This window comes from Microtus pennsylvanicus, chromosome 5, assembly GCF_037038515.1.
Source record: "Microtus pennsylvanicus isolate mMicPen1 chromosome 5, mMicPen1.hap1, whole genome shotgun sequence".
Taxonomy (NCBI): Eukaryota; Metazoa; Chordata; class Mammalia; order Rodentia; family Cricetidae; genus Microtus; species Microtus pennsylvanicus.
The window spans coordinates 22,164,572-22,236,660 of NC_134583.1; positions in this window are offsets into that span (position 1 = coordinate 22,164,572).

A 72,089-nucleotide genomic window follows, 5' to 3' on the forward strand; every position below is an offset into this window, starting at 1 on the left:
GGAATGACAGCTTCAAAGAATCCAACACCTTCTTCTGGACTCCAGGGACTCCACTTCTGGACTACCACATTTACACAAACACACACACACACACACACACACACACACACATATAATTTCAAATGAGTATATAAGCTATCCAGAAAAACTTCTATCTTGTGTCAGCCACAAATATTTGAGGGCTGTTGTATACAGACAAATTACCCCAAATAGAAATAGGCTGCTTCTGCTAACATCAACTGCTGAGGAGGGCATATCTCAAATATAAAAGAGACTGGTTTTTCCATGGAAAGCAGCAAATAATGGATAGTTCACTCAAACAGCATCAGCTTTGTCTTTTTTAATCTCTAGCAAGTGTCTCTTTCATCTCTCTTCTGCTCTGTTTCTGAATAATTCAATCTGGAAAGCATTCGACCTATGAATAAGATGTTTGGGTGGTGTGGCACCTTCACAGGGTATTAGAGCACTTCCTGTGGAAGGATGCAGAGATGGTGTGCGTTTGAAGCATTGATACATTTCAGTTGGTACAAAGGAGTAATTGGCACAGTTCAATACATATAAAGGGGAACTCTATGAGATAAGAGAAGCCAGGAAGAAAGAGAGTGTGGACCTGTAGCTGTAAGCACAGATGTGTGTATGTATGTATATATCCCTGTATATATTTCCTAGCTGAAATGGCCCAACAAAAGTGTTCCCACCCAGTGCTCAGATGCCAGTGTCAAAACACTATATTCCACTAAACGGATTCAGGACTTTATACAGAAATAGCTGATGGCCTGATTGGGTCTAGGAAAGACAGGCTAGTCTGGAGTATCCCTTGCTTAAAGAACAGCCTGCCAGAGGGCCACAAAAGGGATTCTCACAGGACAGATCTGGTGCCATGAGTTTCCAGAGAATAATGATAGTAATAGGCTATCAGTCACTGAGAAAGAAGAGAATCTCAGCATCTCCCCAGTTCTGATAGGAATGGATGCATGGATGGACAGACGGACAGATGGGTGGGTGGGTAGACAGACAGTTGAATGGACAGATGACAAACAGATGGATTGATGGATGGATGGATGGATGGATGGATGAGTGGATGAACAGATGGATGGTCAGATGATGAATGGATGGATGGATAGATGGATATCAGGAGAGAAAGATTTTCCTTACAATGAAATGCCATCTGAATATTGTAAAAGGAATGTGACCTCGAAAGGCACCATTACTTGAGTGAGACACATCAATGTCCCCACAGCTATGAATGAGAGTCTGGCAGGAGCCGATTTCCATTGTTTCATGAGAATTATTTCCATCATGTCGAGTCTTCCCCCACCAGATATTTCTTAATTACAAACAGGGTATAGTAGCTTTACAATAGGCCCTAGACAATCTTCAGAAATCGAGATTAGGAGTGTGGGGGCCTGGGAAGGTGACTAAACAAGGAATGGGCTTGCTGTGCAATCATAAGGACCTGAGTGTGGATCCTCAGCACCTGAGTACAAAGCCAGGCATGGCAGCTTGAGACTGTAACCCCAATAAAGAGGCAGTGAAAGCAGAAGGCTCTCAGGGGTGCCAGTCCAGTGAATCCTTGAGCTCCATATTTAGTAAGAGATCCTGTCTCACCAAGGCAAGTAGCTGGTGGCAGAACAAGATTCCAACCTCAGCCTCCGACCTACACACTCACCGACTTGTGCACCTGCATGCACAGACACACACACACACACACACACACACACACACACACACACACACACACAACAGAGGTTAGCAGCACAGCAAAGAGACAAACAAAACCATTTGCTATATGATAGGAGCCAAAGATAACACGACCTTAGATGTTCCTTTCAGAACCATGCAGAGCCTGACTCTGGCCTTGAGGAATGAGCACTCAGAGCTGTTTTATAGAACAGGCTGTAATTCCTGCATTCAGCAGGCTGCAGTGTGAGGACTGGGAGTTTGGGACCATGCTGGGCCACATAAAGAGCCACAGTCTCAAATAACACAAAACCAGCATGTTCTTTTTCAACTAATCAAAGCCACAAAGTAAAGAGCAAAGAGGAGAGCTCTTCCAGACTGGGTGGGTTTGCAAAGACATGGTAACTAAGTACCGCACACGGCCCAGGGTCTGTGGGTCCCACAGCTGTCTGTTGTGTCTGTGGAGATGTAGGCTGCTGAGTGAAAACGCTTCATGAGATGTGCTGGAACGGAGGAGCATCATGGCTGCGGCTTGTTCTCGCGTGGTTCCAGGGGGAAAATGGTTTCTTAATTGCAACTTTCCTGGAACCTTGAAGTTATTCCAATTAGTATGAAAAATGACATCATTTATTTCGAGAAGAGTAAACATTATTTTCAAACCATCTATTCCTAAGCCTGTTGTAACAGCCAAATGAGTTAATACCTACAAGACACTTAGCACAACGTATTGGGTGGGCTAACGCCTTTAAAATGCTCTGAGTTCAGTAAAGAGCATCACAGACACACGAGTTCCCAACTACTGGCAAAGTAGTCTGCAAAGTCAAATGAAAAGATTCAATCAGATTGTAGACGCGTTACCCACAAGAAGCAAATGTCAGGACCGGATGACCTTGAGGCCCCATTCGTACTTAATTATTCCGAGTTGCACAGTGCTAATTACTATGTTTCTTCAGCCTTGGCCCAAGCAGCCTCCTGATTAAGATCATTTATTAGGCGGAGGATGATGAGAGCCGCACCAGCAACGCTTTACAAAGCTTGATTAAACGTCACACTTTTCTGGGTTCCTTTCAAACACGCCCTTTCCCTCTGTCTCTGTGGGGAGAAGCTGGTTTGAAGTATCTCCTCCCAAGGGCACAGAGCAAGCTGATGGCAGAACCAGGAACAAGTACCTTGAGACTCATTGGCCTTGTTTCTCTGGCTGGTTCCAAGGGACCAGCTCAGCTTACCACATCTGAGGACAAAGCTCCAACTCAGCCAAGGTTGGATAATAATAGTTAACCTCCGCTAGCTTTGTCCCTTTTCAGCTCTGACTCTGGGCTTAATTCCACGTCCAAAAATATTACATCGGGGCTTGACACAGCTTCCTGAAAGTAATTTGGTAGATCTTATCCTGTGCTAAGTTCCCATACCTTCAAAACTGTCTTCGGTTAACAAGTAGAGAGGCAGGGAAAGAAAACTGCATAGCGCTCAGCTTCAGCCTCGCCGTCTCCACACCACTCCATTTCTGGCACACTCAGCTCGCTTTGACATCGAGGGGCACTCTGCCAGCAAAGAGCCACATGGACTGCCGAAGGGAATCACAACCTGACCCTCTCATCTCCTGCTCCCCCCCTCCTCCAGGGCCCCACTGCCAGCTTCACCAACAGTTAATTGTCTTTTCATGCAAAGACTTTGACAGCTCCTCTCCCACACAGCACATTCAAACCTATACCTCCTGTATAGTTTGGGGAGGGTAACATTTCCATTTTTAGGACAGCATAAGACCTGGCCCATTTAATTTAGAAATTAATAATAATTCTGAGTGCTCCCTTCCCCGTGTTCTGGAAGAGCAGCGAAGCAGCTCTGAATGAGGCATTTACTACTGTGCCTGCCAGGACAAAAACAGATGGACCAAAAAAAGTTTAGATGGATGAATCTGAAAAATTGGATGACCTTTATTATACCCCAAAAGTTATAAAAAAAATTAGAAGTGCAAAACTTCCACTTGCCAAAAGTCTCCAATTTGCAAATTTCATATTGTGAATGCAGACACAGGAGGGAGCAATTCCCATCTTTCTCTAGGCCTCCCAATGTCATTCCCTGGGTATTATTAGCCCACAGAATCTCCTTGCCTGGAAAGTCTAGAGATTGGTTCTATTCATTGAGGCCGCTGCCTTGCTTCAGTGAAGAGAAGATTACGGAAATCATGGTCACGTGGCATCCTCAGACTCCGTGCAGCTCTTTAGAACTTGAACCAGATAAACGAAACCTCTTCCAGGTCTTGAGTTGACCAGCTACCTTCATGCTTGCCGTATACTCCTAACTGAAGCCGCTACCATTCCAGATTCACCCATGATCAAGGTGTGGTAAAAACTACAGACTTATACAATGTTCTTGGATCAGTGCAAATCTCGTCGCAATTACAGAGTCCATCTAAACTACCTTTTGCTAATCCCAGCCATGCTACTGAGGTCTGGGGACATGTGCTGCTGCTGCCGCCACTGCCTGCACTAGACACTTGATCTATTAGGTGTGGTGCGTAGACACAAAAGTCTCACTTTCCGGTACGATATGACGTAGTAGAAAGAGCATAGAGCTGTCAGATCCCCAAAGAAGTCAGAGATATATGTCAGAGAACCTGAGACTAGGGGGAGTCAGAACACCCTGCTTCCTCCCATGCTAAGGTTCAGGAGACATGAAACAGGTCGAGTTGGGGAACATGTCAGGCTGAGATCCAGATACGGAAAAGAAAGCAATTCCAGGCCCGAATTAAGTCACGCGCTACCCGTGTGTTTGCCCACTGGATGGTCCCATGAAGCATTAACGTGCCCTGCTCTTTCTGATTGCTCTGATTGGCAGCAAATTGCACACAGAGGGAATTCCACTTCACACCATTCTGTGGAAACTCTCTGCCAGCTGTTACTACAAAGAGATACCCCCAGGTCTTTTTCATCTGCAGTCCCTTGGGATCCAGTTAATCCCACTCAGTTGTTTTTATTTATTTAATTTCATTTGTTTTTAAAATGCCATTCAGATAAGAGTCCTTGCTACAAGCAAACTTCACCATTTATCTCCTTCCCAAAGTATTAATAGTAGACCCAAACACCAATCTCCTGCCCAAACTATTCATTCTCCCTTGATACTACTGGGACCAGATATTATTGTTACATTAGCTACAGGGATGGGGAATCATATGTTTAAATCACAAAACAGTCTTAGAGCTAATGTATACAAGAAAAGAATTGAACATTCGGGCTTTTGTTTCGGTTACCTCTGTAAAGTGAAGAAAACGGTAATGCATTTGCGGGCAGGGGGTTCTATTATCATAAGCATAGCAGGAAACATCTTACCAGTAACTAAACTGCAGGCTGCTGGTACCCCTCAGGATTTTTGTCACTTGTTCACATTCTTCTGCTTATTAGGAAATTTGGACTGTGATTTTTGATGCTGAGTCAAAAGAACTAATTAAACGATAAATGTCACTTTTTTCCCCCAACTTACACAACCAGTATTTGAATAACATGTTCTTCTATTATGCCAAACCAGGAAAGAAAATATTACTCTCTTAGTCCTTAGAGGACAAGGGGATTCATGAAAAGTGAGTCGTTAGTTAATACACGGAACTTTCTGTGTTGCTGGTTATTTACTGAAGTTTTTCCATTTCGGCCTTTACACAAGGTATATTTCTTTTTTTAATTTGTTTGCTTTTATGTGCATTGGTGTTTTGCCTGCATGTATGTGAGCTGTCTTGAGGATGCTGGAAATTGAACCTGGGTCCTCTGGAAGAACAATCAGTGCTCTTAAATGCTGAGTCATCTCACCAGCCCCACAAGGTATATTCCAAACGAATTTCTGATCCTTTGAGAGATTCACAAACCCTTGTTCATCACCTTGGTGAAACCCTGGATGGCTTCAAATTCATCATTCTTCCCATTTACAAACAAAGCTCAGAGAAACAAACTTCCGAATATCAAGGTTGCCTTACTCAAGTTTAGTCTGCTTTTCAATCTCTTGTCGCCATTTATAGAGCTCTGGTTTCAGCCTCAGAGTTCAATACTTTAGCTTCTTCTCAAGGGCTGAAAGGGGAGAAAAGGGAGGAAAGGAGAGGGAAGGGACCAGAACAGGAAAGGGAGAGGAGACAAAACACTTTCAACAAATACAACTAAGAAATGTTTAGCAAATCAAGTCTAAAGTAATCCTTGCCTCATCGATCATATATGTTTATAGCATTCTTCAAATCCTTAGTCCCGCCGGGCGGTGGTGGCGCACGCCTTTAATCCCAGCACTCGGGAGGCAGAGGCAGGCGGATCTCTGTGAGTTCGAGACCAGCCTGGTCTACAGAGCTAGTTCCAGGACAGGCTCCAAAACCGCAGAGAAACCCTGTCTCGAAAAACCAAAAAAAAAAACAAAAACAAATCCTTAGTCCCCTGATCAAACATACACACACACACACACACACACACACACACACACACACAGCTAACCCCCCAGGCCTAGGCAATCTGTATCAACTCAGTTGCCCAGACAACTGCTGGCTTCTATTGGCGTTGACAACATGCCAGCATTGTTCCCAGGGCTACAGACATTAGTTCACAGCGTCATCAGACATCCTATGGTTCAGACTCTGCCATCTACTAGCATTCTACACGTGGGGAAGGCAGCATACCACATCATGTATGTGGCCCTGGGACAGTCTAGATGCAGACCAGGATCACGGGTGTCAGAGTTCACGGTAGTTCATCCTTGCTCTTTTGTTAATCGGGTACACCGCTTATTTCATAAACCCATGCATTTTCCAAATATATTGGTGGGAAGATAAAGTAGGTGGGTTCTAGAAGAGAAGGGAAACTTCTACTATAGTCTCAGGTGCTGTCTGATGATAGTCTTTGTTCTCACCTCATGGTGAACCTAATTAATACAGTCTCATTGGTATTATCTGATAGTCAAATGGTGTCAGGTCAGACACAAAAGTGGGCTATGAATAACCATTAAGGAGACTAAAGATGGCCCAAGATCATTTGATCTCAGACCTGCAACATTCCAACAATTCACAGTCTTAGAGTTCTAGTCAATCAGTTAGCTTTGTAGAGTATCTAACATGATTGTCCCATTTCTAGCCTCTGTGTTTTAGTTCACATAGAAATATTAAGAGATTTAGAAGTAAAGTAACAAAACTTAGACAAAATGTTTCAGCAAAATCTAACCAATAGTATGTGTTCAATAAATGGAAGATATTACCACATTATTTTAACATTTGAAGGAATACTTTGTATTCAGGGATGGTTCCAAAAATGGTGTATAGTTATAGAAATTGCTTCTAGAAGAATGAATTCTCAATTTTTTCAGTAATGCCACACATTATAATTATAGAGCCTTGAAATAAAACAAGAAATTCCTAAGGACTTCCTGTGCATTGGGATTTCTGTTGTTGGTTAAAATTTCAGTTTCCTACTGCACTCGGGGATTTTTGTTTATTGTCTTGGTTGTCCCCAGCCAGCCATGACTAGGGGAGCTCCAATGCTCCATTTCTGCAGGCTCAGTGCCCGCCAGGGCCTTGTCTGAAATTGCTCCAACCATCCTAATAATTCTAAAGAACATTCTTTATAAAGTGGATGACTGTGCCAATTTAAATATAATCTTTCTAATTTTTGTGTGCATCTCAATATTCTTTAGAGGAAAGTAGAAACGGGGATATCATCCTGCTGAACTCCTCCCCTTGGCCTGAAAGGCAAGCCTCCACGCTCGGACAAAAGTGGGAGGAGGGCACTGAAAGAGGATTATCTCCCCTTGAATTTCTGTCTTAACAAACACTGTACCTCATTTCTTAGGGATAGCATGTCGCAGAAATCAACAACAATAGGAATAATAACATACAGTACTTTTGTAGTGTTGGGGCTTTCAGTCTACATACAGTGAAGCCAGCAGGGCTAACATGTGCAACCTGACACATTTTCATACAATTCTACACCCATGGAACCCCACCCACAGCGGCATGTAGAATGTGTCTCCCTCTTCAGGGATCATTGGCCACTGGTCCATGAGGGTAGAGGGAGGGGAAGCAAGGAACAGGGTTCGGAAGGCTTTGGGTATAATGGAGAATGTCCCTGGGAGATGACTTCAATGAGACAACTCATCTTAATCCAGAGTATGGGGACATAAAAGCAGGGATGTAGCTGGGGACTCACCTAAGTTGTATTAGGCAGCATGTTCCTATCATATAGCTGGGTTAGTGGCAGTTTGGCCCTACGAACATAGCTGGAGCATGTTACTTAATTACCGTGTGGGCAGCAGGGAAGAGTGTTTGAGCTATGTCAAGGGTCATCCAGGCCTAGAGACATCTTCCAAATAAGAGCAGGGAGAGAGCAGGTAGTCCTCACTGGGGAGGGAGTCCTCCATGTTGCAGAGCTTGGAAAAGACTGTCAGGCCATGGCAGACTGCACCCCCTAACCAACAGGGTTCTGACAATGTAAGACATTCCTCATCATTGTGCCATTTCTACCCTCTGTGTTTTAGTTCACACATGGGAATATTAAAAATGGAATTAAAAGTAGAGTAACAAAACTTAGGCAGAATGTTTCAGCAAAATCTAACCAATAGTATGTGTTCAATAAATGGAAGCTATTACCACATTATTTTAACATTTGAAGGAATACTTTGTATTCATGGATAGTCCCAAAAATGGTATATAATCATGGAAATTGCTTCTAGAAGAATGAATTCTCAATTCTTCCAATAATGCAACCCTAAGTTGCTTTTAACTATTTCAGAACTGTATCTAAGCTGAACATCATGTCACACATCTATTATCCCAACATTTGAGAGACAGAGGCAGAAGGATCCTGAGTTTGAGGCTAAAATGGACTACTTGAAAACAGATCTCAAAGAAAATCAAAAGTAATAATAAAATTTTATCTAACAAAATACTCTCATCTGAGTATATCCCCCAATATTCCAAATGCTGGAATTGAAGAACCAAAGGGACTATATTAAGAAATGAAGAGGTGGGACTTTCAAGAGAGCAACCCTAGGTGGAAATGGAGCCTAACATAGAGTTTAGAGTGGGGGCTTCTCTGTCACTAACACTTCCACCATGTGCATACAGAGCCCCAGAATTGTGCTATATGCAAGTACAGCAAGAAGGCTCCAAGCAATCACCAGAGGTCAGCACCTTGATATTGGACTCCCTGGCCTCCAAAATAGACGTCTAATCTTTATTATCTCATCTCAGGAATTCTGTTGTGGCAAAGCAAATGTACTGAGAAAGTTAACTGGTTAGAGCTGGAGAGATGGCTCAATAGGTTAAGAGCATTTTTGACTCTTCCACAAGACCAGAGTTCAGTTCCCATCATCCATGTCAGGTGCCTAGCAAATTACCTGCACTTCCAACTCCAGGGGATCATTCATCTTCTTCTGGCTCCATAGGCTCCCACATACATGTGACTTACATTTATGCACATAAATAAAAATGATAATAAATCCTCCATTAAAAGAAAGATGATAGATGTAATCGACTTTTTTATTATAAACTGGTTGGTCTATTAGTTCAGGCTTCTTATTAAGTATTATAACTTACATTAACCCATGATTCTTCTCTGTGTTACCCTTGTGACTTGGTACTTTTTATCAGCAAGACATTCTCATCTTACTTCCTCTGTGTCTGGGTGACGACTGTCTGGAATGGTCTTACTTGTAACAGAGACTAGTATTGGACTAAGTGATTGAAGACAGGGGGATACACAGCTTCACAGTGCAAACATGGGAGTCACAAAGACCTACCACCCTGCATTCACCATTTCATGAAGGACATCGATAACCCTAGTCCATGGTTCCTTTGCTTAAATTGTAATAACGTAATGTCTATACATGAATCTTACAGTGATCAAATGAATTGAGAAATGTTTATGATCTCAAAGTATACCTGAAAGGTACACAATGGATAAAATAATAATTACACTTTTCTATTTTTGAGAATTTCATACATACACATAATGTGTTTTTGATCTAATCCATTCCCATTTCCTCCCCTATAATTTCTCCCCAATCTTTCCAACCACTTTTTCCTTGAAGCTCATTGCTTTGCTTTTGGTTTTGGTTTTGGGTTTTTTTTTTCAACCCACTGAGTCCATGTACTACTGTCTGGATATGCCTCTCATCTCTCACATCCATGAAGAAAACTGACAGAATCAATTGCTGGAAGCTCTTCAGGTAGGGGTGGGACTTCATGATCATCTCCTGCATCCATGTCAGAATTTGTCTGGTTTAATCTCACCCAATGTCACAATGACTGTGGAGTCCTATGTGCCCTGTTTCATTAGGAAAACGATTTCATTTGTGACTATCCCCTGCCTCTGATGAACAATCTTTCAGCCCCGCCTTCCACAATGAAGGGATGTGGTGCAAACATCACATTTAGACATGAGCACTCCACAGTCTCTTGCTCTCTGATCCTTGTCCAGTTGTGGGTCTCTCTGTGAAGTACCATCTGCTGTAGAAAGAAACTGCTCTGATGGGGGTTGCGAGAGGCATTAACCTAGGACAAATCATTAGTGATCAGTTTAACCCTGGTTCACTTAACAGAATAATAGTGGTAGGTTCTCCCGCACGTGGCCCATGGCCCCTCTAAGCCAGCTTCTTGGTCTAGACAGAGACACCAGGCATAGATTCTATCCTGTAGAGCAGGCCTTAAATCCAATCAGAAAGTAAATGTTAATCATTTATGACGTGGCATTCATGTCTGTAACCTTGGGATGTAGAAGGGGAAGCTTAAGAGTTTAAGGTTATCCTTGGCTGTATAGAAAGTTGAAGGCCAGCCTGGGCTATGTGAAACTCTGTCTCAAAACTCCCAGAAATTGTCTTCAATGAAGCAAGACAATCACCCTTGAGGTCAGGCTCAGCGGCATCATGAAATGCCAGGGCCAAGATTCAAGACCAACACTTACTGGCATTTGCCACAAACAGCCAGAGGATGACCATACTCTGTCTAACTAAAACATCCATAAAAAGCCCACCTAGGGCTGTACCTTAACAGCATCACCATTACGGAGCTGTTTCTGTGCCTGCTCACTCAGAAGTACAACCACGGCAAGATGATGTACCCCAAGCACTGTGCTGTCCTACACCCCCATCCCTCAGCTGGCATAAGAGGTGCACTCACACCAACAACCAGCACCCTAAGAAGGGCAAGTAGAGCTGAGGCAGAGCAGCCTTCCAGGCCCACAGCAATGGATCCCTAATAGATCCCTCCCCACTTTAAAAGTAACCAGCATAACAGTAGATAAAGTAGTTGGACCAAAGTGTCTTCCTGGTTTCGGCTAGGGCTCTTCCTGTGACCTTGTCTATCTATAAGGGTCAAGAAGTAAGATCTGTACTCCCACAATGTTGATTCAGCAGTTGAGCAAAAGCACATTTCCTTTGAACTGCTTATTTTGAATGCCACTGCTAAGAATTCAGAGAGAGTCAGCCAGTACCTGTCTTTGATCATCACACAGGCTGTTGCAATCAGGGTGAACATTCTGTGATGATCGAGCTATTTTGTTTATCAGACTTTCCAATTTCTGAAACCTTAAATGTTCTAACTCTCTCCACCACACAATTAATACACTCTACAAAAACAAATCAGAGCTGGAGAACCAAATTAACACATTTCAAGAGTAATGATCTCCCAGCTCGGAGCCTACGGAAAGCTTTATGGCCCTTCCCAAACCTCATGGCTAAATCTAAAGCCTGGGAATGCCCCGCGTGGTTTTCATTTGTTCAGATGCACAACTGTACGTCCTTAAGGTGAGCAAGAACAGGAATGAAGCTTCTGTGTGTATGAAAGCCTTCCTTCAAATCCCTAACCTCTGCTCCAAAGCTTTTTAAAATGCCTATCAATCAGAACTGAAACCAAGATGTTGTGGAAATGATCAGAGCTGAGACAAATGGCTTAAATGTCTTTCTAGCCTTCCACTGTGGGAGAATTGAACTCTAGACCTGCAGACCTTACCCAGGTCTGCAACGTGTTACAAGGGATTGCCCTTGCTATAGTCAGGGCCCCGCCCTTCAGCCACACCTTCCGAAGGCAGACTTAGCATGCCTTTCCTCGCACCACATTCTGTCTCTAGGATTTGAAGTGGGATTTTAGTTTTTGTGGAGTTCTTTCCATTTGTTTTAACTGTACACAGGGAAAAATACATTTCTGTCCACAAAAAAAAAAATGTTTCCATGGGGCGATATAACTGAATAGAGGTTGAGAAAAATTTGGTCACTGTGAAAGGTTAAAGAAGGTACAACCAGAACTTTAACTCAAATTAAATACAGAATGAATCTGAGGTGTTTCCTGCAGTATTTGCCCTTCTTGTTCCACACAACTGCCCTGCAGCCATGGTTCCGCACACACACATAGTATACACAATTGCTCTGCATGTACCACCATCACACAACAACCCTGCAGCCATGGTTCTGCACACACACAATGTACACAATTGCTCTGCATGTACCACCATCACACAACAACCCTGCAGCCATGGTTCTGCACACACTGTACACAATTGCTCTGCATGTACCACCATCACACAACAACCCTGCAGCCATGGTTCTGCACACACTGTACACAATTGCTCTGCATGTACCACCATCACACAACAACCCTGCAGCCATGGTTCCGCACACACACAATGTACACAATTGCTCTGCATGTACCACCATCACACAACAACCCTGCAGCCATGGTTCCGCACACACACAATGTACACACTTGCTCTGCATGTACCACCATCACACAACAACCCTGCAGCCATGGTTCTGCACACACACAATGTACACAATTGCTCTGCATGTACCACCATCACACAACAACCCTGCAGCCATGGTTCTGCACACACACATAGTATACACAATTGCTCTGCATGTACCACCATCACACAACAACCCTGCAGCCATGGTTCCGCACACACACAATGTACACAATTGCTCTGCATGTACCACCATCACACAACAACCCTGCAGCCATGGTTCCGCACACACACATAGTATACACACTTGCTCTGCATGTACCACCATCACACAACAACCCTGCAGCCATGGTTCTGCACACACACAATGTACACACTTGCTCTGCATGTACCACCATCACACAACAACCCTGCAGCCATGGTTCCGCACACACACAATGTACACAATTGCTCTGCATGTACCACCATCACACAACAACCCTGCAGCCATGGTTCTGCACACACTGTACACAATTGCTCTGCATGTACCACCATCACACAACAACCCTGCAGCCATGGTTCCGCACACACACAATGTACACAATTGCTCTGCATGTACCACCATCACACAACAACCCTGCAGCCATGGTTCTGGACACACTGTACACAATTGCTCTGCATGTACCACCATCACACAACAACCCTGCAGCCATGGTTCTGCACACACATAGTATACACAATTGCTCTGCATGTACCACCATCACACAACAACCCTGCAGCCGTGGTTCTGCACACACACAATGTACACAATTGCTCTGCATGTACCACCATCACACAACAACCCTGCAGCCGTGGTTCTGCACACACACAATGTACACAATTGCTCTGCATGTACCACCATCACACAACAACCCTGCAGCCGTGGTTCTGCACACACACAATGTACACACTTGCTCTGCATGTACCACCATCACACAACAACCCTGCAGCCATGGTTCTGCACACACTGTACACAATTGCTCTGCATGTACCACCATCACACAACAACCCTGCAGCCATGGTTCCGCACACACACAATGTACACAATTGCTCTGCATGTACCACCATCACACAACAACCCTGCAGCCATGGTTCCGCACACACACATAGTATACACAATTGCTCTGCATGTACCACCATCACACAACAACCCTGCAGCCATGGTTCCGCACACACACAATGTACACAATTGCTCTGCATGTACCACCATCACACAACAACCCTGCAGCCATGGTTCCGCACACACACATAGTATACACACTTGCTCTGCATGTACCACCATCACACAACAACCCTGCAGCCGTGGTTCTGCACACACTGTACACACTTGCTCTGCATGTACCACCATCACACAACAACCCTGCAGCCATGGTTCTGCACACACTGTACACAATTGCTCTGCATGTACCACCATCACACAACAACCCTGCAGCCGTGGTTCCGCACACACTGTACACACTTGCTCTGCATGTACCACCATCACACAACAACCCTGCAGCCATGGTTCTGCACACACTGTACACACTTGCTCTGCATGTACCACCATCACACAACAACCCTGCAGCCATGGTTCTGCACACACTGTACACACTTGCTCTGCATGTACCACCATCACACAACAACCCTGCAGCCATGGTTCTGCACACACTGTACACACTTGCTCTGCATGTACCACCATCACACAACAACCCTGCAGCCATGGTTCTGCACACACTGTACACAATTGCTCTGCATGTACCACCATCACACAACAACCCTGCAGCCATGGTTCCGCACACACACATAGTATACACAATTGCTCTGCATGTACCACCATCACACAACAACCCTGCAGCCATGGTTCCGCACACACACACTGTACACACTTGCTCTGCATGTACCACCATCACACAACAACCCTGCAGCCATGGTTCCGCACACACACATAGTATACACAATTGCTCTGCATGTACCACCATCACACAACAACCCTGCAGCCGTGGTTCTGCACACACACATAGTATACACAATTGCTCTGCATGTACCACCATCACACAACAACCCTGCAGCCGTGGTTCTGCACACACACAATGTACACAATTGCTCTGCATGTACCACCATCACACAACAACCCTGCAGCCATGGTTCCGCACACACACACTGTACACAATTGCTCTGCATGTACCACCATCACACAACAACCCTGCAGCCATGGTTCTGCACACACACAATGTATACAATTGCTCTGCATGTACCACCATCACACAACAACCCTGCAGCCATGGTTCTGCACACACTGTACACAATTGCTCTGCATGTACCACCATCACACAACAACCCTGCAGCCATGGTTCTGCACACACTGTACACAATTGCTCTGCATGTACCACCATCACACAACAACCCTGCAGCCATGGTTCTGCACACACATAGTGTACACACTTGCTCTGCATGTACCACCATCATACAACAACCCTGCAGCCGTGGTTCTGCACACACACATAGTATACACAATTGCTCTGCATGTACCACCATCACACAACAAACCTGCAGCCATGGTTCCGCACACACACACTGTACACAATTGCTCTGCATGTACCACCATCACACAACAACCCTGCAGCCATGGTTCTGCACACACACTGTACACAATTGCTCTGCATGTACCACCATCACACAACAAACCTGCAGCCATGGTTCTGCACACACACACTGTACACAATTGCTCTGCATGTACCACCATCACACAACAACCCTGCAGCCATGGTTCTGCACACACATAGTATACACAATTGCTCTGCATGTACCACCATCACACAACAACCCTGCAGCCGTGGTTCTGCACACACACAATGTACACAATTGCTCTGCATGTACCACCATCACACAACAACCCTGCAGCCATGGTTCTGCACACACACTGTACACAATTGCTCTGCATGTACCACCATCACACAACAACCCTGCAGCCATGGTTCCGCACACACACAATGTACACAATTGCTCTGCATGTACCACCATCACACAACAACCCTGCAGCCGTGGTTCTGCACACACACAATGTATACACTTGCTCTGCATGTACCACCATCACACAACAACCCTGCAGCCATGGTTCCGCACACACACAATGTACACAATTGCTCTGCATGTACCACCATCACACAACAACCCTGCAGCCATGGTTCTGCACACACTGTACACACTTGCTCTGCATGTACCACCATCACACAACAACCCTGCAGCCATGGTTCTGCACACACACAATGTACACAATTGCTCTGCATGTACCACCATCACACAACAACCCTGCAGCCATGGTTCCGCACACACACACTGTACACAATTGCTCTGCATGTACCACCATCACACAACAACCCTGCAGCCATGGTTCTGCACACACAACATGAGAATGTGCATTCCATGAGCAACAGTGCCACGCAACACCAGCGAGTGCTGTCGGCTGAAACACCAGCTCAGCTTTGAGACTATTCTGTAATGAACTGCAGTGTTTTTATAGTATATGCAAAGTTTGTTGCTCTTACAGAAACATGACGGCTTGATTACAGAAAACAAAGACTTTTCATATTTTCCTATCACTATTCTTCAGCGCGAGCATCAAATTAGTCTATCCTTGGATTGTATTATGTTAGAATGTTTGATTTTGAAAGCTGCTCTTTGAGTTGCCGACTTGAGTTTCATAAAAAAAAAATGTTCAATGAATTTTGCCTTAAATTAGGATGGAATTTTCAATTTCTGAAATGTCCATAAACATACTTCTACATACTTATATAAATTAGCATTCTCAGCCTTTATAATTATAAAGTCAAATTATTGGTAAACTCCAAAAAAAGTTAAAGACATGTTATATGCTACGTTAGCAAATATTCAGGCAAGATTTCTTTTTTCCTTTTTTTATTTATTTTTTCATTATTATTTAATTGAAATTTACATACCAATCCCAGTTCCCATTCTTTCCCCTCCTCCCATTCTCTCCACCTTCTATCCCACCCCACCTTGTGTCCACTCCTCAGAGAAGGTCAGGTTTCCCATGGGGAGTTAACAAAGTCTAGCACATCACTTTGAGGCAGAACCAAGGCCCTCCCTAGGCTGAGCAAGGTATCCCTCCAAAGAGAATGGGCTCCAAAATGCCATCTCAAGCAGTAGGGATAAATCCTGACCCCACTGCCAGTGGTTCCTAAAAAGACTTAATTCTTTATGTAAAAATAGCAAGCCACCTGTCTTAGTTAAGGTTTCTATTGTTGTAAAGAGACACTATGACCATGACAACTCTTATAAAGAAAAACATTTAATTGGGACTGGCTTACAGTTGCAGAGGTTTAGTCCATTTTCATCATGGCAGGAAGCATGGGGTGTGCAGGCAAATATGGTGCTGAGAAAAAGCTGAGAGTTCTACTTCTAGATCAGCAGGCAGCAGAAAGACACTGTGAGCCACACAGAGCCTGACTTAAGCATCTGAGACCTCAAAGCCTACCCCCAGTAGCACACTTCCTCCAACAAGGCCACACTCCCAACAACAAAGCCACCTCTAACAATGGAACTCCCTATAGACCTATGAGAGCCATTTTTATTCAAACCAACATACCACCCATCTCATTAGTATGCAAAATTTGCTTTCATCTGCAATAAATGCTCAGGTTACATATATGAAGGAATTAAAATAAATGTATGATTTGTTACCAATAAAAACATTTTTCTAGGAGTTGGAGAGTTGGAATTAACTTGGTGGTTAAGAGCACTTGTCTTGCAGAGGACCCAGATTTGGTTACTAACACCAACATAATGACTCATAACTATGCATAACTCCAGTTCCAGGGGATCCATTGCCCTCTTCTGACTTCTGTAGACCCCAGGAATGCAGTGCACATGGTATACATACATGAGGGGGAGGAGAACGCTCCTGCACATGCTAGGCAGGCACTCTGCTACTGATCTACATCCCTAGGCATACATACATATGTATATATTTCCAATACAAACATCTAGATGACACACCCAAAGCACAGTGGTATGCATGTGGCATGTGTGTATGTGTGTATAATTTTTCCATAAGACTCATCTGTACCTCTACACCTAAATATATTTTAGAAATGCATTTATCATTAAATTTTTTGCCCTGTCACTACTAACGGAATATCTGCTGGGGTTTTATATCTTAAGATGAAACTGCTTTATTCATCCTTTCTTTGCCTGTTTATGCCACATTTGCTTTGCTTATATGGGTAGTTTGTAAACATCTATAGAACAAGTATGAATCTAATGGGCATAAAAATAACCACACGGACCTCAGCCCAACAAGGGACTAGTCAAAGACACACAACATCAGAAGCAACCACATGTTCCCTGACTATTGAGTGGCCACTGTGGGCGTGGCACTAGGCTAGACTCTGAACACAGTGCCTGCATATAAGATCTAAGGCTGGACACAAGGGAGATATGCAAACCGACCCTCAGAGAAGCACTGATCCGAGATGCGACTAGAACATGAGTAAGGTACAGTGGTCATGGAAATGTCCTTGCCTTCCAAGGAGGGACAGTGCATTTGACTGTGCCTCACACGAATATCTGCTAACACAAAATACACATGACAAAGAGTCATGCTGAGATCTAATACCAACTATTTTTAATTTTGCCGAATCTGTAGGATCTACCCATTTGGATCTGGTATAGCCAACAGCCCTTATTTAGCAAGTCCTGGTCAGCTTGTAGGTGCCGTTACTACTATCCTTCGACCTTTAATTCTTAACACATTTTCTGCCTCTGGTCTACAATCCCCCATAGACTTGTCATTTGCCTTCCAGTTTGGGGTGAAGGGCATCACCTGGTCATTCGTATTGCTGAGCTCTCCGTGTGACGGAGACATATGGCTAATGTGACCTTAATTGTGTTATTTTGTTGTGCTCTGTTGCTATCTCATCTCCTGAATTTTCTTCATTCAATTACTGTCAAGTGCATTTAATTTCTTCTATTTCATGTTAGCCCTTTGCCAACATTCCCCTCCCCATAGAGCCAATGTTCTGCCGGAGACACACCAGATTTTCACGGCACACTGATGCAGAGTTTCATGCTATAGCCATGTCTTTTCTTTTATGGGAGGTCCAGTCAGGTACTGTAAGAGCTATCTTCTTCTAGCCAGTGTTTGCCTTCATCTTTTATTCAATATGCCCCTGTCTCTATGTATACTTAATCACATGACAGTTTGAAGAGAGCCAGCATCTTTCAACAAAACAGGACGATCATCTGGATGTCAACAACTAATGGCAGGTTGTTGTTTACTCGTCCTCTCGCTGATAAAAACTATAACTGGTATCTTAGTAGGAGAGCTGGAAGCACAATTAAAAGACCTAAAATATCTACACTACTGAGAAACAAACCACCGTTCCATTGATTATCCCCCAGTCAACACTCGCTCGGTATCTGTGAGTCCCATATCCAGGGATCAAACAACTGTGGACCAGAATGTGCAACTTGACTTCTCATCATTAGCTCCTACACAATATGAGAGGACAAGTGTTTACATGGCGCTTAAAGTGGGGTGGGTACTACAAGTCATTCAGAGGTTACTTTAGTATACGGACGGATGCACGGATGCAGATTCGACACCATTTTGCAAAGGAGAGTTAAGCCTCTGCAGCCTTGTGTATCCACGGCAGTCCTGGGGTCACTGGATACCAAGAGATGGTCCCTATAAACGCACCATATGGCTTCAGAAGTTTCCTGTCTGCCCCAGATATAATTTAAGATCATAAAGTTATTGAAAAAGACCATCCCTAGGGTATACACTTCTTTTTAAACTGATGTGATTAATTAATTTATTTATCAAAGAAAATGGGCAGATTAATTCCTAACCCCAAGAAATCAATTTGGATTTTGCCTTTACCCTTTAATGTTTCAGCGTGCATTGTCCACCACTCTCAAGTGTTGGTTTCAAGAAGATATCCACAGTTTGCAACTTCTAGGTTATGTTACATCTGCTTTATTTTTTAGTGTAAGTCCTAAATGTACCAAGAAATGAAACACGTTTTTAAAAACTAACACAACAGCTTAGTCCAGATCATGATTTTTATAATTTAGCTATTTAGGGGGAAAGCTATCAGTTTTTTAAGTTAGCATTTTATCATGTAATTTTGAGTGCATGGATAACAGATTTCTTCAGACAGATTTTTCAAAGGTGTATAGGCACTAAATTTGTCCACAAAGAATTTAAAGAGGGTATTAGAAGTGGACTTGGAATGCTGGGTGGGCAGCTGGTCCGACATGACAGGCTTGAACAAATGTGCCAACAAAGCCCTTATGGTTTATTGGGTAATTATAGGACGAGGCGCTGGTGCCAGCCAATCAAATTCCTGGGCAGCTACTTCTAAACCCACTTTCTCTTAAAGTAGATCATTAACAATGCACTTCGGTGGAGCAGCCCGGCCCGCGCGCGACATAAATAGTCTATTTGCAAACTTAGTCATTTGGTCAAAGCGCAGCACATCAGTGCTGGTACAATGCACAGTCACCTCTAGATTGCACGAGCATCTTCCATTAAAGGCCTTGCAGAGGGAGTGTTCAGACAGAAGAGGAATGGATGGGCTGCGGTGGGCGAATGCCCATTCATTCCACCCATAAAGCCGCACGCTGACGCACAGAAGTGGCTCCCCATTCCGTTTGTTTGCAAGGTTCTGAAAATTTCACTCCAGAGCTCATGGGTACAAAAGAAATTAAACTCCCGACTTCTCCAGAAGGCAAAATCTTTAAACTGAAGAGACAAGTCTTAATATCTGAAAGCTAACTGCCTCCACTTCACACCACCTAACCAATAAACAAAGAAGTGATCACCAAACTTTCAACCAGTTATCCAATATTAGGACATGGAGGTTAATATTCTTAAATGGACAGTTACCTTCTACCCCAAACTTCTAAAGGCTAGCTGGTTCCGAAGCCTGTCTCTTGGGGGAAAGAGTCCAATCAATTTCAAAAAATGATGAACGTTAGCCTGGGGAACTGTTCAAAAGTCACGATAGGGCTGACATGAATTTAATGTTCATTTTTCCAATAAGACATTGGTTTCCATTCCCAGAGTGGTGCAGATATCCAATCCCTAGACATGCACAAACATTAAAGAAAGGCAGGAGAGACAACTCAGTGGTTAGCAGCACAGAATGCTTTTCCTAAGGACCAGGATCCCAGAATCCCACACCTCCGCTGGGTAAGTCACAGTTGCCTCTCTAACTCCAGCTGAGGGACAGCGATCCAACATCTCTGGCCTGCACAGACACATACACACATGCTAATACCCACACAGATATATACAAATACCTGAAATAATTTTTTTTTTGGTTTTTCGAGACAGGGTTTCTCTCTGTGGCTTTGGAACCTGTCCTGGAACTAGCTCTGTAGACCAGGCTGGTCTCGAACTCGCAGAGATCCGCCTGCCTCTGCCTCCCGAGTGCTGGGATTAAATAAATTTTTAAACAATACTTTAAAAATTGAGGAAGGTACTTCAGCCTATAAGTCCTCCACAACCAGACACGGTATCCAAAATGAAGAGCTGACCAGCATAAACACCACCCATCAATGCTGGAACCAGCGCACTGGACAAGGTCCCAGGAGCCTTGCTGTAGGCAATTCTGAGAGCTGGATCTCAGAGGAGGTACCAAATACACAAAACATCAGGGGTTACCCAAGCTCCCAAGAGAAGGGCCATTTGCTAAGCAGTTTGTTTGCACGCCAGTATGTTTGCAGCCGGATCTGACATGTTTGTCCATACCAACTGCCTAAAGACCTCACTCATAGCTATATGAAAACATCCATCACAGAAGCTAAACTCAGAAAGCCATCTAAAAGGGTATCTCATGTTGAAAAGCAGAAATGTTTATCAGATGTAACTGAGGTCTTCCCTGCAAAACACTAGAAGGGAGATGGAAGGGCAAAGGAGAAATGAGCTCAGAGATGGCCATAACTACCATGGCAACTAAAGGATGTATTATCGTGGACCCTGGGGAAAAGGAGACAGAAGTGAATGACTGGCGAGGATAACAAGTGTGTGGGCCACAGGAACAATGAGGCAGGTACCAGTTCCCATTAGTATCTTCAATCCCATCTGAAATCATCATTCCACCTTCCAAGCAATAGATGCAAAGTTTCCACTGAAGACAAAGCACCTGGAGCCGACTCACATCACCAGGCGGATTTTCTATTACATTTCTCCAGAGAGAACATCTGTCTTCGGGTGAGCTTATTCAGCCTCGGCCAAAACCTCTCATATCCAGGCAAACTCATCATAATCGGAGGGCGCCGAACTGAAAGATGCTCTGAGCAGGTAAGAAGACCATTGGGAAATAGAATTTAATCCTGTAAGCTTATCCTGAATAAGAAAAAAATTGTCTCAGATGAAGCAGCATGAGGGAGCTTCTACGGCTCAGCAACCAGGCCCTTTTAAAAGATGAGCCCTCGCAGCACCACTGGGAGGAAAGTGACCTTCCCCTTCTGAGGCAGAGCCAGGTACCAAAGTGTGACTGACCTCTCGAAAGCACAAAACACTTCATCACAGAGACAGAAGGAAACTCACGAGCAGGGCTTATATTCTCACACATGAATGAATGGTTTTTACTGGCCTCAGTAAATGTTGGCCAGAGGAGTAAGAGAAGGGACATACCCAGTTCAAATCACTGTAATATTCTGAAAGAAGGGGGCCATGGCTGAGATCCCTGCCTCCAAAAACAGTGAAGGGAATGAAATCTCGCAAGAGGAAATTATGAAACTGAAGCTAGTCCTGGTCAACCTTCTTTCAAGGGAAACCTTTCAAGGGAAAGGTTGAGTTTAGAAGCCATGGCAGCACACCACAGTGCGTATCAATCCCTTCTCTTTCAATGAACCCCCAGGAGTTAGATTCTTTGAGAAGAATGCAATAATTGGAGATCATTGCCTTCTCCCAAATACCTTCCCCAAACCTTACCACACTTCAGCGACTTGGGTTCAAGGCATCAGTTCAGCTCAGAGAGATCTAGAGCTGATCTCTATGTCTATGCATGTCTATGCATGTCTATGCATGAAAGACATAACCATTTGGAGCAAGTGTGAGCTAACAGCATGCCTTCTGTCTCTAGGGAACAGAGATACGACTCCCCGAACCGGAGTTCTGAAATGTTTTATCAAATAGGACATATGAAAAGGAAAATCTTGCAGAGTCTCTCGTCTGTCTTTAAGATCTCCTTCCAACCACTTGATCAAAACTGATCTCCTTGAGATGCTAATAGATGTTTATCTGAGCAGTGGCGTGGTGCACTTCCCAAAGAGCCTCTCTCTGGAAGGCACAGCTCCTTGGAACAGCACCGCATTGGCCGGAAACCTTCATTTCCGACAGTGCACCATCCATCCAAGAACTACTCTCTCCAGGGCCTCCATTGCCAAGAATAATACAGACAAACATGCTGGCATTCACAAACTTTGAAGGTAGCCCAGAAACAGGCATGCTCAGAGTACTCACAGCGGAGAAAGACGTGCACCCCACTTCTTTGTCAAACTACCAGCTACCTGAGAGGTGCAGCTAGCCGCCACTGGACAGCCAAGACTGACTCAGCAAAGAGCAGGTTCCTTTAAAAGGGCAGACACAAAATCTGATTCTCCTTAGAGTAGTTTCTCCTGGCATGAGTCTAGATCTTGCCAGTGTCTCTTGTCTCTATTTGACCTTGTGATGGATGCTAAAGAAAATCCTCCTATAGTCTGGATCCGAAGTGTCTCTGGAGACCCATGTGTTAAAAGGCTTGGTCCATTTCCTGTGATGCTATTGAGAGGTGAGGACATGTCCTTGGAGGAGATATTGGGACTTGGGTGTGCTCTTGTGTGCACGCTTAGTGAGCATGCTGAGATGAACACCTTGTTTGACTGACTCAGTCCTTGCCGTAATGTTCTGTCTCAACACAAGACCAAAAGCAACAGCGCCAAGCTGCCATGGGCTGGAACCTCTAACGCCATGGGCCAGAATAAACCTTTCTTCCTTAGAAGATCATTGTTTCGGGTGTGTGTCACAATGATAGACAGCTGACTGATACATATCCCCAACTGACCAAGAATAATCCATTTCAGTCTGAATCCAGCAAAATGTAGGGCTGGGTCCACCATTTGGTGGTAGTGTTCTTGCCTAGTACATGTGAGGTCCCAGGTTCAATCCCTAGGACTGTATAAATGAATAAATCTAAATGAAATTTACCTACTTGATTAAGCTTATTTGAACTTTACCTCACCAGTCTTTCAAGCACTGGTATGGGAGGTCCTTCTTGTCTATATGTTGCTTTTATTGGTTAATGAATAAAGAAACTGCCTTGGCCTGTTGATAGGGCAGAGCTTAGGTAGGCAGGGAAAACTGGACTAAATGCTGGGAGAAGGAAGGCAGAGAGGGAGACGCCATGGATCTGCTGCCCGGCTCCAGGCAACAAAGTGCCCTTGGGAAAGATAGCAAAAATGTTACCAAGAGTGCTATCTTCCCTTCCCTGAACTTCTTTCGCCTGTTCTACAAGTAGAAAACAGTATGTAGAAATTATAACAGTCAAATGTTAACAGGTGTTGTTATCATAGGTCCCCTACAATTTAATGACAGGAGATCCTAGTTCAAACATTCTAATTATCTTCTACATTGCTCAGTAACTACCAACCCTGAAAACACCCTAAGGATGTCATTAGTGCCAACACCTCTTCAGAATCAAACAACTTGAGCCAGGAATGGTTCACACTTTTAATCCCAGCACTTGGAAAACAGAAGCAGGTAGATCTCTGTGAGCCAGGAATACACAATGAGACCCCGTCTCAAAAAAAGCACAAAAATCAAACAACCAAAAACAGAGTAAAACAACTTCTTCTGTGGCTTGGTGGCACGCACCTTTAATCCCAGACCTCAGGATGCAAGAGGCAGGAGGATCTCTGTGAATTTGAGACCAACATAGATAAGTGTAGGCCAACTGAGACCACACAATAAGACCCTGTCTCAAACAAATATAAAACTCTCTTCCAAGGGGAATTTATTTCATAACATTTTATATTTAAATGCATAAATATTTCCTAAGTCATCTTTTTATACACTAAGTAAGAATTGAGCTTAGCATGCTGGAGAGATGGCTCAACACTTGAGTACTTGTTGCTCTTGCAGAGGATCCCGGTTCAGTTTCCAGCACACACATGGTAGCTGGCAACCATCTATAACTCCATTTCCAAAGGATCATACCCCCATCCTTGGTCTCTATGTGCACTATAAACACATGCACAGACATACATGTAGGCAAAACACCCATACACATAATATTAGAATAAATTTTTAGAAGATTTTAGTTTATAAATCTACTAGGTTCTAATTTAAGATAATTTTCCAAGTCACCAATGCCAGAAAGTGTCTTCTGTCACAAACTATTCTACAAAACTATTTTCTCACATACTAGGCCAAGTCTCACAAACAAAATTTGTATGTATTTTATAGCAAAGTCTGAGTCAAGAAGATCAGCAAAACCTCAGGAAACATACTGTTGAGGCCATGGAATCACACAGCCGTCAATGGAGGCAGAGTAAAATTAAGAAAGATGGGCAAGGGGAAAATATCTAAATACCTTTTAAATGAGATTTGAAAAAAGAGATGGAGAAGCAATGAGGTGTAAAAATAAGACAAAGATAACGTTCAGACTCCCTGATAAGCAAGCAAGCGTCATTCACAATCCCGCAAGCTAGCGAGGCAGAGAAGCCATCAGGCCGCACCAGGACCAATGCTCCTGCTTCGCACGTTAATTATGCGGCCAAGTCTAGTCCTTTTCTGGCATAGAGCTAGTTGGATTTCTAGTTTTCCATCTCACTGCCCTAAGGAATCATTTACGTTGGCTCAAGCCACCAGAGACTAATGGATATTCCCCACTCCATAAACCAGCAGCCACATTCACGTGTGTCTACGGCAAGGCTGGGAGGGAAACGTGTGGGTGGCTTTCCACAGCACCAAAATCATCACTCACCATAAAATCAGGGCAAGCGGTATCTTCTTAAAATGCTGGTTACCTGAACGTTTAGACAAATATTTGTCCGATCTTGTAATAATTTAGTAAAAAGCATCAAAGGATAAAATAATTCCTGTTATGGCAGTAAATTTGAGAAAACCTACTTTGGCCTTAATGGGGATCATGACATCCAGGGTCAGTTAGGGTCAAAAGGTTGTTTGTGGCATCTTCCTTCCAAAATGCCAAGTTTTGGCTTTTGACTATTTGTCTGTACCTTTATTAAGCAATTTTTAATTAGCACTCAGACTTTATGTTTAAAAAAATTGAATTAGTGTCAAAGGAATAAACAGGCAAAAAAGAAAGCAACCACTTTGATACTTTCCCTTTCAAAGAGGGCAAAAAAACTGTTAAAAGTTTCAAAAATTTTTCATTGGACTGACGGAAATATTGAATTAGCTATTAAAGTCGAGATACCAGATTTAACTCCATGTGTCAGTGATACCATCTTCAATCCAATTGAGGAGTCACAGCTACAGAAAAGAAGAAGAGGCAAAATCCAAATCATATTACTTTGAATTAGCTCCCAGTGCTGTGAAATATGGACAGGAATATAAAATATTCTCAGTAATTCCACCTTCTTCATAGTGCTGTTCAGATTTTTGTCTGTAGCTTTTCCCTCTATATCTTTGCTCATCTTTTATCTCAGGAGTGTATCACTGTCTGCTGAGCTCTGGAAAATTCAAAGGCAGTGCTGGCTAGAAACACCACCCTGACCTAGAACCCGAGGCAGCATTCAAAGGGGAATGACAAGAGGTGAGAACCTAAAACTTAAAGGAAACTGAGCAGTCAGGTGTCTATATAAGCGTTGACGTTTTCTTAAATATTCTTTTTTTTAATAATTTTTTAAAGATATTTATTTATTTTGTATACAATATTCTGTGTGTATGTCTGCAGGCCAGAAGAGGGCACCAGACCTCATTACAGATGGTTGTGAGCCACCATGTGGTTGCTGGGAATTGAACTCAAGACCTTTGGAAGAGCAGGCAATGCTCTTAACCTCTGAGCCATCTCTCCAGCCCTTAAATATTCTTGTAATAAAAAAAATTATTTAAGTAGAGTGTGTCCACAACAAAAGCTGTTCCAGCTGCCCTGAAAGTCACAGGACCACAACCATCGCCCTGAATGACTTTGAGGTTCCACTCAAGTAGAAAATGAGGACTAAAACAAACTTACAAATTATCTGCCATAACACTCAATATATGCCCCGACACAAACGGGGGGTGGAGGAGGCGGGGGACTAACTTGGTAAAGGCATGGAGCTGTATTGGTTAAGGCATTTACAAATGTTTCTGTCCAATCATTAGCTGATCAATAAACTAACCAAATAGAGACAACTTCGGTTATATAAACTTTACAGTTTTTATAATGACTTTGCAAAATCATTCTATAAATGTCATTAAATAAGCAAATAAGCAGCATGAACAAAAACTCCAAAGGAGAAGGGAGTGTTAGGGAGGAATATAATGTCTATAGTTGCAATATTATAGTTTTTGACACCCTATATTTCAAAAAGAAAAAACATAGATATACAAAGAATGAGAAAGTAGAAACAAAACATACAAAAACAACTCATCTATAATCGAAATCTGACTCTAAGGAAGACCAAATACTGGGAATAATCCAGGCTCAATCACAGTCATAAATATTCTCAAAGAACTAAAGAATTCATACATCATCAAAAAGAAAGGATGACAACAGAGCCTCACCAAACCAAGATTATTAGTAAGACATAGAAATTGGGAAGATAAGGAGAATTGCTATTGCTTTTGATTGGCAACCAAAACTCTATTGCTAAAGATCGGTTACACTAGATGTAAGACATACATAGATCAACCTCAAATTGACCAGGAAACTCTCCCTGCCGGCTAGCTTACATAGTGCCAGAAAGTTCTAGCCATCAGGAGTCTTACCCAGCACTAGACCCTGCACGCTGCAATGCTGGCAAGACGTGCGCACCGTTGCAACAGCGACATGATAGAAAGTTCTCGAAGTAACTCAACAGGAAGACTTAATTCCTGGTACTAAAAACCTGATCAAAAGCCCGTGACTGGCGAGATCATGGACCCTAGTTGGGAGCCTACAGGGTTTTACTAAATGATCACACTGTCAAACGGCAGCCTGAATACCTCTGTACCAAGAGATCTGTGTGGCTCTCAACTTCTGCCAGAGAAACTTCTTTTTGCAATGGGAAGTAACTATTGTAAAAACACATAACTGGCCAACGTGTGTAATAGGTCATTGATACCAACCTCTCACCACCCAAGACTCAGGGAATTTCTCGGGAGATGGGAAATAAAGAATATAAGAGCTGGCAACTATAGGCAAGGGGAGAGTTATGAAATACTGACTTCTAGACAGGACATGAAAATTGCAGGCATTAATCATAGTTGCTGTGATTATATGAACAAAACCTGCACAAGATCAAGCTGATCAAAATCGCAGCACGGAGGGGGGAGTAATGCATGCCTGGTACTGTAAACCTGGTCAAAGTCCCATATACTGGGGAAATCATAGGCCATAAGGGAGAGCCTTATGCTAATTAGCCATGGTGTCAAACCACTTTCTAGATATTTATTTTTATTCTTATATTATATATTATTTTATTAGTTCTGCCATCAGCCTCCATCAAAGAAGCATTTTGAGATTTCCAACTGCTCAAAATGCTTCAAATAGATGACCAAGGGATGTTCAGTCTCAAATGTGAAACCTCTATTACTGTCTCCATTGGCTCAGGGGACATAATAGAAGAGGAAGAAGAAAGAATTTTAGAGCTAGAGGTTTATAAGCCAGGAGGAGTCTAAAAATGGTGTCTTCTAGGTATGGTATGGCCACTACATTCTTTAACTCCCTGCAACAGTCCTGTCGCCATTTTGTCACGTCTAGAGGAGGGCTCATGAGACCCCAGTCCTCACCAATAGATTGTGGTAACTAAATGGATTCTAAGGGAAAAGAGCCATTTTCCCCAGAGGTGCAGTCACTGATAAGTTGCTGTGTTGCTGTAAATAGCCTCCCTACGCAGGCTGTGCAAACAGATGCAATTAACTCAGTGGAGCAAAAAGAAGAGGTATCAAAGTTGGAGGAGTCTTGTTGTAAAGGAAGTTTAAAGGGGACCAGTGGATATATAAGAGAAGGTGATGGAAATGCCAGAAACACAATTGTGTTGGTTGTTTTCTTGTCAGTTTAACACAAGCCCAGAGTTATCTGAGAAGAGAAACCTCAACCGAGAACATGCACCAAATCTGCATGCAAACATGCATGCAAATCTGTGGGGCATTTTCTAGACTAATAATTAAAGTGGGGTGCCAGGCCCACTGTGGGGGGTTCCACCACTGAACAGGTGAGCCAGGGTTCTGTAGGAAAGCAGGCTGAGAAAGCCATGGGGAGCAAGTCAGTAAGCAGCATTTCATGGCCCCTGCTTCAGTTCCTGCCTCTAAGTTCTTGCCTTAGCTTCTGCTGATGAGGGACTAAAAACCAGTAAGCCAATAAACCCTTTCCTCTCCAAGTTGCTGTTGTTGCTCAGGGGTTTCATCATGACAGTAGAACCAAAGACAACCATATATACATTTATAAAATTATCAAAGAATATTTACATAAAAATAAATGCAATTGAATGTACATTTCTTTGCACATGCAGTCGTATTTTATCAACATATACAAGCTTACGTTGAGTAACAATTATGTAAATTTTGTCTTCTTGTGCATAGACATCAAATCAGTTTTAAATAAATTGTAAGGTTGAGTCCCTATTGCAGCAACATTGGCTCTATTGGAATAGTCTTGAATAAAGTCTTTATCATTTTAACAAGTGCCAGAATTTCTTTTGTTTAACATCACATAAACAAAATAGACAATTTGTCAGTAGTAACATTTTGTGCTGAACTAAAAAGAAACAAAATAGCAATTGATATCCACATGGAGAAATAAAGAACATCATCAAAAATTAAAAATTTACAAAATTTTTAAAATGGTATGTATGGATTTTATCTATAAATATTTTTCTTACACCTGATTTAGGAGACAAATAAGTAAAGCAGTAATTATAAAACTATATTGGTAGATTATAATGCACAGAGTTGTGTTTATAGCAAGAAGTATCTAAGACAGAAAGTGAAGACAAGTAATAGGAGAGTAAACTTTTGTTTACTATTAAAATTAGTCCATGCTAGCTTGAACTGAACTATTTTAAGATGTTAATTGTGCTTTCCCAAGACAACTAATAATGAAATAAATCAAAAGCATGTAGTGAAGAACAAATATCAAACCACCAAGCAATACACTTATGAGCACACACACACATACACACACACACAAACACACACATACAAACACACACACACATACACACACACATACACACACACATCTACCCCTACACCTATATACGTATACCTACCAGAACCTTAAGATATATAAAATAAAAACATTAGGAGAAAACTAGAAAAGCAAAAACAGAGACCCAAACAACATGATAGAAGACCAACAAGGAAATTGGAGGCTGGAGCAAAAGCATAAGCTGCCATGCAGAGCACTTCACCCAGCAGGAGCAGAATACACATTCTGAAGAAGAGTCCATGTGTCAGACAAGACAAGTCCCAGTACATTAAATAGGATGATTTCATGCTAAGTATGCTTCCTGTTTACAAAGGAATAATATTTGAAATCACTAACAGAAGAAATTTTAAGATATTTACAAAAACACAAAAGTTGTGCAACACGCTCACAAATAAGCAAAGAATAACTCCAAAGGGAAATTATGGGAAATTCTCTACAGTCAATGAGAATAAAATCTCAACATAGTACAGCATACAGCTGCCTTGGAGGTGGCAATGCCCAGAGAGCAGCTCACAACTGAGACTCCCTACATTATTCGAAATGGTCTCGAATTAACCACCTAATTTTTCATCCTAAAAAATCTAGGAGGGGCTGGAGAGATGGCTCAGTGGTTAAGAGCATTGCCTGCTCTTCCAAATGTTCTGAGTTCAATTCCCAGCAACCACCTGGTGGCTCACAACCATCTGTAATGGGGTCTGGTGCCGTCTTCTGGCCTGCAGGCATACACACAGACAGAATATTGTGTACATAATAAATAAATAAATATTTTTTAAAAATTATAGGAAATTGTGGCTTGAGAAGATGGGTCAGTGGGTAAAGTACCTCCTCTTCATGCCTGACCCCCTGAACTCAGATCCCTAGATCTCTCCTGCCCAGCTCTAGGCCAGTTTGCTCTGTATTAACCAATGAGAGTGATGCATATTTACAGTGTGCAAAGATTGTTTCGCAGCATGTGAATCTCACTGTTCTGTAGGTGATGCCTCAAAAGGGATGGGAGCATGGCAGAGATAGTGTGTCACCTTGGAAAAGCCTACATCATCATCAGTAAGTTGCTGGCAGATTGAGGGAAAATGCTATTAAACAAAAAAGAAACCAGGATTTGATGGTTTGGGAAATTTTTCAGCTTTTCCAGATTGCAAAATTTGCTAAAATTTAATTTATTCGCTGTTAAAAGAGAAAAGTCTGCATGTCTGAATGTATAAACATTAGCTAAAGCCCCAGAACAGCAAGAGGTCAGAGCCCTTAGTCACACATTGCAAAAAAGGCTCTACAAAGAGACCAAGCAACTGACTTCAACTCCCTCTGCCTTCATGGCCAAAACCAAGAAAAATGAGGAGACAAACTAGGAAAAAAAATGTGGAGGGCACCCTGTAAAAAGTGACTTCTCCATGCTTATGACACATATAAAAGCCCATAACGTTCTTATAAATTTTCAAACTGCCATCTTAGTCCCAAATGAAAGGAAAAATGCAAGAAGGGCTGCCACGGACCCCAAATTCTGCAGCGGTAGATGAGTGGAGAAATCTACTACACGGTAAAAGAAAAGGGAGCTCAGAGTTGAACTGAACCCCAATAGTAGAGCTGGGCATTACGGGGAATTATTCCTGGGCCCTGGACTCTGACAGAATGTGCCGGCTGAGCTTTTAATTACTGTGACTACTTGTATTTCCTTCCATCCCTTCCCTTCCTGTGCGAACACATTACACCTCCTGTCTGCTGTCTGACTTTGCTGTATTTTATCTATAAATCATTTGTTTCTACGTTTCGCACAATTGAGGTGAATTTTGCTCCAGGATGGATCATGGCCAGACCTTCACACGTGCCAGAAATTTATCTAAATAGTAAAATTTAGTACCATGAGTTAACGTATTTACACAAGACTATGTTGATACTGTAATGGATTAAAAATAAGAGACATGTCAGCACAAAAGCCTGCACATAGATGTTCACAGCGGTATTGCTGATGGTAGCCAAGAACTGGAAACAGTCAAGTGATGAGCGGCATACCTGTGCAAGGGCATGTTGGGGGAGAGAGAAAGGATGAGGCTTCTTGACATATGCCCCAGCTGGGTGGAGGTTGAAACACTGTGCTAGTAAGGAAAAGAAGCTGGCAAAAAAAAAAAAAAGCTAAAATTATTGCATGATCCCATTTTTTTGTGAGTTGTCCAGAGCAGGCAGACACATAGAGACGAGAGGTAGATTAGCGGTTGGCAGAGGCTACTGCAAGGACAACTATTACTGCAAAAGGCTCCCAGGCCCTTGCACAGCTGCTGCCATGTTAGAGACACCATTCTGACCTTAAAACCCAGCCCACAGGCCAACACCTGCCAAAACAGGAGCTAACGCCTAACCCCTCACAGGCTAAGCCCACAGTTCCAGGAAGGTCCTTAAATGCACTGACCTTGATTTTTGACTTCTGCAGCTCTGAATTTTGCTAACTGTTCTTGCCGAGGTGTGACAACCAGGATGTGGGTTTTGTACATTAAAAAAAAAGGAACTGTAAGGCAACATAATTTGGGCAAGTCCTCTCTGCAGTCACTGGTTGGCATTAAAGACTTTCTTTTCAGCTTTAAGAGTGTCTGTGTGGTGGGAAAGAGTTCGCACTACATCTACCTATCAGTTGTGTCTGCTGGCTCTATCATGACAGAGCATGTTAACTGTTGGCATCCCCTCATAAAAGGAGGGGTCGGGAAGGGTCATTGGCAACCTCAGCTGAGTAACCAGCTATTCCTCTCAGCCATCTGTATGCAACTCTGTCCTAAACACACACCGCCGAGGGGATCTCAGGGAGAGGCTGGAGCAGATAGACTGAAGAAGACGGACTAAGAGGGGCTCTGTCTGTGTGGCTATGGGGAAGTCATCATTCATGTTGGGTACAGGCTTTCCAAGGCTGGTACTTTATGGTCACCCATGCACCTGCCTGTAACCCCTCAACCATGCCCTATAAGTATGCCCAATACACTCGCTGGTTCCCAAGGGTGAACTTTAGAGGGTGCCGACTTTGTAATTGGTACCTTATGAGGAGGAACAATGCCACACGCTAAGTGCTTATTTTCTGAGTGGGTGACTATTACCAATAAAGTATGGACAATGGCCAAAGACACAGGAGTACTCTGTCTTCAAAAGGTTCACAAGGATGTTTTGATTTTAATTGTATTTGTAAATGGCTCTGGTTTATTATGTATTTTTTTTTAAAACTTATTTATTTAACTTTATTATGTTCGTTGGTGTGAAGGTGTCAGATCTCGTGGAACTACATTTTCAGACAGCTGTGAGCTGCCATGTGGGTGCTGGGAATCGAACCCGGGTCCTCTGGAAGAGCAGTCAGTGCTCTTAACCGCTGAGCCATCTCTCCAGCCCCCTATTATGTATTTATTTAAATGTGCATGTCCCATGTGGGTGGCTGGGTGCCCAGTCCACAGGAGATCAGAGGACCACTCTGTGGAGCTGGTCCTCTCTCTCCACTCTTAGGAGGGTTCTGAGGATCGGATCCAGGTAGGCAGGCTGGCGCAGGAAACACCTGTACTTGCTTCACTAGCCCCAAGAAAATTACACTTCATGTTTATTGAGATAAATGCATACAAACTGCTACAATCACGTGTTTGTGTCCGAGAGTGTGCCCTCGACCTTCTTCAGATTTCCACATCTGTTCCCTAAATGCAACTTGAGATTTTTTTCAAAAGCCTCAGGAGTTCTGTGTAAAGACAGGTATTGTGCGAGGCATAGTGGGATACGCCCTGAGTAAAAACGCTCAGTGGGCAGAGAGGCAGGTAAATCTCTGTGAGTTCCAGGAGAGCCAGAGCTACATAGTAAAACCCTGGGGTTTGTTGTTGTTGTTGTTTAAAAAGAATTTAAAAAACAGATTTTAAGAGAAAATGTAAGAAATGAAGAGGATTTGTGAATACTCTAATTATAAATTTGCATATACATTATTAACTTGAATTTTTATATTTGCACAGTCCCAATTACAACATATTATCTAAGGCTCACAAATGAAATTTATAAGCACATTTTACTTAAAAGACACAACATGGTAACTGTGTAATTAAAAATCTTATATTTAAATACTTGCAAAATTGTACTTTGAGAACTAAGAGCTGCCTTTTTTAGAATTTCATCCATGAGTTCTATATCTTAAAAGGTCCTCTAACACTGAAAGCAGCTTTGGCGTGGGATCTTCCAGAGCCGAGGCAAACTTCAGTTTTACTCGCTACTGTGAAAATTGTAAAATCTCTCCAGTCTCAACTGCCTATGAGGCCCAGGAGTCCCTTGCCTACGAACTGAGAGTCCTCCGATCCACAAGGCTCCATCCACTCGTAGGTGAGCTCTTCTGCTCCGAATACTGTCTGCGCCTCTGTCCTTCCAAGATTTCCCTGCCACCTTTCTGAACTCAGCACCAGTTGACAGGTTTCATTTGGCTCATTCGGGACTCCCAGCTGCTCCTTCCCACCTTCCTTCTCCGGGGCCTTAGATACTGACTTTCTGCTGCTGCTACTCTGCCTTCTCGCTCAGCACCATTATCCATACTTTGGGCCTCTGTGGCCAGCCTCTGGGAAGAAGAGATTTTGACGAGGACTGCTAGGTTCCTGGGTTAGTACCCTTTCCGTCAGAGTCCCATGTGCTTGAGATAAGCTAGAGAAAAGATCTGTTCCAGTTTCCCGCATGAGAGGCTGACCCTGATACTCCGGGTCTGTGAGAAGCCAGCACACTGCAGTACGGTGTGAGGGAGAACAAAGTTGTTCACCTCCTGTCCAGGAAGAAAATGACAGAGAAGGAAGTGGGGAGGGGTGTCCCACTACGCTTGGCCTCTTCATGTCTCCAGATGTTCCTAATAACACCAAGGTAGTCACTAAGCCTTCTCCACATGGGCTTTGGGGGAACATTCTAGTTATAAACTGTGAAAGTTCCCATGAAAACCTAATGAAATCATGACTACAAAAGTTCTCTTTAACGTAAGGCCCAAGGAAGGAATTGTCTACTGGTAATCAAAGAACAGCGCCTGGGTAATTTCTGTTGAGTTCAATCTCTCCACCCTCGATTTTGTATATAACAACAACCTGCTCAGCTAAGATCCTGGAGCCTTAGGACAAAGAGCTACCTTGGCTAAGGGACTAATTAGACAGCTGTTTACTGATCACCTCAGCCCCATAAAGTTGATGGGCCTTCATCACCTGGATGAGAAGCCGAATACTATACAGGATTTAAAGTTCTGCCATTGTCAAAGGGCTGAGGATCAGTGACTGTTGAATGCCCAGCCTTAAGGGAACACCTGTATTGTCAGACCCAGCCCGACATGTCCATCTGTGCGTGGGGGAAGAGTGAGGATTGAGGAAGAAATAGACAAGAGCAATAGATAGTCAGGAGGGCATTCAGTGAATACAGAGGTTCGCCTCACCTTTATTTCTCATAGCCTTTATAAACCCCAATCAGAACGGAGGGAGAAGGCAAAAAAAGACTTCTTTACCAAGATACAAAGAACAGACAAAGTAATTACCTTCTTAATACCCAAAACACCAAGTATTTAGACCTTGGGGGAAAACATGCTGTTAGTAGCCACACCTTAGGTCAAAGCTCCTGTCATATCACCTTGAAGGAGCAGGAATAGGCTTGAACTCTGACCTTTAGTCAAGGTGAGATGGGTCCACTTCTGTGGGCTCCCACACTGTATCGCCCTCCTCTAAGATCAGACGGTGTTAGGAAGATGGATCAGGAAGAACTCAGAGTCAGAAGAAGGTGTAGCCTGCTGTGGAATCCTATCTCCCAGGTCTGACTTCTCTGCTCTTGACTCCACAGAAGCTCTGAGTGCCTGACAAGACTCACAAGACGGGAGGGATTGCTGGGCCCAACCTTCTGAATAGCACTAGCAGCTGTCTGTAGCTGGGGGCAGAGAGAGACATTTTCTCCACTGATAAATTCCCCGTGGGCCTATACATCATTGTGCTCCTATAAGCCATCATAATTAAACTCATGGGTCACCCCCAAAAAGCACATGAAAATAAAAGAGAGACTTGCTGGGGCGAGGTACAATGAGCAGGTATGGAAGGGAACGAGAGGATGATGGGGGTAGATATGACCAAAAGACATTATACACATGTATGAAAATGTTATAAAGAAGCCTAACATTTCTATCACACGTGATTAATGCATGCTAAAATAGTTTATGAAAGTTTAACGTTACTTTTCAAACAAACAAGAAATTTCGTATTCATGTCACTGCTGGGGTGAGGCTCCTCCAAGAGGACCAGCGCAAAGAGAGATTGCGAGCATTCCCGTCGGTCTGTTTTCAGGTGCTTAAGCATCCTCAAAGCTGTCTTTTGTATCCAGACCCTGTCCCATCCGTCAGCTCCAGTCACCTGTTACCTCCATTACAAAAGCTCCCTGTCATCTCTGGACAGCCCTGCGACAACTTCCAGAACATCAATTCTGTCAGTAACACTTACTTCTTACCAACCTACATAAAGCCATATTAACTTAACCAGACTAGAAACGTTCTCTTTCTGTTAAGATCAACCTCTGGGCAGACCTGTCCTCACTCTGAGTTTTTCTGCAGGGCCCGTGTCTAGGGCTTTCTCTCCCACTCCTTCTCTGATACCTCAGTGGCAGAAGCCACTGGTTGGCAGAAGCCATGATCAAGAACACACACACGTGTGCACACACACACATACATCCCTCAGTTAACACTCCATTAACTTTGAAGGAGAACTGCACCCAAGGTGTGCTTCTACTAAACCTTAGCTGGCACATTCAGGTCTACCCTCCACCCCTCTGTTTATCCCACACCTTTTTCTATTGACTGGCTGCAGCTGCATTGCAACTCATCTTCAGGAAGGCTTTCCCCTCCCAGCTTTTGGGGTTGTAGGGCAGGAAGATGCTTTGCTTGATTCACATCCCTAGAGTTTAGCCCACAGGCTGGAAAAGAATAGCCATTCTGCAATTACATAACAGAAGGTATGAAATATGTATCCAGTCAGCAATTATTAAATTCTGCAGCATTTTCTTAAAGTTCAAGTAAGTATGAGTTTATCCCTCTTACATAATTTTGTATGAAAACAACTGGAACAACATTTTCTTGAGAAATAACGTCTTTGCTTTTGGGAATGGTGTTTAAAACCGTAATGAAGAAAAATGGGAGGGGAGTATGCTGACGAGGCAGTATGTACGTTACCAGGTATTTCCTTAGAATTGTCAGTGGATTGCCAAGGCCAGCCAGCTAGCACCACAAAGCTCCCCACCGTCACCTGACTTCAGAAGCAAACACGTCCACACACAGGAAAGAGTGCTGAGTTCTGCGCTCTCACTGAAAAGCTGGTGAATTCAGCTGAGAAAGCCTTCTGTTTCAAAGGAGCAGTGCCCCAATGCAATTATTCTCCAAGTGTCGCATCTGAAGCCATCACACTTCACACAATGGCAGCCCCCCACTGCCGCTGAGACCCTTCTGAAGACAATGGCTCGCTAGCGAGCATAATAGGACCAGACGCAACAAACAAATTAAAATGTGTGTCTTTGTCCAGTGGTACTGTTCCAAGGACGGTAACTGACATGGCAATTAATGCCTGGGAACAGCCGCTTTGAAGATTAAAGAAAGTGATTATTTTGCCCTGTCAATGGGCAGTCCTGCTTTAATGGGCTGAGATGTTTGCAGTTTAAGTTACATTTCTATGAAATACTACAGATGAAAGAAGGCTGTTAAGAAAAATTTACCCAGTCATAAGACAGAGGACTATTTCGAAGTATTTAAGATAATTTCAACCTGCCACACAGAGCAGGTTATTACTGCTTATATGACGTGGAGCCAGATCACAGCCTTGTCAATGCCGAATCTGACTCTTAAACAATTGGATTACAAAGAATGAGACCGATATGTACTTGTCTTGTTTGGAGGGGGGGGGACACAGACAATGTTCTTACATTTAAAGATGTATCGTCAGTTTCAGTGGGAGTGAGTGTCAAAATGTCTGTGTGAAAAGGAAGTCCATTGCCCCAAAGTCAACATCTATTTAAAACTAAGTGTCCCCGCTGGACAGACTACATGATGAGCTCTGGTGACCAAACGGACAACATCCCAAAAGGATTCACCTGTGCAATTTCAAATTTTCAAATCTTTGTTTTTCTTTTGCCATTTTTCGTGTAGATGGACACATACAGGCAGAGGCCCCCACCAAAACCTGCATGCTTGTGGAGGCCAAAGGTCAATGTCAGAAACCATTCCAAATCAGTCTTCTACCTTACTCAATGAAGTAGGTTCTCTTAACCAAACCCAGAGCTTGATGTCATGGTTACCTTTGTGACCCAGACTGAGGATTCTCTTCTTCAATCTGAAGATGTAATTACAGGTGGGCTGCCACTCTCACCTGGTGTGAATCACAGGTGGGCAGTCACTCCCACCTGGTGTGAATCACAGGTGGGCTGCCACTCCCACCTGGTGTGAATCACAGGTGGGCAGTCACTCCCACCTGGTGTGAATCACAGGTGGGCAGTCACTCCCACCTGGTGTGAATCACAGGTGGGTAGGCTGCCACTCCCACCTGGTGTGAATCACAGGTGGGTAGGCTGCCACTCCCACCTGGTGTGAATCACAGGTGGGTAGGCTGCCACTCCCACCTGGCACTCATGTGGATTCTGAGAATCCCAGCTCCAGCCCTCAACCACTGAGATATCACCTTAGCCCAGACCTTAAGGACACTTTAGACCTGGTCTTGAAAGCTAATTCTCACAATGAAAGAATATCCTATTATCCCAAGAGATTTACTCCTTGACACATGAAGCCAATTTCTTTGTACGATATATGTCGTATGTGACCCAGAACCACCTTTCCTTCACTTCTAAGAAACTCATGATCAAGTTAGAGTTTCATACTGACCTCAGCTTGACCCTTCAGCAAGCCTGGAAACCAGCAACTTGCTTCCCACACAGTCCCTTAAACATGTTCAGGTTTGGGCAGGAGCTCAATCAAGCCCCTGGGGTAGGAGCTGAAGCAGAAGCCATGGAAGGGTGCTGTTCACTGGCTCACTCTACTTGGCTTGCTCAGTCTGCTTTCTTATACCACCTAGAACCGCCTGCCAAGAGGTGGCACCGTCCACAGTGAGCTGGGCCCTCCCAAGTCCATCATTAATCAATAAAATGTCTCCACAGACATTGCTTTAGACCAATCTAATGGAGGCATTTCTGTTAAGATTCCTCAAGGTTCGTGTTAAGTTGACAAAAAAAAAAAAAAAAAAAAAAAAAAAAAACTAACCAGGACAAGGCAATTACAGAAATTCTTGGAAATTCTGTCCTAATCCCAAGCCAAAAAAAAAAAAAAATCACTGAATAAGTTTTTTTTTTTGAAAGGCAAGTTTAGTGGCTCAGCAAACAATTCTTAAAATCAAACTTTCTAGCACAAAACATTCTAATTTTATACAGAGTGATAAGAAAGGACAGTAGGGTAACATTACGAATGTATATTTTTCATAATTAAGCCCTTATATTTATGTAAGCACAAAAATCTTTGTACGTATAGTAAAACCACTGAAACTCATCACATTCAGTATCTGAGTTAAGAATCTGAGCTGAGGTTTTCAGGCAGTGTTGCAGGCTTGGGCTGCCAAGGTGGCATGCTCAGGGGAAACTCAGACACATCACATGTTCGGAGCCAAGGCTGCAGGAAGCTGTATGACAAGGAAGCACCACCAGAAAGCCTGTGGTTCATTACATATTTGATCTGGTACTCGTATTTGGCTGTTGTATGTTTAGGAAATACTTGTAATTGCCAATAATTTTCAACTCCCACATTCAGTTGTGTGACTTCATGTGAAATAAAACCCTACAATCTGAGACACTGGCCTGTGGACGAAGGCTTTATTATGTGGCTTACTTCAAATGGACAGGCTATGAGTGCGCAATGGCAATAAATAGCGGTCATGTCCCATGTAAGCAAAGACACCCAAATTGATGAGGGTCGCCCGCAATGCCAGCATACAGGAAGTCCTTGATTCCTAGCTCTACCTCAAACAAGGCATAGTGGCACATGTCTAGAATCCCAGAATTTAAGAAGTAGAGGCTGGAGGATTAGGAATTTGAGACCAGTTCTAATGACTAGCAAGTCTGAGGCCAGCCTAGGCTTGAGACTCAAGGAAAGAAAAAGGTGGAAAGGGTATTCCTCCCTGGGAGCTCCTTCTTCTTTCCTTAACAAATCTGAGAATATTCTGTAAAGAGGAAAGTGTTTTAACTGATTGATGGGATTTATATTTTCCGATAAAAGTAAATAAAAGTTTCAAATGATTAAATCTACGTAAAAATTTAAAACAGAATAGGAAACAAATTTCAATGGAGAGTGTCTGCTGTGCCCCATGGGGCTCCAGTTACATGGGTGCCGTCTCTCTAGGAGGGTTATGACATTGGGGCTTGATCTACTTATCGTTTTTGAGAGCATTCAAATGCAAGATGTGGGGTTTCCTGGAGGGGATGGGAAGAGAGCCTGCAGTATGGAAGCCGGGTCGATTCTTCTCAAATGCTTGCCAGGAAATAAGCTACACAATATTTACCCATCATGAAGCACACAACTGAGAATGAAACACCTAGACAAGGATGCTCTTTCCCCTCTCAGTGGCATAAGCAAGACTCAGAGGCAGACGGAAATGACTAGGGGGCAAGGAAATGACTTCATCACAGATGTAAGGCTAACCGCCAAAGTCAACATCCTCTCCAGTAAGGCTGTGTGATAGAAAATCTTTATTTACGATATTGGTTTCAGTGATCATTGCATTAATTAGAACCTAAAAGTCACATTTGACATTAATCTTTACTTAAAAACTCTGCCTCCTGAGGCACAGCAGTGGTAGGCGGAAGCAGCTAATCGATACCATGGGGATTCTTCTAACACAGAAACTAAGAACTTGGCAAATAAATGGATTTTCTGTCTTGTCCTCTAAATTAATAGGTCAATTGGTTCTGACTCCAAGTATTCAATATATATTAGACTTAAAAATAATAGACTCTTTTGGCCCAGTTGCACTATACTTTTCCAAATAAGTAAGCTGTCTATGTGTTACTGGAGACCCCAAAAAAAGAAAAAGAAAATCTAAAAATAATTGACAGACAATTCAATAATGAAAAGATGGGATCATTTCCATACAGTATCATACAGATGTTTCTGTCTGTTTCTAATCCTCTCAGATTCTGTTGTAACTCTTGAATCTTTTCTCTTTGTCAAGGTCAACACAATCTCCAATAGTATTCAAATAATTATTAACTAAACATATGTCCATTGAGTAGCAATTTGTGCAGCAGGCACTACTGTTCCTATTCAGGAACCCAACTGAAAACTTCCCACCCTCAAGAGTTTACAATCTACGAGAGAGTCACACCAGCAAGAAACAATCATAAAGACAGTGGGTTAGGTGGTAAACGCTGTGTATGGGGGGGGGGGGGAGGATAGTAAATAAGATCAGGAAGATCAATACTGTGGTGTAAGAAGGTTACGGTGTGCTAAACCATCTGCCCTGGCTGAAGATGTTTTCCTGGTATAAAGCCTCTACTGCTCTTGCATAGGGCAGTTTCTAGCCCCTATATCTCAAGACGCCCTGTAACTTCAGCTTCACACACACACACGAACACACGCATGCACACATGCATGCACACAGTCTTCAGAGAGGTCAAACCTTACCAGATGTAGACAAGAGAAAGAAGTTGACCAAGTAAATTCTCTAGGGGAAAACATTCAAGGAAGAAAAACAACACAGAAAACAAAAGCCCAAAGCCAGGAGTGTGTGTGAGTTTCATCTATCTGTGGTTCCTGCTGTTGTTACTGTAACAAAGTATCCTCGAGTGGGTGATTTATAAAGAACTGACATTTGCTTGGGGTTCAGATTCTAGGAGTTGGGGGACAAGAGCATGATGCTGTGCTTTTTAGCTGCTGCTTTGGGTAATGTCACCCGGAGGAAACAAAACATGGGCTTGGCCTTGTGAATAGCACACAGCTCCCTTGATAAGAAGAACCTATGAGAAGTTTATCCAACCCTCTCAATGAGATAAACAGCCTTCAGAGCTGTTCCTCTCGACATTACCCTAGAGACCAACTTAGAGTTAGTTTCTGAGTAATTGAGGCAAACTCCCTGGAGACACAGCATCTCTCTACTCCAGAACAAGAGGAATTTGTCCACCGATGTGGAGGGTCCACTCTGGCTCTTCTGTTTCCCACAGCAGGGCTCAAGTCAGAAATACAAGTAAGCCAGACCTTCCCTGACTCCACCAGCTTCTGTCCATGGAGGCATCCCGCCAGCTTTCCTTCACCCGTTCTCCCTAACCTTCCTGACGTGGTTTGCACCCTCAATTCTGGTAGAAACTGCTGAAATATGACTGACCTATCTTCCGTTCCACTGGCTTTCAAATTGGTCGCTGTGACTGCAGAACTCAGAGGGACTCAAGAGCTGTTAGCTTTACAAAGTTGGGAGAAAGCGCTGATCACTCTGGTGTTGAAGACTTATCAGAGACTGCTCCCCAAATTATTGTTGGTTAGTATTTCTAGGTGTTAAGATTTCAAGTTAGATCTAATCTACATGGACAGTAGAAAAAGACAAGATCTCCTGAGTAAACTGGGAGCATGGGCATCATGGAAGAGGGTAGAAGGGGAGTGGGAAGAAGGGAGGGGAGCAGAGAAAAATATATAGCTCAATAAAAACAATTTTAAAAAGAGGGAAAAAAGATTTCAGGTTGGGTTTTTTTTCATTTTCATAAATAACTTTTTACAATATTTGGTTTTTTAATATTATATCTGTAATAAATAAAATCAGTGTCTAATTTAACTGTTAATCACAATCTCTCTTATAGGGACCTTGACCACCTGTTTGCTGACATGTGGTGGTTTGAATGAGAATGGCCCCCATAGGCTCATAAGTGTCCCCAACCCAAAGATCAGGGTATAAAGCTCTCAGCATCTTCTCCAGCACCTTGCCTACCTGCCTACTGTTGCACTGTCCACCACGATGTTATACATTAACGCTCTGAAGCTGTAAGCCAAGCCCCAATTAAATCCCATCTTATAGAAGCTGCCCTCACAGTTATAGAGCAGTAACCAGGACAGGGACATGCACTATGTTATTGAGGGAGAGAAGAGTGAGTTCTAAAAGAACACCATCTTTCTCTAGAGAGGAAACCCTAAGATAGACATCAGATGTTGGTGACGACTCTGGGCGTGTGTGTGTGTGTGTGTGTGTGTGTGTGTGTGTTATTTTCATGCATGCTCATGTATACATAGATGTACACCTCTGTGCATGTATGTGCGGAGGTCAGAAGCAGCAGGATATCAGGTTTCTTCCTCGATCAATATCCACCTTATTCTCTGAAGCAAGTGGCTCACTGCACCTGGAGCTCACTGACTGCTGAGCTCGCTGGCCACCTGGGTCACAAGTGCACGCTGCCATGCCTCGACATTTACATGAGTGCTGGGGATCCGAACCTGGGTCCTCACACGTGCACGGCAAGCGTTTTACCTACTAAGCCATCTTCCTCACCACTTGTGTTTTTCTATATAGTTACATATTTTATATATTCAATGCTTACTACTTCTATAATTTGTTTAAAAACAAGCAATACCTTTCACATTTAATGTATTTATTAAAAATTAGCCTAAACAATCTAAATAGTATCAGCTATTTAGATTCAGCTGTTAGAAGGTTAGATTTCCTGACCTGATCAAACATGCTCATTCTTACCTCTTTGGTTGAATTTATTCATTCATTTACTTCTTTGCAGGAGCACAGGTGCAAAGGTCCCCAGCTTGACAGCAAGTGCCTTCACCATCGTCAGCCAGAACTCACACCCGTTGATGTACCCTACTACCCTACACCCTGCTGCATCTGCAGGCCCCAGGGAAAGAAGAAAGCATTCACCGTGCAACTGCTCTTGATTTGTCCCCCACATAAAGGGAAATTTAAAGGCGGAGAGTGACATTAGGAAAGGCTACCTAGCAACTCTGCCGCTCTTCCAGACAGCGAAGTAGGTGGAGGCCAGAACCATAAACACCAACTTGGCAATGCCCCCATTTGTCATTCAGTTTCTCAACTTCCGTGACATTGTTTATTTGCGTCAGCGATTGGCTACTTCCACTTTGAATATCGCAGGCCTGGAAGCTCAGCATTTCCTCTGCTAATGGCATGTTTCAGCTTTCCACCTCTCCTCTGGGATTGGGTTCACTTGCTCATAACTTTATCATAAAGGGTTAACTTATGGACCTTATCTTATGCTTGTTCTTAGGAGTTCCGGCCAGGAAAGTGCTCCTCAATGAGCCCTCGGTGTCTTTATTTTATATCTCAGCCATCTTCCTAGTCAATGAGCCCCCTAAAAGATTAATGTAGTTTGAACTTTTATGGAGGAATATCATTTGTGCTCTGTCATATCGAGCACAAATGGTGCTGCAGTCACAGCTCAGTAATATTCCAGCATATTATTTCCAAGGCATTTGAGAGCTTAAAGAATTATTGAAGGGCATTCTGTAATCATCTGATAATAAGGCAGAGAGAGCACTGCTGTCTACATATGATCTCAGCAAATGGAATCGCTGATAATTTCAGTGCACAGAGCAAAATAGTTGGGATAGTAAGCCTGACAAACTACCCTGCTGGTGGAAAAAAGGCGAGATACGTTTTGATAAGGCTTTCAAAAAGTATTGAATAGGAAGCCCAAGGAATTGATGGGGAAGCGTTGAGAAACTGTCTTCTCACATCCAACATGTGCCCTTGATCCTGAGGCAGGAGGTCACAGTCTTCTCTTGCCCGCTACGTGTCTGCAGAAGCTGTCAGGCTGCCTAGGATCCTGTAGCCTAATGAGGACATTCGGCATGATGAAGAAGAAGGAAAGAATTAATACCATTTATGGAAAAACATAACCACAGCAAAGCCCACGTATTTGTTGAGAACACAACCTGACTTCTAAAGCTCTCCAACGAGTGCAGATGAAACTACTTTGATTTTTTTTTAACATTTGAATTTCCAGACATGTTTGAAAGGATAAAGTGGCCTTTTTGTTCTCAGCAGCAGTTAAAGGTTTCTGGAAGTGTGCTAATCAGAGGAGGAGGGGGAGACAGAGAAGAAGAGAGGGAGAAAGGGAGGGAGGGGGAGAGAGACGGAGAGACAGAGACATAGTCCCGCTGTCACAAATGTTCCCACTCCACCTCCAGCTCTGGCCAGACTTCTCTATAGAATTGCCCACTCTCTGCAGATGTAGCACCTCCATCTCTGGGTTATGAGAACCCTGGGAGAAGAGATGGATCTTATCTTCTATCTCCAGGGCATGGAAGGTATATGCCATTTTGGGAAATAGCTTATTCAAGACACATCGCTGCTTTTTCTGCTTTTTGGACAGGATTCTCTAGAATTACAATTACTCTATGGAGATGTTTTGAGAATACTCATTTATGAGAGTGGCTGCTCTCCTGTGCTCTGTTTGCTGGTGACTACTGTACTGTTCTTCCTTGGAGCATTCTGCTGTCTGCTCTTTGTCTCCAGTGACCAAACAATGGCAACCTGGCAGCAGAAGGCCCCTGGCTATTTTGTGGGCACCATCTCTTAGTTTATTTTCCATTGCCATGATTTAAAAAAAAAACTGACAAAGAACAAAATGGTGACTTAAGGAAGAAAAGGTTTACTTCCGCTCACAGTTAAAGGTAAAGTCCACCATAGCAGGAAGTCCACGCTGCAGGACCCTAAAGCATATGGTGACTTCACATCCACTATCAGGACGCAGAGAGGGGGGAAAGCACTGTGGCTCCTGGTGCTCCATCTTTACAGAATCCCTGCCAAGGAACAGGTATCACTCACCATGGGCTGGTCTTCCCACACCAGTTGATAGAAGAGTTCATCTCAGACATTCCCAGAGCCCATCTCTCAGGTGAGTCTAGATTCTGTCAAACTGACAGGTAACCATAACCCTAACCATCACCATCTCTGTGATTTATTAGGGGAATGAGAAATTATTTCAGCAAAAAAACATTGTGTCTCCCAGGATTTAGGAAGGCAATGAACAGTCCATGCTGATCACAAAGCTTTTTAAACTTTGGTCTAAGTACAAACGAGGTGTAAACTAAGAAGTACACAAAGGCCAGAATAGCTAATGTGGCCATTGGTGACATGATGACATGCCAAAGTTTCCTTTCAGAATTCTAAAAAGGGACAGGAAATAGCTCAGTGAGTCGAGTGCTGGGAACCCAATCTGAAGACCTGAGTTCAATCTTCAGTACTCATACTCTGGAAAGAGAAAACTGACTCCAAAAAGTAGTTGTGTGGCCTTCACATTCATGTGCACAAATAAATAAATCCAAAAAATATTAAGGAATTCACTTTACTGATACTTCTAAAGCACAGAAATTGCATTGTATTTAGTGCATATAAGATCTTTTTTTCTCGAGTATCTTAATCCTCTCCATGACTTTATATACTGATTTCAAACAAGCCACATTTTCTGTTTCCCTGCCTGTGTCCCTCTTCAGGTGGACCAGTGACCCAGGCTCAATTCCTAGCACCAATGTAGTGGATCACAGGCACCTGTAACTCCAGTTCCAGGTGATCTGACATTCTCTCCTGACCTCTGTCATCATGCATGCATGTGGTACACAGAAATACATGTAAGCAAACACCTGTCCAAGCAAGAAATAGGAATGAATAAGTCTTCTCAAAAAATAGTATAAAAAAGGAAGAGGGAAGCCTGGTCCTAATAATACCCTCATCTTAGCCAACATCACCCTCATCACCAACCATCACCAACATTATTGTCTGGGTTTATTTTGAGACAGGGTCTCCACTCTATGGCTGTCCTGAAACTCATGATATAGCCCAGGCTGGGCCTAGAACCTACTGTGATCCTCCTGCCTCTGCCTCACCAATACTGGGATTAAAATTATAAACTACCATAACAAGCTAAACCAAGCCCTAAGCCTGACTCAGCTTTGTTTCTCAGGGACATGAAATGATCAATGTGTTTCATTAGAGGGAATAAGGCAGGGTTTCAACTATCTGGAACAACAAAATATACTATCAGCTACACAGATGCAGAAAAGAAAAAAACTGATTATATCTGTAGAAACACAAATCAAGAGATACACTTTCGGGGGTAGAGCAACCAAAACTAGGAATGAATGGCGAAGCTCTATAGAACCCCACTAGTCCATAAACTGTAAGAATGGGAGAATGGAGAGGAAAGCTGTGAAAGTCTGCCCCCTTCTCAGAACATGTCTGCCACACTTATGAGTCATACAGCTGTGGTTACCCGCACAAGACCTACACAAGATCAAGCCAACAAGATAGGTCAGCCTGCAGCCAGCACTGATTGGTTAAGTCAAGGGGAAACATGGAGGACGAGGACAGCTTGTTGGAGGGAGTTTGAAAGAGTGACAGTGGGACGTTGGGGTGAATATGATCAACATACATTGTCTCTATGTAGAAAACGGTAGAAGAACAGGTAAAAAGATACTCTAAACAGAACATTAAAAATACATTTTTAGAGATCAAATAAAAGCATTTGCGAGGGTGACTATAATTATATATAGTATTTTTCACCAGGCCACCAAGCTTCTATGACAAATAAGCAAGTAGATAACTTAGAGCAAGACACAAAGCCATCTTTCAGGCTCTGCCTGCAAAACTGCTTGATTATTTAGTGATATATTCTGCCTCCGAACAAAACCAGAACTGAGAACTAGGCATAATTTTCTCTTCACTCAGGGTCCAAACAACAAACGGCAAGAACTTAATTTCTAGTCTCTTTACAGAGTTGAGGGCTCTCAAAATCTTAAGCATCTCAGTCAAGTGATGGCAGGTGCTGTAGGCATGGGAATCGTGCTGCCTTTGGCTTTGTTGGTTTTTGTTGTAATAACTGCAAGATGTCTTAATTAGTTCATAGACTGTCCTTGGAGAACATCTACAGGTACTCCCTGGCTGTGACAGTCCAGGACTGGCTCCAGGCCAAGAATCTCTAAGGGCCTCACTTGGAGCAATTGCAGTCCTCAGGACTGGCCTGAGAAGATCAGGGAGCACCAAGGAGCACTTGGGAATTGTTCCCTGAGAGGCTGCTTTGAGAGAGATGTGACAAGATTGAAAGAATGGCTTATGACAAAGGCAACTCGAGACAAGGGAATCAAGGCTGTCCGTGGTGCCCTGGGGAAGATTTTGCAATTCTTTACAGGGCTTGAGGGAAGGGGAGGGGTGCGGTGGTGAGTGACCTAAGATGGCTCCCTCCTCCCTCCACCTCTACACACATCTAGTGCTGCCCACAGTAGTATCAGGTAAATGGATTGTTCTGCCATAATTCAATTTTGTTATATGGCTCAAGCAACTCTACGAAAGGAAGGCACAATCCAATGACCAGGGAAATTTACAGTTGGACGCTCCTCTGTCTGGCAACACCAGAGGAAATTCAAAATGTGGAATGTGAAAAGACCCAGTTCACCACTGTAGGCCTGAGGATGAAGGACCACAGGCCAGGGGGTGTGTATAGAACCTGAGAGCTGAGAACAGGCACGCTTGACAAGTAAGGACATGAAGTCATGGGCTTGTAATTGTAAACACTCAAGTCTAGTAAATACCCAAGTGAGCTTAGAGGCTGATTTTCCCACAAGTCTCCAGACAAAAGCTCAGATAACTACACCTTGATTTCCACTATGGGTCCACCTGAGCAGCAAGCCCAGCTATCCCTCACTAAACTTCTGGTCTACTTCTGACCTGCTGAACTAGTGACATCTAAAGAACTATAACGAATCAATTGCTACTCTTGCAAGCCTCTAACCTTGTACATGGGTGTGTACCACCACACCTGGCAATATGCTATTTTGTAATAGCAGTTTTATATTCATATCAAAACTAAATGAAAAATACAAGAGGTGCCCTAAATCCCCTGCCCCACATGCATAGCCACATCCAGGTCCCCAGGGTAGTATGTTGGCACATCGCTATTACCTGAAGTCTACAGTTTAGATTAAGGGTCACATCGATACTGTGCATGATATGAATTTAGACAAATGTTGTGTATCTGACATTAAAGATTCATCCTGAATAACCACACATGTGCTATGTTCCACCTACTCCTCTGGAAACCACTGAGTGTTGCTGTTATTATTTTCATTCGTTCTTTTTGTGTCTCCCATAGTTTTGCCTTTTCTGAAATGTCATCTTCTTGGAATCGCACAGTATCTGGCCTTTTCAAATTGATTTTTTCACTTAGTGATGCTCCTCCACATCTTCTGTAGTCGATAACATATTTCTTTTGAAAGATGAATAATGCTTTATAATCTACTAATGTACTTGTGGAAAGACATTTCAGTCACTTTCAAGTCTGGACACTACAGAATAAGGTTGTTCCTTCCAGGCAGTTGGTGGCACATGATTTCATTCCAGAACTCAGGAGGCAGAGGCAGGGGGATCTCTGAGTTGGAGGCAGTCTACAGAGCAAGTTCCAGGACAACCAGGACTATACAGAGAAACCTAGTCTTGAAAAACAAAAACAAAATAACAACAAAAAGAATAAGGTTGTTCCATAGCCGGGGGTAGTGGTGCACACCTTTAATCCTAGCACTCAGGAGGCAGAGGAAAGTGGATCTCTATGAGTTTGACCCCAACCTGATCTACAGAGTGAGTTCCAGTACAGCCAGGGCTATAGTGTGAGACCCTGTCTCAAATAAACCAAAACAAATGAAGAGAAAAATTATTGTGGTAGTTTTCACTCCCACCAGCGTGAATTCCCAATTCACTGCACTTTCACCAGAATTTGGCATTGTCAGTTGGGTCATCCTAATAGGAGTCTAGGAGCCTCTCATGGCTACTGTATCTCCCAATGTGATGGAGATCGTGAGGCACTGGCGCGTGTATTTCTGGACCGTCTACAGGAACTATGTTTCAATCATTTGTCCAGGTATTGCTTGGGTTCTGAATGGGCTACCAAGTCTTGTTGGATCTTCATGTATTTTGGATAACTGTCCTTCACTACAAATGTTTTCTCCTAACCTGTAGCTTGCCTTCTAATTTTCCAGACACCACCTTCAACAGGACAGGAGTGTCGCATTTTAATGCAGCCTGACTTGTCAACGTCTGTTTCATGGACTTGAACCTTAGGTAAGCTGTCCAGAAAGTCATCCTGAAGGTTAGCAAGGATTCTCTCATCTCTTATTTCCTAGGAGTTTGATGGTTGTGTGTATTATCTCTAGGCCTATGAGCCATTTTGAGTTCATTTTCATGGCGGATATAAATTCTGTGTCTAGATTTATTTTTGTACGTGGTGTCCAATGATGCTGGCACCATTGTTGAAGCACCAGTTTTTTTTTTTTTCATTCCCCTACCAACTTTTATTGGAAGCTGACTGCCAATATGTGAATGCACAATTGTTCCTACCAATAATAATAAATCTCCCTAGGACCTATGATGTGGTCGTTTCACATAAAGACCAAGCGATAGTGTTGTTTTTATTCATTCCTCTCGGAACTGCTCTGGGAGCTGAATTAGTATCATGGCCTCGTTTACAGCTAAAAAGCTGAAGTGGTACAAAGGAGGAAAGCTGCCTTGCTCACCCACAGCGGGGTGAGCATTCACATCTGCTGACCTGAACCACCGTCCCCTGCTGGGTTCCCACTGTGTAAGCCTTACCTCTTCTCACCGCTATTTGGAAAGCAAAAATCAGACTGCACACTGGAGCCATTTGATCTTGCATTAAGGAAATGGCCAAGGAGTCTAATTTTCAAAAGTAATCTTCTTAGGACCAGAGAGATGGCCCAGTGGTTAAGAGAACTGACTCTTAGGAGGAGAGCAGAGTTCACACCCCAGCACCCACATCAGGTAGCTCACAAACAGTAACGGTAGCTCTTCGAGATCTGACACCCTCTTCTGACCTCCATAAATGCCTACACAAAATATTATTATAAATATACTAACCTATAATTGTAATATAATAATATGGAAGTGGACAGATGGCTCAACTGTTAAAAGAGCTTATCATCCTCCCAGAGGACCCAAGTTCAGATCCCAGCACCCACAACTGTCAGTTCAGAACCACCACCCATAACTCCAGCTCCTGGGGATCCAGTGCCCTCTTCTGGTTCTGCCCACATACATGGCATACACTCATACAGATAAACACATACATACACCTAAAATTTTTTAATAAAATAAAAATTGTTTTAAAATGATGATGATGATGTGATGATGATGATGATGATGATCTTCCATAAAGCAAACTGAGGCAGAACCTTGAGTTAATCACAAGGACTGCAAAGACAATAATAATTACAAAAGACCACATTCCTCTTTAGGAATGGAAACCTCTTGTAGCATCAAGTGTTGTATAGCAAATACATAATAAGTAATGTCTACTTTCTGGCCTTTCATGTTCTAAGCTGCGATCCTGGATTAGAGGTGAAGAGGATGCACATCTTCACCGACTATTCTCATTCCTCTGCACAGAGTTCTCCAAAAAAGTGAACAAAGGAAGAATTCTGAGTTGTGGGAAATTTGGCAAGTACTTGGACTAAACGAACACATGGTAATTCCAGAATCAAAGATGGTGCAAGCCACTTCGGTGGCACAAATTTAAATATCAGTCAAGCATCTTAAATGCAGGTAAACGTCTCTTCCCAAAATGCTCGGGAATCAGAATGGTTTGGAATTTTTTCAGCTTTTTTAAGATGTACATGTGCTGAATGAGGTCTCCTGAGTCTCGGATCTAAGCACAAAATTCAGCTTCATTGCATATGTACCTTCTAGGCTTAGCCTGAAGGTCATTTCTTTCCCACTGTGTATGAATGTTTTCCTGCATACATTTATACCCATCCCAAATGTGTAGTGCCTGTAAAAGCCAGAAGAGGGCAGTGACTCCCCTGGAGCTAGAGCTATCAAAGGTTGTGAGCCACCGTATGGGAGCCATAAACTGAATGCAAAGTTCTCTTGCTCCTAACTACTGAACCATTGTCCCCAGACCCCTGAAGACAAGCTTTTTGTGGTCTGCTTTGCACATCTGGAGAGACACCATCCTGATATGCCCTGCGGCTAGGCAGTGTCCCCTAGGATCCTGAGCCTCAACTCAGAGACTTCTATTAGAGAGTGGAGCTGACCTTTAGCTAAGATCCACCACACAGATGAGCAGCCTTGGGGAGACAGACTTGGGCTATAGTTAAGAATTGGGAGTGTGAACCTTGTATGACAACCATCAGCATAGTAAAATATAACTTTTGTTATGCTAACTACCTTCTCGCCCATGACATCCGTGACTATAGGGACAGGTGTTTAGAATGCAGCTGGAAATTATACTGGTTTATCAAAGGATCAAGGAACATCACAGAAGAGGGGATGGAAAACTGTAAAAGTCAGAGGACAAGGACTCTGCTGTGAGATAGTTACTGTCTTCTGGATGTGAAAGACAGATGCACCCATGGAATCTCAACAATATGGTTGCCCAGTAAGCTGCACAATGACACCACCAGTTGACTTGTAAACATAGAAGGGGGAAAAAATTTCAAAAGGTCTCACCCCTAGGTACAGACAGAGCTATAGACAGTGGATGCTGAGAAAGAATTGATCTTCTCCAGCAACAACCATCTTGATAGGATATCCAATCCCAAGTGATCATGTCTAACCACAAATACATATGACTCCATAAATGTGTGATATAATAATAAAATAAGGCATGAATTTGAGAGGGAGGTGGGAGGACATGGGAAGAGTTGGAGGGTGAGGGTGCAGTGGAAATTATGTAAACACAGTACTCAGGTATGAATTCTAAACTAAATAAATAATAAAAGTGGGGAGGGGTGGAGAGAAGGTTAGCAGTTAAGAGCACGCACTGGCTGCTCTTCCAGAGGACCAGGGTTCAACCAGAATCCACTTAGCCACTCACAACCATATGTAACTCCAGTTCCAGAATATCTGAAGCCACCTTCTGGCCTCTGTGGGCATTACACACACGTGGTGCACAAACATACATGCAGTTAAAACATTCATACACATAAAATAATGATAAATTTTAAAAAGAACAGTACCCAAAAAATGTTCTTCCAAGTGTGACCTTAGAAGGCCACACTACATAAGCCAAAATTTTTGGATACATCACATACACAAGACTCTTTAAACACCCATTCCCAAAGACAGAGTCAAAATGGCCAGGAGTCGAACACTGGTATCTTTATGGGGTTTCACAAAGGTCTGATGTCCAGTCAGTATGGGGAACAACGGTTGTATTTTGAAAAGAGGGACAGTTGTGTCCTGAAGATGCCATGCATTCTTGACTTGACACGTGATTTGACATAAAAATTTTCACTTCACAGTAAACGCACCCACATCCGCTCTCCTTTAAGGCCCATACACACTTGTTATCCCATGGCCTGGACCTTCAGGTTGCTCTTCAGTGACAGGGTCCTGAGAGAGAGGACCAAGAGATCAGGTGGCAAAGAGGACAGAAGGCAGAGAAGGTAAAAAAAAAAAAACCATTTAGGATTGAGAGGTCTTGTACCAGCTACATCTTATGCCAAGCACATTTACTAAGTACAACATATTACATTCTGTTTCCAGGGGAGAAATGGGACAGAGTCAGCAAGCGGTGAATCAACATGGTGGTGCACAAGGGGAGCAAAGGGCATCTTAAGAATTTTACAGATTAAGTATGTGCTGGCCTTGGGACTGATAACCACAGCCCCATATGGTGGGAAGAGTTGGGGGTCTCAGGATCTGAAGTCCCAGCTCCCCTGCAGCCCTGGCTCTAGGCTGTTACCAGCTCAACCAATGATATTGCTAGTTTTTGAGGAGGTATATTCCTTTTCCCTGCATCCAGACCTCAGGGGAAAGCTCAGTTGATCAGTCTAGCCCTCAACAGTTCCCCCTTTTTACTTTTAAAGCCAGATGATTTTTATTCATGTTGGAATGTCCAAGAGACTTTTGTGTCGCCTAAACCAACTAACACCTTCTAGCATTATTAAAACAATCAACCTAAGTACAGTGACCATGATATGCAATGAATGTTGAAGAATGTGAATTATGTTAAATCCCCATAATGTGTGCAATAAATCTCTGACCATCATGGAGGGGGGGATCTATACAACTAGAGAGGGAAAAAAATATACAGGTAATTTTGATATGTTGCCCAGTTTCTGGAATAGAGGGGATTCCAGTCAATAACATCCATGGAAGGTTAGCACAATCAGTGAGTCCAAACATAAAAGGATGTCCATATTATAGTTACTTACCTTTTCCAAAAGCCTTATAAAAGATCACATTGTCCAGGGCTGTGGATACCAGTCAAGGGTCCAGCTAAAAGTTATCCTCTAGAGACATTAAAACAGGAAGCAGCCAGTGGGGGGATTCTAGGAAGCTGTCTTCATCCAGGTGGGCATCTCCAGGACAAGCTGATCTGCACCTCAGGTTGTCCACTCAGAGGCACAGAGGCCTTTGGAAAGGAAACATTCCATTCTGAAGCCAGGTGCCAGATTCTCACAACATGCTGGGAAACATCCATCCAGAGGCGGCAGAGACTGGAAAGCCCAGGTGATGACTGAGTGATGGTGACTGATAAACTGTCCCATCCATCCCTCCTGGTCCTCCTGGTGGTACACAGATGAGAACATCCATGCTGACTGAGTGATGGTGACTGATAAACTGTCCCATCCATCCCTCCTGGTCCTCCTGGTGGTACACAGATGAGAACATCCGTGCTGAATGAGTGATGGTGACTAATAAACCGCACCGTCCATCCCTCCTGTTCCTACACAGAAGGGAACATCCATGCTGACCCACCAGGGACAAATCGAAATGCTGGATCATATCCCAGTCTACTCAAGGGAAGACGTACAGGACACCACATGACAAACATCCAAATGACCAGCTAAACCAGTCTGTGACTTTTAACTATTATGTAATATTTTAATAGCCAGATCATTTTAAATAAACTTAGATTATATATATGTGTGTGTATATATATATTATATATATATTTTATATATATATATATATTATAGCCAGTTTTGTAATTGCTAGTCTTAGACCTTAGAAACTTCAATATTATATAAACATATTATCTTTGTTTTTATCCTTTATAGACCTTATATGCTCATACCACCCTCTATATGTTTTAAATAACTTATTTAAATCTTTAAAACTTATAAAACTCATTAGATATTTTTATCCTGGCTGATTCTTTCTCCTGTCTCTCTCTTTCCCATTACCACACTTGCCCACCGATATGATCCAAGGTAATCTTCACAAGCAAGAATTATCAGCCACATCTGCAATGTCTACACAGGACAAAATGTGCATGGGCTTAAAGACTGGGACATGATCATCTGTGGGGCTCTTTTGTTCAGAATGCTGAAACCAATGTTTCCTAACTCATCTAAAACAGGTATTTATATTCTTACTCTCTGAAATACATCAGGCACATTTAGATGCCATCAGTAACAACAATACCAAGACATCACCGTTAAGAAATATATTTTCCGACAGGTCATAAGATAATTCCCTAAAAGTTTCAATTTGAAGATTCATAAGCAAGCAAAAGGGAGTGAACAATATGGTTCTCAGAGCCAAGCACAGGGAATTAAGTAGGACACTAAATTCAGAAAGTGCCAAAAGTTAAGGTTGTCATGGCAACATGAACTCAGCAACACAGCTAAACCTGTTCATCAAAAGTATACACTCAACATGGCTTTGCAAAATTATGGTCTGCTGAAAGAGCGGCTTTCACTCAATGATAACAGCCCTTCACAAACTCTGAGTGAACCAAAGACGGGCTGACAGACAAAGTTTGGTTTCTTTAAATATTTGGATAGCCTCTACTCATGGGAAATCGATAAGACACTAATCTAAGTTCTGGGGGGCAGGGGATGAGAAGAAGGGATCAGTTGTCGTTCCTGCTGCCAAGGGGGTTTCCATCCTGACTAAAAGCATTCAAGCAAATGGTGGAAGGGAAAATCTGCTGAGAGAAAGATATTAGTATAGCCTTCAGGGAAGGAGGGTCAGACTTTTAGGAGAGACAACGGTTTCTTGGATCAAACAGCACTTGAGATGGGCTTCAAACCTGGTGGAATATTTGCAAGAGCACAGTACATTGGAAGCTCGCTAACCAAAGTTCAGAGTCTGATAAGAGTAAGATGTGCAGGGGAACCATTGTTCATTGGTTAAAGTGAAGGTTATAGGGGAGAGTCTGCTGTTGGAACAATGCATTTCTGCCCCTACCAAAGCAGGGCCCTGTGACCACGGGTGCTGATGCACTGAGCACACAGCAGCATGGCCAGTGTGGATATCATATAAATGGGACGGATTGATCTTAGCTCGCTCTGCAGTTCTGAGTCCCCATGCGGCTTTTCCAAGCCTCTTACTGCTCATGTCCCTTCATGGTCATTTGCCTTCTCGCGCCTTGCTCCTCCTGAAAGGCAAGGCAGACTTCTAGAAATTCTCAGAAAACGTAACTGAGAACCAGAGGTAAACTTCTAAAAGTTACCTTCTAAAAGTTCTCCATAACTAAGAAGTCTAGCTGGGCCGTGGTGGCGCACGCCTTTAATCCCAGCACTCGGGAGGCAGAGGCAGGCTGATCTCTGGGAGTTCGAGGCCAGCCTGGTCTACAAGAGCTAGTTCCAGGACAGGTTCCAAAGCAAGAAAATTCCTGTCTCAAAAAAAAAATCTAAACTATTTCCTTTGATTTTGAACTCTCCAGCATGCATTCCAGTTGCTTCTTAGAATGTCACACTGTCTTGTGGCTATAGCTCCTGTCTTGCTCAGTTTCACATCCTTAGAACGTTACCAGCAGCTGGCACAGAGCAAGTTCTTCTGAGTAAGAAACAGAGTAGGGCAGCGGCTTCAGGAGGCAAAAAGGTTTTCTTTGTGCACGGTGGCATCTTTTGCCTCTTCAGAGAAGGGTTGCTAAGTTTATTTATCACCTAGTCATTTACAGTAGTGAAAACAGAAATGAACTTCAGGACGTGCTTTCTTCATCTTTAATATATTTCCCTTTTGTCTGTTCTGCTCAAAACCTGTTTCCAGCAAGGTTTAAAAAAACAATACCTCTGATCTCACTAGGATACTTGAAGGAGAAGATAATATTCTAGAAATCCTTGCCAAACACATTTTCATCACCCATGCGTAGCCCAGAGATCTCACATAAAATGTCTACCTAACCATGACACGGCTGGACCCCACCAGCATTGAGTCTGGAGGTGTGGAAGCTTCTTCCAGGAGCTTAAATCCACGTACCAAGGTTAGAGCTGTTCTTTCTCCTGTCATCATCAACGGGGACACCAGCACCCTTGGTGCTACTTGAGCTAAGGGCCAGCCATTTGCTATGAGGTGGTCGTTTTTCCTCACCCAGAGCCCCATCTCCTTTTCTTTCCTTTTACCCTGTGACTTCACATGTTTTCCCGGCACTTTTTCTCCAAGCTCTGCTACGTTAAATGTTCCTCCTGAGACTAGTTACCTGCTATTTCTACCTGGTTCTCCTGGTTTCATTTCAGAGTGTTGGAAAGATCACCAACATCTCTTCAAAATCACCAGCTCAAAGTTTTCTGGTCACATGGAATTCACCCTCCATCCGTAGGCAAGATACCGATTTATTGGCCAAATTTTGCCTTAACTATTTTTTCCTATCACTCCCTTCTCGCGCTGGCTATAGCTTCCTTGTATTTTCTTGGCCCTTTTTGCTGACAATGGACATGTTCTGATTTAAACAGACAATTTCATTCTTTAAACATAATGAGTTAGGTGGGAGTCTTCAGTATGTGTCCCATCAAGAACTCAGATAGTTCATGAGATGGCTAAGTGGCATGGGAAGAAGAGGTCAGGCTGAAGAGAACACACAGCGCACACAAAGAAGGAGAAGGGCTGGCTGTGAGACATTGCAAGCCAGAGATGACTCATTTTGTTATTTCTCATTCTGCTGACAATATGGGTGACGTGGGGATCCACTTCTAATTTCCAGTGGAATAGCAGAGAGGTTTGATTTTCAGAGGCTCCTGGGAGCTGCTGGGTGAAGGGAGATGGTGGACAAGCAAGATTGCATCAGCAATGGCTACAGCCCTAGAAAGCTTGGACTAGAGGAACCCAGAGGGCAGAAGCAGAGTTTCTGTATACATATTGTCTGCCGGGTCTTTTTTCTTGATGCTCTTCCCATACTCTCTCTCTTTTACGTTCTGCTTCTGAAGACATTTTTAAGAAGTTCTAAGAGCTGCGTTCCATGGTGACGTCTGTTGTCTTAGCCACTCTGGAGCCCAGGAACTAAAGGCTGGCCTGGGCAAACAGCAAACTCTCATTTCTAAAACAAGTTTTTTTTTTTTCATTCCTTGGAGCCACACAAAGAAGATGTACTATTAGGAAACACAGCCAAGGCAGCTTTCGATATGTATACAGAACGTCTGCCTGTGTGTGTTCTCCCATCTGCTCCAGCCTGACCTTGTTCAAATGCCACCTCGCCATCTCATCGGCAGCCCCTACTTAGACTCTCGCTAAAACACCAGACTCCTCAAGGTCCCTGTTTTCCGTTCTTTCTTGGTGCCCGGTTCATTTCTGTGCTGACCAGCCATCTCTGCTGGCTGAAAATCATTGTCCTGATGGCAGTCGTTGTTTCTTGTTCGGTCACAAAAGCGGTTCACTCACCGCCTGCACTACGTCAGTGTTCCTGACTGCAGAGTTCATTCTACCCAACTTCACCACGACGCAGGACCTCTAAAACACCGCTAACCTCCGACAGAAAGTGCAGGTCTCGTTTATGCGGGGTTTACTCACAAGTCCAGAACCTTGCTGTCTGTAAAGTCACAGTGCCTTTGGAACCTAAAAGGTGCCTGAGACACCAAACACAAGTAGAATTACAGCCTATGCTCCCAGGCTTCCAGCAATGAAAGCTGGAAGCAAAAGAGACGCTTTTGTGCGTAGCAAAACAAGCGCCTTGGTGTAAAAGCTATTCCTAACGGCCTCACACTTGCAAATCCCAGCGTCTTATAAAGAGAGCATTTCCTACAGTTGATATGATCAGTAACAATAAAAGGCATTGCAGCTTATAGAAGCACCTGACTACAGTACTTAATTCAGGAATCTAGGGAGTTGAAAACGAGCTCTGAAGTTCGGAGCCCTGAGATCTTGGATCAGCCGTTTGTCTGAAGCGGTTTCTGACCCATCTTACAGAATAAATTAAGAGTACGGACTTTGCTGAAGGGCCGGGTTCTGAGCGTTTGTCGCCCACCCGCATGGGGCCTCCTGAAGTGGCTGGGATGAGCAGGGGCGAGGGCTGCGCCTGGGCGGCCTTGAGCAGAGCGGAGCACTCCGCGTGGCGCCCGCCGGAGTAAACAGATGGGGCTTCTGAGCGCCCCAAGGCAAACAGACCGGCTCTGCTGGACCGCGCGGGCCAGCATTCCAGAGGCCCGCTGCCCCCTGCACAAAGCGCTGCTTCCCCCGACTTCAAACCTTGCACTCCTTGATCTCCAGCACCGTGAAGGAATCGGAGAGACGAAGCGAAGTCCCCCGGGGACCCCACATTTCAGTCCTGTTCGGCTGTGCAGATAAAAGCCAGCACCTGAACCAGCTAGCCTGCCCAGGTTCCCACAGCCTTCCCTGTGGAACTGTTCAAGGGTAAAGACGAGAGACCCGAGGAGGGAGGGAGTTCTCAAGTAATCCCCCGCTGTGGGAACAGTTGGCCCGCTGATAGAGTTCAAGCACCAACTTCACCTGATACTGTAAAAAAGGAAGTTCCATTAAGATGTTCTGTTTGCTATCTGAGCGGTGCCACTCCGCCTGCAGCAGAATCTCCGGGCTCCATTAACTTATTTCTCTGGTGGTTCCACGTATGAAAAAAGAAAGTTTTGATTTTAAGTACTCGACTAAACATACAAAATCGTTTCCTTCAGCGTTTTCATCATAGCAGCAAATAAATAAAAAACAGCATCCATCAGCGGCGCCCCTTGAGAACACTGTGGCACCAACAGGAAGCATGGGCAGGAGAGGAAGACACCTTGGCAGAGCAAAATTCAGATGGGAGCGACAGAGGAGAATCAGTGAGGTCTCCTTTTGTTTAAAGAGATGGGGATTTATCTTATTTTTAAAGAAATCTCTGAGAGGCTATCTACAAGCTACCCTGAGAGGACTGGGGGGGGGGGTGTTTCCTGTTTTATGCACTTCTGTGCAAAATAAAATCTTGCAACAAGCATCTCATATTCACACAAACAAAATCCCTGTTCAGAGGTGTGTGTGTGTGTGTGTGTGTGTGTGTATGAGAGAGAGAGAGTTCCCTAAGCACAAAGACCTCCAATGTAACAAGTAATGAATAGCAATAATTAATTTGTTGTTAATTATATAGTGGGCCTTTTGTCACTACATAAGAGGCACATGATCCTAAACCTAGAAAACCGAGGTCATTTACAGGAAATTGGCCTCTTTACTTCTGAGTAAAAGAACAGCCACCATCTACTGTTAGTCCAGTTGCCCAGGCCAGAGAAAGAGTGAGGGCAGAGCCAACAACATAGGCTGGTCAGTGACTCCAGGTGGGAACTGTAGTGGGCAGAAGAGCCGCTCTCCACACACAGCCTCTCCACACACAGCCTCTCCACACACAGCCTCTCCACACACAGCCTCTCCACAGCCCAGCCTCTCCACACACAGCCTCTCCACACACAGCCTCTCCACACACAGCCTCTCCACAGTCCAGCTTCTCCACACACAGCCTCTCCACACACAGCCTCTCCACACACAGCCTCTCCACAGCCCAGCTTCTCCACACACAGCCTCCCCACAGTCCAGCCTCTCCACACACAGCCTCTCCACAGCCCAGCTTCTCCACACACAGCCTCTCCACACACAGCCTCTCCACAGCCCAGCCTCTCCACACACAGCCTCTCCACACACAGCCTCCCCACAGTCCAGCCTCTCCACACACAGCCTCTCCACACACAGCCTCTCCACACACAGCCTCCCCACAGCCCAGCTTCTCCACACACAGCCTCCCCACACACAGCCTCTCCACACCCAGCCTCTCCACATACAGCCTCTCCACACACAGCCTCTCCACAGCCCAGCTTCTCCACACACAGCCTCTCCACAGCCCAGCCTCTCCACACACAGCCTCTCCACACACAGCCTCTCCACAGCCCAGCTTCTCCACACACAGCCTCTCCACAGCCCAGCTTCTCCACAGTCCAGCCTCTCCACAGCCCAGCCTCTCCACAGCCCAGCTTCTCCACACACAGCCTCTCCACAGCCCAGCTTCTCCACAGTCCAGCCTCTCCACAGCCCAGCCTCTCCACAGCCCAGCTTCTCCACACACTGCCTCTCCACAGCCCAGCCTCTCAACACACAGCCTCTCCACAGCCCAGCTTCTCCACACACAGCCTCTCCACACACAGCCTCTCCACAGCCCAGCTTCTCCACACACAGCCTCCCCACAGTCCAGCCTCTCCACAGCCCAGCCTCTCCACAGCCCAGCCTCTCCACACACAGCCTCTCCACACCCAGCCTCTCCACATACAGCCTCTCCACACACAGCCTCTCCACAGCCCAGCCTCTCCACACACAGCCTCTCCACACACAGCCTCTCCACAGCCCAGCTTCTCCACACACAGCCTCTCCACAGCCCAGCTTCTCCACAGTCCAGCCTCTCCACAGCCCAGCCTCTCCACACACAGCCTCTCCACACACAGCCTCTCCACACACAGCCTCTCCACATACAGCCTCTCCACAGCCCAGCCTCTCCACAGCCCAGCTTCTCCACACACAGCCTCTCCACAGCCCAGCTTCTCCACAGTCCAGCCTCTCCACAGCCCAGCCTCTCCACAGCCCAGCTTCTCCACACACTGCCTCTCCACAGCCCAGCCTCTCAACACACAGCCTCTCCACAGCCCAGCTTCTCCACAGCCCAGCCTCTCCACAGCCCAGCCTCTCCACAGCCCAGCTTCTCCACAGCCCAGCCTTTCCACAGCCCAGCCTTTCCACAGCCCAGCCTCTCCACACACAGCCTCTCCACAGCCCAGCTTCTCCACAGTCCAGCCTCTCCACAGCCCAGCTTCTCCACACACAGCCTCTCCACACACAGCCTCTCCACACACAGCCTCTCCACACACAGCCTCTCCACACACAGCCTCTCCACAGCCCAGCCTCTCCACATCCAGCCTCTCCACACACAGCCTCTCCACACACAGCCTCTCCACACACAGCCTCTCCACAGCCCAGCCTCTCCACATCCAGCCTCTCCACACACAGCCTCTCCACACACAGCCTCTCCACACACAGCCTCTCCACAGCCCAGCCTCTCCACACACAGCCTCTCCACACACAGCCTCTTCACACACAGCCTCTCCACACACAGCCTCTCCACAGCCCAGCCTCTCCACACACAGCCTCTTCACACACAGCCTCTCCACACACAGCCTCTGCTTCTCCACAGCCCAGTTTCTCCACACACACCCTCTCCACACAAAGACCAGCTTCTCCACATTATTCAGGCTTCTCCACAACCCTCCTCAATTCTGGTCTTGATACCTAACCTCTTTCTTATTTGATCTTTGTGATGGGGCAGCTGGTTGTAAATTACCTAATCTGCTGGAAAGAAAGAAGAGAGGGAGGGAGGAAGGGAGGGAGGGAGGGAGGGAGGGAGGGAGGGAGGGAGGGAGGGAGGGAGGGAGGGAGGGAGGGAGGGAGGGAGGGAGGGAGGGAAAGAAAGAGGGACAGTGTTCCGTTATAGGGCCTAGTGACCCTCTGAGATCACTTGGGAAAACCACATGAGACACAGGTTATACCACCACACCTGACTTTTCAAAATACAGTCCACAAGGAAAATAACTTTAATAAAGAAACTAAAGCACTCTTTTGTCTCTGACAGAAATTGCTAACTGGCCACTCTGCTGAGAAAGGACAAAATGCCAGGGTTAGCCTATTTTTTGTTCCAGTGCGCCTGCAGCACTCTCTGGAAAGGATAAATTTAAATGAACATTTCTCTGCTGCCATCTTGTGGATTATGTAGGAAATGCATGCAAAGCCCAGGAGTAGTCAAATGTCAAGATCTTGCCAATAAAACTACACCAGGGGGGAAGGGAACTCTTTTGGATTATTTAAAGTCGTTTGACACAACCTAGATGCCCTTCAATGGAAGAATGGATGAAGAAAGTATGGAATATATACATATTAGAGTACTACTCAGCAATAAAAAACAAGGACTTCTTGAATTTTGCATGCAAATGGATGGAAATAGAAAACACTATCCTGAGTGAGGTAAGCCAGACCCAAAAAGAGCAACATGGGATGTACTCACTCATATTTGGTTTCTAGCCATAAACCAAGGACATTGAGCGTATAATTAGTGATACTAGAGAAGCTAAATAAGGAGAACCCAAAGAAAAACATATAGGCATCCTCCTGAATATTAACCTTCAGCAGGTGATGAAAGGAGACAGAGACAGAGACCCACATTGGAGCACCGGACTGAAATCTCAAGGTCCAAATCAGGAGCAGAAGGAGAGAGAGCATGAGCAAGGAACTCAGGACCGCAAGGGGTGCACCCACACACTGAGACAATGGGGATGTTCTATCGGGAACTCACCAAGGCCAGCTGGCCTGGGTCTGGAAAAGCCTGGGATAAAACCGGACTCTCTGAACATAGCGGACAATGAGGACTAATGAGAACTCAAGAACAATGGCAATGGGTTTCTGATCCTACTGCATGCACTGGCTTTGTGGGAGCCTAGGCAGTTTGGATGCTCAACTTACTAGACCTGGATGGAGGTGGAGGTTCCTTGGACCTCCCACAGGACAGGGAATCCTGATTGCTTTTCGGGCTGGGGGTACTTAATTGGGGGGGGGGAATGGGAGGCGGTGGCGGGGAAGAGACAGAAATCTTTAATAAATAAATAAATTTATAAAAAAAGAAATAAAAAAAAGAAAAGAAAAAACAAAAAAAACAAAAAAAGTCATTTGACAGAACAAATAATAAATTAACATATGCAGTATACCGTCTATAACATACAGACCTACCCCCAAAATAAGGTCTAGGGCTGCCAGCAAGTTGGCTCCGTGGGTAGCAAACATTGCTGCCAAGCCTGATTGCCTGAAATGGTAGAAGATGAACTCCCACAAGCTGTCCTTTGACCTCACTGTGCAAACTGTGGCGCACACACACACACATGCACACGCGCACACATACACAAAGTATGTACATGCTGGAGAACTATAGAAGACGGCCAGAACTGTTCTTTTTATCTCTTCGCTTCCCCTTCACAGGAAATCTGGGAGGCATCGACTTTTCCCACTTGAGAGAAATTTAGCAGAATCTTCGTGGGAAGCTTCGAGTTTGGTCTTCACAGCCCCATGAATGAGAGATGAGGCTCGTGGTCCACACCGTGTCACGTGACCATACTTTCCCTTACTCAGGCATGCCATCAAGAAAGCTGGAAGAGGGCTGGAGAGATGGCTCAGTGGTTAAGAGCGTTGCCTGCTCTTCCAAAGGTCCTGAGTTCAATTCCCAGCAACCACATGGTGGCTCACAACCATCTGTAATGAGGTCTGGTGCCCTCTTCTGGCCTGCAGGCAGAAGCATACAAAATAAATAAATATTTTTTTAAAAAAAAAGAAAGAAAGAAAGAAAGAAAGAAAGAAAGAAAGAAAGAAAGAAAGAAAGAAAGCTGGAAGAACGGGACACTGCTCTGTTTCTAATCCAGATGGTCCAATGAAGGAAGAAGGATCTTCTGAGGTGATTCTGCTCAAAGATTCTACTTCCCTGCTAGGCTCCATAATCTAAATACATAGACTATTAGCTAAACCCAAGAGAGGTCTGGGGGGGGGGGACACCAAGTTAAATTAAAATTTCAGATAAACAAAAAAATAAAAAATAAAAAAAATTTCAGATAAACAACAACTGAATACATTTATATGAAACATAACCTTGTATTCACCTGAAATTTAAATTTCTAATGAATGTCTTATAATTTATCCAAAACCCTAATCTTTCCTTCCCAATTGTATTGCCAATTGAAGAAAATGGACATCTCACCCAGAGAAAAATAAACAAATTGGTTAGTCTCTTTAACATAAACCTATTAGGCTTTAATAACTACAATAAAAACAGAACAAGAATACTTGAGTAATAGGCTTTCCCTATATTATGAAAAGAAGTGATGAACTCTGTAATAAGGACATAGGTGGAGGTCAGAGGCAGCCATTCAGTGTAGCACGCAGATTCCCGCTGGATGTCTCTGCAGACAACACCACACTAGACTTGAACAGAAAGAACAAGATGGAACCCTGGTCCGCAGGAGATCACAGCTCAACAGAACAAAGAAGCAGAGAGAAGCCGAAGCATATGGTACAAACCAAGATATAGGAAAGAGGATGCCAGGCCTCTTCTCTGTTTCCCACCCTCATACGGTCTGCACGCACTAGCTGCCAGATGAAAAGCATTAAACAACATATCATCAGCCTGGGCTACACGGAGAAATGCTGTCTCAAAAAACAAAGCTATGTGTGTGTGTGTGTGTGTGTGTGTGTGTGTGTGTGTGTGTGTGTGTCAATTCACTTATAAAGAAAAAAGGTTTGTTTTAGCTCTGGTTCTGGAAATTCCCAACCAAGATCAAATTGCTCAAAATAATGGCAATGCATCATGCTGGGAGCTCTTGGTGAAGCAAACTTTGTACCACCAGCTGGAAAGCAAAGAAAGAAAAGATTAGAAGAGACCACTTTCCCATAGCACCTCCCTCGGCCACCCACCCCCTACCACTCCACCCATAAGGATCACACTTTCAACATGTAATCTTTTGGGAGCTTTTTATATTAATAGTGGTACTGCTAGGCATTGAACCCAGGACCCTACACATGCTAAGTACACAATTTACCCCTGATCTCCATCCCAGCCCGTCCTTGGTAAACAGCAAAACCTATATATATCCATTGCCTGAAAAATAATAATTTGTCAAAACTGAGAGCAACTAGAGAGAGCTTGTCCAAGCCTTCTTGCTTTGTGAAAGAGGTCACAGCCCCAGAGTCAGCGGTCAGTTCCTGGTGTGCACTCCATCTAGAGATGCTCCTGCATGCTGCCTCCCTAGGTGAGGTCTGACCATGAAAATGAACTAACCAATAGCCTAGTTTGCAAACGATGCATAAATTCCTGTGTCCATGGACCAACACTGCTAAAGTAGTGTGAATTTTAAGAAGAGAGAATACTGCCTGGGTTGTAGCATAGATCAAAGTGCACATGAGTTGGGATAAACACAGTGAAAATGATTAACCTAGCAGCTAATGCTTCTAGCTTCTCAGCAAGTAAAGCCTTCTCATTCCTCCCTTTGTCCTCATACAGTGGGTTCAAAGGCTAGCTAGTCTCTGGACTTGGCAACAAATTGATTGGGAAAGGTCACACTGTCTTGACAAGGGGTTCACAGAATCAAAGAGCAAGAAAACTGAAACTTTGGGGCTACTCCCTCAGGCCAAAAATCCTTCCTTTCTCTACTTCTCGCAAAGAACAAAGCAGGGGCATGAGAAAGACAGAAAAACAGGGCTGATGGCCAGCCTGTCAGAAGAAACAGTTAAGAAGGGCTGGAGAGATGGCTCAGTGGTTAAGAGCATTGCCTGCTCTTCCAAAGGTCCTGAGTTTAATTCCCGGCAACCACATGGTGGCTCGCAACCACCTGTAATGAGGTCTGGTGCTCTCTTCTGGCCTGCAGACATACACACAGACAGAATATTGTATACATAATAAATAAATAAATAAATAAATAAATAAATAAATAAATAGAAGAAGAAACAGGTAATGAACATTGAAGTAGCAGATTGAACCCAAGTCTTAATTTTCTTCTGGTCCCTCCGTTCCCTAGACTCTTAGGAGTTCTTAGTGTGATGATGAGAAAGTCTTGGCTCCCAGTTCCTAACGACGGGCCAGGCTCCTGTGTGAACAAGAACAAGCTGGCCTCTTCAGACAGGAAAGCTGGCAGGATACTTTCTGGAAAATGTGGGTCAGTGAAGTCTCTGGCCTTCTGGGTCCTCCCAGGATCGTGCAGGATACTTTCCACCATTGCTCCTCTCTATTCGCCCATCTCCCTGCCCCCACCCCATCTACAATAGACGGGGACCTGTGAAAAGACCATGCGCAAGGCACTTGCTGGCTAGGCCCCCCTTACTGCTTTCTATTTCAGTGTAAAACGTCCCACAAGTGGGCACCAAAACACAAGTGTCCTCACGTTCTTCACAGGCAGGTGACTGCAGTTCACTATTATCTTATCGAGAACTAACGGAGTTGTTGGCTGTCATGGTGCATGGCGCATCTCTTTAACCCCAGCGCTAGGAAAGCTGAGGAAGGAGGATTGTGGCAATACATTTTTCTGAAAATATCTCTCACTTTGAAAGAGACACTTTTGCTAGACCTTGCCACCAAATTAATACTACACCTTGAGATCATTGAAGACGATGTACTCAATCTGTCTTCCTACTGCGCGCTCGCTCTGTTTAATTTTGACCTGCCTTTTAGAAACCTGCATAACCAACCTTACTATACCTTGAATTTCCCATGCAATCACCCTTTGCAACCTAGCCTAATGCATAGCTCTGATGTTAATTTATATTCATGACCTGACCAAGAACAGTGTGTGTGCGTGTGTGTGTGTGTGTGTGTGTGTGTGTACATAAACACTGTGGTAAAGATTTGCTGAATGCAGCTACCAGGTTGGAAACAACATTAAACAAAACAAATACAGCACAAATATTAGAAGCAGCAATGTTTACACACGTTGATGCATGCTGTCGATATACGCTGATATAGTACTTGCAGTTCTCAGTGCTATTCTGGGTCAGCTGAGATCAGCAAAGAAAGTTCTTCCCTCGTGAAACTTGTTAAAGAATTCTGTAAAAAAGTGTTCTCTATTCCTTTACCATGCCATGTTTTCTATGCTACTCAATAAACATAAAACAAACCCCTTGTTAGGGACAAGTACAGATCAGACAGGCACACAGGGCAGAGACGATGTCACGATAAACAGATCGGATGAGAACAGCAAACATAGACACACACTACAAACAGGCCAGTAACCACAAACGACAGACAGACGGAAGACTCAGGAAGAGAAGTGGTGAACTCAAATTTGGTCTCGCTCTTGGCCAAACTACACTAAGAGGAAGCTTTTGTTGGCATTTCATAATTTGGCAGTGATATATTTTGGTGTACCCTCTGAGGTTTCTTTAGTGTATTAATCGATGCAGAAGATAGTTCAAAGCCACTCAGAATCTCAAAGTCTCTCTCTCTCTCTCTCTCTCTCTCTCTCTCTCTCTCTCTCTCTCACACACACACACACACACACACACACACACACACACACACACACACACACACCAGTTCTAAAATAGAGGAAAAAGTTCGAATGAACCTAATACAAAAAAATAACAGATGTTTGAGGAGATGAAAACACAAATAATCTTGACTTAATCAGAGTTTTGACCTAAACATTTCACATTATATTCATAATAAGAATGATCATACCATATCCCATAAATATGTACAATTATGTGATGGCAAAAATGTTCTTTTCCTGCCGGGCAGTGATGGTACATGCCTTTAATCCCAGAACTGGGGAGACAGAGACAGGTGGATCTCTGTGAGTTCAAGGTCAGCCTGGTCTACAAAGTGAGTTCCAGGACAGCCAGCACTGTTATACCCAGAAATTTTGCCTCGAAAAACCAAAAAAAAAAAAGAAGAAGAAGAAAAGAAGAAGACGCAAACAAACGTTCTTTTCCTATTCTAACAGCAACCTATAAACATTTGTTTTTACCCCCACAGATAAGAGCAGTCTTCACCTTCCGCCAAGGAAACTTCGCTTTTCACCATGACCGTTATAGAAAGCCACAATCAATCGAAATGCAGAATTCCCAGTGTCGGTGGATACACCTACAGTCTTCACCTCTCATGGAATGTTGTGGGAAAGGGAGAGAAAGGTTGCAAGAGCCAGAGTCAAGATCAGGCAGCTTGCTGCGAGATTGCATCTCCTGGTCATCTCCGATGCTACACCCAGACACTCTCCCCCACCTGACTGCTCAAACATGAACTGGACAAGGAGGACTCGAGTGGGCATGCCAGAGTGGAAGGGCCCGGACGGCCTCCACCTCACACACAGAACTACAGGCAACTGAAGAAAGCCAGAAACGGGAGGGGTGGCCTCCCTCAGGGAAGAGCACAGCCATTGGCTGCACGGTGCCAGTGAGCCAGTCCTGAATACATACATAAAAATATCATTATATGGACTGAGCAGGTTAAATTTAGGAATATATTTGTGTATGCATCTTGTGATGGTCTGAAAGAAAATGGCCCCCAAAAGAGTGGCACTATTAGATATGACTTTGTTGGAGGAAGTGTGTCACTGTGGGGCGGGCTTTGAGGTCTGTTTTTCTCAAGTTTCACTCAATGTGACAGTCAGTCAACTTCCTGTTGCCTCTGAGTCAAGAGGTAGGTAGGACCCTCAGATCCAACACTGCATCTGCCGGAACGCGGCCATCCTCCCTTCATGATCATAATGAACTGAACCTTTGCAGCTGTAAGCAAGCCATCCTTAGTGAAATGTTTTCTTTGTCAGAGTCTCTGTGGCCATGGTGTCTCTTTGCAGCAATAGAAACCCTAACTAAGACACATATGTGCATGCAATAACAATTAGTGAAATAGGAAGCAATGAATTTGAAGGCGAATAACAGGGTGTGGAGCAGAAAGGGAAGAATTTTCAAACTGTAATATCAAAAACAAAAAATTCTTTTCTTAAATCTTTTTATTAATTTTTCAGTTGTTTATTTTAGTGTATGAGTGTTTTGCTTGGATATATGCGTGTGTGCCACAAGTGTGAATGGTGCCCACAGAGATCAGAAGAGGGTAATGGATATCCAAGAAGTGGAGCTACAGACAGTTGTGAGTTGCCGTGCGTGTTCTGGGAACTGAACCTGGGTCCTCTGTGAGAAGAAAGTGCTCTAAACCACTGAGCTGTATCTCCAGCCCCAAATATAATGTTCTAAAATAAAAAATGTTTTTATTTTTTAAATGGCCCATATTTGTCTATCATTTTGTCTATCATTTGTCTATCATATTTGTCTATCATTTGTCTCCCTACATACTCGAAATTTCCCAAATTCTATTCATGCAAAAAAATATGTTTGACTTCTTCCTGGGACTCCTGCCCACTCACTATTTGTGCCCTGCTGCCCTCAACCACTGACAACACAGGTCTGGCTCCCTGGTCAGACAGCCTTTTCCCTATGAAGAAGTCATAGCCATAGCCAGATCAGACATTTTCCAATTTCCCCTATGACCATAGGACTTCCTTTGGGAATGAGGCTATCAGAGTCAGTAAGGTACTGAAACTCTTGGTGGGGTCCAGGGAGAGGCCTTACACATCCCAGAACTTCAGCTTGTTCAGGCTGAGGCTACTGCTACCTTCTAATGGAGCTAAGGTAAGATGACGAGCTAAGATAAAGAACCAGATCTGCGCGGCAGTATTGAGGCTCAGTGTAGAGTATGTCTGAAGGGAGCTTGCGGCAATGCCTTCTATTTTATGAGCAAAAGGGCCTTCTTTCCTTATTCAGTTTAAATTCAATTTCTCATCCCTTGTAATCAAATGAACTCGATAGAATTAGTATACCTAGACATGGCCGATACCATTGATGAGGCATGCGGCTCTAAAGAGTGTAGAATAGCCTAAATATCAAAAATATGCTTTGCACAGAAGACGTAAGAGGAAAACTGAGGGCTGGAGAGAAAGCTCGGTGTGAGAACACCAGCCATTTGTGCAAAGGACCCAAGTTTAATTCCTAGCACCTACATGGTAACTCACAACCGTCTATTCCAGAGGATTTGATTCCTTCAGGTCTCTAGGGGCCCAAGGCATGAACATGGTACACAGACATACATAAGACAAAGCAATCAACCATAGGCATAAAATAAAAATAAAATAATTGTTAAGATGGGATGTCTCAGGAAATACATCATAAAAATGAAGCCCTGGAAAACGAGGGAGACAGCTGGACAAGGGTCAGCTGAAGAAGACCAGTATTAGTTAGTAAGAGTTGGCAGGGGCATAAAAAGAGATGGTTACAGGAAGGAAATCGGAGGTTCTAAAAGCTGAAAAAGATGTGTTCAGGACGAAAGGCCACGGAAGATGAACATTGCAGAGATCATATATCAAATGTGTACCTGTGAAACTGCAAAACTCCAAGGAAGAAGTGGGGATCCTGAAACACACTCTGGGTCAGAGATGGGTTCCCTGTAAAATAACAGAAGCCAGAGTGAAGGGGTCTCAGAAGGCCTCTGAGGCTAGCAGGCCCGAGGCATGGAATTCTGCAGGATAAAGTGATATTCCATACGTAATGGCAGAGCCATAAGAGAACAAGAGTGGAGAGGTATAACAAGGAGCTGCCAATCATAAGACCACGACGCTGGAAGAACCTGATAGATAAGAAACATGTTTTATGTATTTTGGATTTTTTTTTCTCAATAGGAATATGTAACTGAGGAAAGCTTTAGAAACTTACAGAAATGTCACATGCCAAATATAAAGCATTCAGTGGACATAGGATTGGTAAGGCAATTGCTCTATTCCTATTGGCTCTGTGTCCAATAATGTTGGATTTTATATGTATAAGTAGAGTGTGGTGGAGGACACCTGCAACCTCAGTGCTTGGGAAGCTAGGGCAAGAAGATGGTGAGTTTGACGCCAGACTGAGCCCCATGGCAAATTCCAGGCCAGCTACATAATTCAGATCCTTACTCAAACTGAAGGGACAGTCACTGAGCCTGTATGGGTTTGAACTAGGTCCTCTGCATATATGTTATAGTTGAACAGCTTGGTGTTCTGAGGGACTGTTAACAGTGGAAGCAGAGGTTATCTCTGACTCTTTTGCCTGCATTGGGAACCCTTTTCTGCCTACTGGGTTGCCTCATGGAGCCTTGATATGAAGGTATGTGCCTAGCTTTATTGTATCTTGTTTTTCCATCCTTGGTTGATGTCCCTGGGAGGGCTGCTCTTTTCTGTGGGGAAAAGGAGGACCAGTGGGTTTGGGACAGCAAACACAGCAGCAGGGGGCGGGGAGGCTGGAAAAGAAGAGGGAAGGGAAACTGTGGTATGGAGGTGTTGTATGAGAGAAGAATAAAAAAAAAGATCCTGACTCCAAAAATAAAAACAAGATAGACTTAAAGACAAACAGATGAAGAGATAGCTGGATAGACAGATGGATAGACACATTTCCTAATTTAAATGACTAAATTCTAATTCAGAGTCAACTTTTTAAAAACCATATATGGTTGCCTTTTGCAATTATAGTCAACAAACAGAACAAAATAAAAATCATAAACCATATGATAAAATATTGGCCAAAAGGAATGTCAATGACAGTAATTGTAAGAGACATGAAAGAATCAATAAAAGAAACAGAAGTTACCT